General features: G+C 38.9%; 2 protein-coding genes and 1 long non-coding RNA gene across 3 annotated transcripts; 1 reads left to right on the top strand and 2 right to left on the bottom strand.

The window, feature by feature from the left end:
- Positions 1-2841: 2841 nt before the first annotated feature.
- Positions 2842-36237, bottom strand: LOC132651267 (uncharacterized). The gene is made up of 3 exons (XR_009589042.1): positions 36174-36237; positions 14310-14373; positions 2842-4834 (listed from the first exon to the last, which is right to left on the bottom strand). It is a non-coding gene; the product is annotated as an uncharacterized LOC132651267 (long non-coding RNA).
- LOC132651284 (zinc finger protein 3-like) lies at positions 15144-15935 on the top strand (the record flags this gene model as incomplete). Its single annotated transcript, XM_060376516.1, has 2 exons — positions 15144-15163; positions 15491-15935. Coding segments are annotated over exons 1-2 (465 nt in total), but the record flags the coding sequence as incomplete, so codon positions are not given.
- Positions 34488-34910, bottom strand: LOC132651281 (zinc finger protein ZFP2-like; the record flags this gene model as incomplete). Its single annotated transcript, XM_060376515.1, has 1 exon — positions 34488-34910. A coding segment is annotated over one exon (423 nt), but the record flags the coding sequence as incomplete, so codon positions are not given.
- Positions 36238-72089: the final 35852 nt, after the last annotated feature.

Here is a 72089-nt window from a genome sequence, read left to right on the forward strand (position 1 = left end):
TTACCTTGAGATAATGTCTATCTTGATGTGAAGCTGTGTTTGATGTGTTTAGATGAAGGGTGGATTCTGTTTATCATCCATTTTGTGAGCCTGTGTCTCTTTATTGGTGAATTTGGGTCAATGGTATTAAGAGATATCAACAAACAGTGATTGTAAATCCTGGTATTTTGGTGGTGGTGGTGGTTGTTTTAGCACCCTGTGTTGGGCTACATTCATAGATACATATGTTTAAATTTGACCTTATGAAACATCTTATTTTCTCCATTTGCTGATTGAAAGTTTCTGGGCATGGTTAGTAATTTGTCTTGGCTTCTGTAGTTTTTTAAGAGTCAGAAGCACACTGTCTAAGCCTTTCAACTTCTAGCATCTTTACTGAGAACACAGGATTAATTTCAAAGATCTGCCTTTATTTATTTCTTGGTTGTTTTTTGTTTGTTTTGGTTTGTCTGTTTGATTGGTTGGTTAGTGTGGTCTGTTTTATTTTTTTTTTCTGTTGCAGCTTTTCATATTCTTTCCTTGTGCTGTATGTTTAGAGTTTTGATTATTCTGGTAAGAGGACTTTCTTTTCTGGTCTCTTTGGTGTTTTGTATGCTGCTTGTGCCTTGATAGGCATCTTCTTCTTTAGGTTAATTTTTTTTCTTGTATGGTTTTGCTGAAAATATCTTCTTTACCTTCGATCTCATCCTTCTTCTGCTAATCTGACCATGAGCATGTTTTGTCTTTTCATAATATCCCAGAGTTCCTAGATGTTTTGTGGTAGAGAACTTTTACATTTCACATTTTCTTTGACACATGTATCTATTTCGTCTTTTTTCTATTCTTTTTTACTGTCGTTTTATTTTATTTTCAGACAGGTTTGTTTTTATAGCCTTTGCTGTCACTTTGTAGACCAGGCTGGCCTTGAACTCCCAACAGTCCATTGGTTTCTGCCTACCTGAGTTCTGGTATTAAAGGAGTGTACAAACACAGCTGTCTTCCATTTCTTCTATTTGTTTTCACTGCATATATTTCTCTCTTGATCTCTGTTTTGAGTGTGAACCTTGCCTCTGTAGTTCCTTGTTGTAGTCTTTAAATTTTTCATTTCCAGGATTCCCTAACTTTCTGTTTTTTTTTTTTTTTTAATAAATTTCTTTTTTTTTGAAGTTGGAATTCTCTGTGTAGTATTGGCTCTGGTGGACTTGCTTTTTAGCCCAGGCCCATTTCAATGTCACAGAGATCTATCTGCCTCTGCCTACTCAAGTGCTGGGATCAATGGTGTGCACCATCATGGCCAGGTTGTTTGTGCTTTCTTTATTGCTTCTATTTCCATATTTCCAGAATGTGTTTCATTCTGTCATTCTCCATTTGGGAGAGGCCTGGAGATCAGCTTCCAGATGGAGAATGGTGGTTCCATTTCTCTCAAGTGCAGCTAGACCACTTTAGGGCAACACTCATGTTCACTAAGCCAGAGTGAGGAATGAAATTTCTATTGACTGTTACAGGCAGCTATCCTGTAGTAGTGGTAGTGGAAATTCAGGTGTTCCAGAACCTATGACCATACCAAAGTCTTACCATTCTCAGTTAAGCTGCTGTGCCTTGCTCTGAAGACTTTCACCTCAGAGTTACAGGTGAAAGTCCATGTTTGGTTGACTTGCAACCAAGAATAGGCCTGGTGAGACCCAGATCCAGTGAGGCCTAGGCCCAGTTGGTCAGAGAGCAGGCCCAGAGGCAGATAAATGATGAATATCAGGGGCAATGATGGAAGGCTGATGGTATCAGGTGGCATACAACCAGTCAGCATGCATGCACCTGCAACTTGTTTATTTGAAGTCAGGGACTTATAAACTTTGTGCAAAGGGAAGGATTTTGAGGATAAATATATGATTTGCTGGGGTTTAGGGGTCAAGGATACTTGACTTACATATAGTGCTACCATGCCTCATTTTCCATGAAGTAGCAAGGTCCTGTCACAAGAAGGAGAACACAGTACTCAATTATCCTATATGTGGGAAAAAAATCTCTGAGTACAGTTGAAAGTCACTGCTGAAGACAAAGATCCTTAGCAGGATGATCTGTTTCTAGGAATTCCCAGATGTTTGTTCGAGCAGTTTTCTTCACAGAAAAGGGTTTGCCTAATAATCTACCCTGAGGGCTCTGTGAGGCTCTTTATATGACCCATGGTCATATAGATCAGGAGGCAGATTTTTAGGCCCTTCACTGAGAAAACAGAGTTCACCATCACAGACTGAATGGAAATAAGTGGCTATCCAGAGATGTCAGACTTCACCCTAATCCAGCAAAGCCTCATATCCCTCAAATGTTTGTTGTTTCATGGCTTTATTTAAGGAATTTATTGGTTTCCTCCAATTGCTTGATTATTATTTGCCTGGATTTTTTATGGAATTTATTCATACCACATACCACAGCACATCCTGAATATACAAACATAGCTGAAAACACAAGAAAAAGATCTCGAAACAAAGTACATGAAGATGATATTGGTCATTACAGCAACTGGTGCAAAAGGTGGTGTTTAAGTGTATAATACAAACACACTGTTTCTTTAAAAATCTGCTTTCTTCTACTTGGCTTTTAAAAGGTTATATATTCTCACACTGATGCAGACATATACCCAATCATGAGTCATAGAATACAATATGGTTTTCGAGTGATCCTAGCAGACATCATTTTCTTTATCATAAAAATATGAGTTAATTTTAGTAGTCAAAATTAGTTTTTCTAATGTTGAAACATTTGTATGCTTTAATGGAATCTCTTCAATTGGAACATCCCTAAACCTCCAATGCATTTTTATAGTTGGCAAAGGAAAGAACTGGAATGCAGAAGTTGAGTGATGGCCAGTGAGTTCTTTGATTTTGGTTTTGACTATAATCCTATTGTATTTGCTTATAGGACTGTGTTATATTTATAGGCCTATCTTTGTGTTTCCTTTTGGCAGGGATGCTATGTATATTGTGTGATTTTATTAGTTATAATCTAACTATAATGTTTCTCTCAAAAGTCATAGACCTTCACATATTTTTGCCTTCTGAAAATTTATATTATGTTTTAATTCCTTGAATTTTTGTTGATTTGGAGACTTAATTTAGAGAAACAGTTTTACTTCACTCTTATTGATCTTAAAGACTTGCCTCTCCTCATTTCTTGGTGTATCTGTGTTTTCAAGTTGCACTCATCAATGTCTCAATTTTTGCTACGTAAGTGACTGATAGTATTAACACATTGCTTTTGAGTTTTTAAAACTTCCTCATATATTGTCTCTTTATCCTTATTAGCTTCAATAGTCAAGATTTCAAAGCCTACAGTCATCTTAGGGAGCCTCAATTAACAGCATGCCCTCATCAGAGAAGCTGGGTGCTATATCTGTGAGAGGTTGTGTTGACAGATGGTTGATGTGGGAAGGCTCTTCTACTGAGAGATGCAATATTCCTAAGCAAGTAGGCCTGGCCCACATAAGATAACTACCTGAGCATGAGACAATGATTAAACAAGAGACCAACCCAGAAAACATTTGCCCATGGCTTTTGCCTTAATTTTCTTCAAGCTTGACTTTCCATGCTAAGCTCCCAAAATGATGGACTGTGATCTGACAGTACCAGACTCAATGAATAAACACATTCATGACCTGACAGTCTTTTGGTTAGGGGATGTAGTCACAGAACAAAGTAGGAAATTAGAACAAATATATATGGGAAGAGTGATTTCACTGCTGGACAAAACCTTGGAATGTTCTCTCTCTTTTTTTTCAATGCAGTTTATTCAGGAACCTTGAACAATCATCTGACCCTGGGGAAAGCCAGCCCACAGCTTAAATAGCCTCTGGGTAGCCAACTCCAGCATGCCACGTGGGCAATGCCGATAGGTCCACATACATGGAAGCAAGCCAGATCCTCAGCCTTAGCCAAATGTGGAGTTGTTCATGACAGAAAGCACTGACCGGGAAGGTGGAAAGTGGAAACCAGCTCCATCTTTAAGGCGCAGCATTACACAGCTCTCTACAGTTCCCCCTTTTTGTTTTAGACGCATCAGGCAAGAGTAGAGGTCTAATCTCTGATATTAGAAATAAATTGGGACTTTGTACTGATGTTCATTTAGGTGTCATCCACCTAAAGAGCATCAGGAGTGTTCTCTTTTTAAGGAATGTGGAAAACATCAGGATTTAAGATGGCAAAAGCTTTAGAAAGCTGTATACAGAGCTTCATCAACTGTTCTGGTAGGACCTAGTAGATCAGAGTGTTGAGAGTAATGCAGACAGAGTAATTTCAGGTTGGAGGATTTCAGTGGACAATAGACTCCATGAAAAATTAAGCTAGAGGACATTTGTGTGATATTTTGACTGAAAATCATACTTATGCTGCCCAAGCCCTGAGCAATTGAGTAAGTTAGAATTAAAAAATATCAGGCTTCATTTCTTACTTGGAATACTAAATCTGTTAAATGGTTATTGTTAGCGAGACATTCAGGACCACAGTGAAAGAAAGAGACAAGTGGAGCAGAAATAAACATAGTTTTTGGTTTGTTGAGAAAAGCATCATTAGGTAGTTTCAGATGGCAGTCACGTGCTGAAACAGACAGTAAATTTCAAGGAGGTTATCATCATCAAAGAGAAGGTCCTAGTTCTGGATTTGAAGCCTAAGATGGTGTCCATACAGTAATACTCCCCACTGCTAATTCTTCTATTAATGGAAGGGGTAGGCAAAGTGTTTCCTAGTGCCAGAAAGGAACTTCATATAAAACCTGCTCCAAAAGTGGTCCAAATGTGGCACCGTCCATCCCAATTTGTCCACCCCAATGTAGAATCCAACTTGACAGGCTCACCCATGTTGTGCTGGTTCTAGAAACAAGAAAGATGCAAAATTTAAGGTAATAGATTCTTTCTTTGTAGCTTCAGTTCAGCCCGGTGCCAGCCATCAGTGTTTAGCAGAGTCAGATTACCAGTGAAGATACTGTAAAGTTTCATTGCATGAAGCAGTGAGGGTGAAGACTGAGTTGCACCTTGACACTACAAGATGTTGAGAAACTTAAGTTAGGAGACACCTACCATATAGTGTTGCCTATAGGGAGTGGAATTAAGCAATCTTGGGGATGTATGAGAGGTTTCAGGGATAGGACCATCTAAGCCTTTCAAACAGCATCAGGATTTATTGTTTTCCTTGCTGATCTTCTTTCCTTGGTCCAGTCTTCCTAAAATATGTACACATTCCTCTCTACAAGAATGGGAAAGGGGTATTCTGTGCATCTATGTTGGAATTATGTAACTTGCTTCTGATGTTACAAGATGTGGTACCCAAGAGATTATCTTGTGTGTTAGAAGAGACTGTGAACTTTTATTTGAACAGTGTATGAGCTATTGCCGAATTTTAAGATCATTGAAGTTAGACTACATTTTCATCATGGGATGACAATAAGCCTATAATAAACTTGGTCAGAACTTATTTGATTGAATCAAAAAATCTCCCAGAGAAGATCATGTTTCTGTTTTTAACACTGAAGAAAGTTTCTTTGTAGCCTTGGCTGTCCTGAAAGTTGGTATGTAGACCAAAAAGGTTTTGAACTTACAGATCTAACTCCAGTTTAGTGTTGGGCTTAAATTTAGAACAACATGCCTGGCATCAACATCAACATCAACATTGGCTGCTGAGCCTGGGATGTAGCATTTTGGGTTTTTTGTTTGTTTCTTTTGTTTTGTATATGTAAGCATAGGTTGTTGTGCTGATCTTCATCCACATCTTGCATTTGAAATTTGGCAGACAGTATTTAATTTCTTAGGATGGCATGTATTCATGACACTAACAGTGTCTGAGCTTTCTGAGTTATTGAATTTCATGTGTATGACATTATTTCTACCTGTTGTGTTCGTGTTTTAAGACTTTATTTATTTATTTATTTTATTCAAACTTAACTCATTTTAATTTAAATTTGTTTTTCTATAATTTATTCTCTGACATGAACTCAGCTCTTTGAACACCTCCTGCTGGGGGGTGCACTCTTGTGAGGCCACAGAGGAATATACTACAGCCATCCTTGATGAGACCTGATAAGCTAGGTTCAGACAGAAGGGGACGAGTTCCTCCGCTATCAGGAGAATATGTAAGGGGCATAGGGTGAGAAAGAGAATGGCTGGGACAGGGAGGAGATGGTGGAGGGGGCTACAGTGGGTATACAAAGTGAATAAACTGTAATAAATAAATAAATAAATAAAATTTAAAAATAATTTATCCACTTAACATCCCAATTTTAGCCCCCTCCCTAGTCTCTTCTTGGTTTCACCCCTCTGTTCCTCTTTCACCCTGATCCCATTTCCAATTCTCAGATAGGGGGAGCCCTCCTCTCCTACCATCTGACCCCAGCCTATCAAGGCTCACTAAGACTGCCTGCATTCTCTTCCTTTGTGGTGTAGCAATGCCCCCTCTACCAGGGGGGAGTGATCAAAGAGCAGGTAACAGAGTCCATGTCAGAGCCAGCCCCTACTCTTCTTACTATGGATCCCACATGAGACTGAGCTGCCTATCAGCTATAACTGAGCAGGGGTCTGGTTCCTCTTCATGAATGGTCTTTGGTGGGTCCATCAATCTCTGCAAGTCCCCATGAGCCCAGATTTGTTGTCCTTGTTGGTCTTCTTATGGCAGTCCTGCCATATCTGGCTCTTTCTACTTTCTACCCCCTAGTCTTTTCTATGATTCTTTGTGTTTTACCCAAAGTTTGGCTGTGAGTATTAGCCTCTGCTTTGATCCCCTGCTGGGTAGTCTTTTGAAGGATATGTATGTTAGGCTCTCATCCTGTTCCCTCTCCTCAGTCACTTCTGGTGTAGGTACTATTTGCCCTTTTGAATATGAATCGAACATCCTCCATAGGGTCTTCCTTTTTATTTAGCTCCTTTAGGTCTGTGGATTGTAGTATGTTTATCCTATATTATGGCCATTATCCACTTATGAATGAGTACATACCATGCATGTCTTTCTGGTTTTGGAATAACTCACTTAAGATGATCATTTGTAGTTCCATACATTTGCCTGAAAATTTCATGGTTTCCTTTTTTTAAAATACCCAAATAGCATTCCATTGTGTAAAAGCACCACAATTTCTGTAAAACAGTGGTTCAGTTGAGAGACATGTAGTTTGTTTCACTATTCTGGCTATTATAAATATAGATGCTATGAACATAGTTGAGCAAATATCTTTGTTGAATGGTGGAGCATCTTTTTTATATACTCCCAGGAATGGTAGAGCTGGGTCTTGAAGTAACACTATTTTCAATTGTCTGAGAAAGCATCAGATTGATTTCTAAAGTGGTTGTATAAGTTTGCACTCCTACTAGCAATGCAGGAGTGTTCCTCTTTCTCCACATTCTCACTAGCTTGCTGTCACTTCAGCTTTTGACATTATCCATGATGGGATTAAGATGGAATGTCATTTGCATTTCTATGATGACTACAGATATTGAGCATTTAATCTCCACCATTTGATATTCCTCTGTGGAGAATTCTCTGTTTAGTTCTGTACCCCAGATTTAAAGTGGATTATTTGGATTGCTGGAGTTAAATTTCTTGATCTTTTTATATATCTTGTTTATTAGCCCTCTCTGTTGTATGTAGGGTTGGTGAAGATCTTTTGTCAGGCTGTAGGCTGTCATTTGTTCTATTGACAGAGTTCTTTGCTTCATAGAAGCTTTTTGTTTCACGAGATCCTATTCATTAATTCTTGATCTTAGAGCAAGTGTTCTTGGTGTTCTGTTGAGGAAATTACCTTCTATGCCAATGACATCGAGGATCTTTCCCACTTTTTCTTCTAAGAGATTTAGTGTATCTGGTTTTATGTTGAGGTCTTCGAACAACTTGGACTGCAGTTTAGTGCAGGGTGATAAATATGGATCTAGTTTCATTTTTCCAGATGTAGACATCCAGTTAGAACAGCACCACTTTGTTGAAGATGCTGTCCTTTTTCCATTGCATGGTTTTGACTTCTTTGTCAAATATCAAGTGTCCATAGGTGTATGGGTTTATTTATGGGTTTTCACTTCAATTCCATTGACCCACCATTCTGTTTTTTTTCCAGTACCGTGCAGTTTTTATTACTATTAATTTATAGTAGAGCTTGAGATCAGGGATGGTTATACCTACTGAAGATCTCCTATTGTACAGGATTGTTTTAGCTATTCTGGCTTGTTTATTTTTCCATATGAAGCTGAGAATTGTTTTTTCAAGTTCCTTAAGGAATTGTGTTGATATTTTGATGGGAATATCATTGAATCTGTAGATTGTTTTTGATAGGATGGCAATTTTTACTATGTTGACCCTACTAATCCATGAGCATGAGAGATATTTCTATCTTCTGGTATCTTTTTCAGTTTCTTTCTTCACAGACTTGAAGTTGTTTTGTTTTGTTTTGTTTTGTTTTGTTTTTCATAGAGGTTTTTCACTGGCTTGTTGAGGATAACATCAAAATATATTTTTTTCCTGGCTATTGTGAAGGGTGTTATTTTCCTAATTCTTTATCAGTCCATTTGTCATTTGGATACAGGAGTGCTACTGATTTTTTTCTGAGTTAACTTTATATCCAGCCACTTTGCTGAAGTGTTTTTCAACTGTAGGAGTTCACTACAGTAGAATTTTTGGGGTCATTTTTGTATACTGTCATATCATCTGTGAATAGTGATATTTGATTTCTTCCTTAACAATTTGTGTCCCCTTGATCTCCTTTAGTTGTCTTATTGTCCTAGATAGGACTTTGAGTACTGTATTGAAGAGATTGAGAGAGAGTGTGTAGCCGTGTCTTGTCCCTGAGTTCAGTGGAATTGATTTAACTTTCTTTTCATTTAGTTTGATGTTAGCTATGGGGTTTCTTTACACTGTCTTTACTATTTTTAGATATGTGCCTTTGTCCCCAGTCTCTCCAAGACTTTAAACAAGAATAACTGTTGGATATTGTCAAATGTTTTTTCACCATTTAAGAAAATGATCCTCTGTGGTTGTTTTTTTTTTTTTCAATTTGTTTATATGGTGGATTACATTGATGGATTCCATATACTTAAAGTCTATTTTATTAGACATTAGAATGGCAACTCCTGCATGTTTCTTGGGTCCATTTGCTTGGACCCTCCTTCCAGCTCTTTACTCTCAGGCAATGTCTATCTTTGTGACTTAGATGTGTTTCTTGTATGCAACAGATTGTTGGGTCTTGTTTACATATCCATTCTGTTAGTCTGTGTCTTTATTGGAGTGTTAAGTCCATTGATGTTGAGGGAAATTAATGACCAGTGGCTGTTAGATCCATTTATTTTGATGTTGCTTGTGGTAGTGTGTTTGTGTGCTTGGTTACTTTTAGTTTTGCTGTAGTGACATTATTTATTTCCTGTGTTTTCCTGAATGTAGTTAGCTTTCCTGGGTTGTAGGTTTCCTTCTAGGAGCTTCTGTACCTCTGGATTTGTGCGTAGGTATTGTTTAAATTTGTTTTTGTCATTAAATATCTTGTTTGCTCCATCTATGATGACTGAGACTTTTGCTGGGTATAGTAGCCTGGGCGGTCAACTGTGTTCTCTTAGGGTCTGCATGATATCTGTTCAGGCCCTTCTGGCTTTCATAGTCTCTGTTGAGAAATCAGGTGTGATTCTAATGGGTTTGCCATTATATGTTACTTGGCCTTTTTCCTTTGCAGCTTTTAGTATTTTTTCTTTGTTCTGTATACTTACCATTTATTATGTGGTGGGAGGATTTTCTATTCTGGTCTAATTTATTGGGTTTTCTGTAGGCCTCTTATATTCTTATAGACCTCTCTTTTAAGTTGGGGAAATTTTCTTCTATGATTTTGTTGAAAATATTTTCTGGGCCTTGGAGGAGGGAATCTTCTTTTTCCTCTATTCCTATTATTTTTAGGTTTTGCTTTTCATGTTGTCTTGGATGGTCTATGTCAGGAATTTTTTAGATTTAACATTTTCTTTGATAGCTACATCTATTTCTTCCATTGTGTCTTCCACACCTGAGATTCTTTCTTCCCTCTCATAGTCTATTCATTATGCTTAACTCTGTAGTTCCTGTTTTCTTCCCTAAGTTCTTTCTCTCCACAATCTCCTCCATTTGTGTTTTCTTTAATTTTTCCAATTCTATCATCAGATCTTGAGCCATTTTATTGATTTCCTTCACCTCTCTGACTATTTTCCTTCAATTCCTTCAGCTGTTTGTTTGAACAATCCTCTGTTTCTTTAATTTCTTTCAGGGATTTAAGTATTTCCTCTCTAAAGGCCACAAATTGTTTGGCTGCAACTTCCTGTATTTCTTTAAGGATAGCCACAATCACTTTGTCTTTATCATCTTCTATTTCTTTGCAAATGGCAATATTCTGTTTGACTTTATCTGCATCTAGGTCTTTACGAAGTTTATTTGTTTCCTCTATTATCCTGTTCATAAGCACAGATGTAAGGTCATCTTCTTGAATTTCATTTACGCTGGGTTATCCAGGGCTGCTTGCTCCAGGGATGCTTGCTCCTGGATAACTTGTTCTAGGGATGCAATATTGCTCTGTCTTTTGTTGGTTGAGCTTTTATGCTAGCCTCTACCCATTAGGCTATCTTAGGTGTTGGGGGTTAGTTTCTGGTACTTCCTGGGATCCTGTGGTGGGTGGAATCACCTTGGCAGGAAGATGATTTTTTCCCAAAGGAGCTCTCCTCCATTTTTTAGGTATGGTCACTGAATGGCAGGTGTTTTTCAGGAATTGCCACAGCTCATCTCAGGCATGCAGACCTGAGTAGTAATTGTGGTATTCATTAGTAAAGGGAACTACCCTCTCATCCAGAGAAGTCCTGGAGACAGCTTCCCTCTTGCTGTAAATTTAGTGAGCTGCTGCTGTAACCTGGGTGCCTTGTGGTTTGGTCAGTTTAATTAGGGAAAACTCATTGTCCCTTGGAGCAGTATTTGGGGGTTGATCTTAGGGAACCCAGGCTTCTGGAGGTCTGAGTTTGGGGCTCTCTGCCCCAGTACCCAAGTGGTAATCAGTGGTATGTGAGCACTACTCTCATGTGTGCAGCAGGAGGCTAGAGCCTGGAGCCTGTGGATAACCAGAAACTTTTCTAGAGCTAGGTGTCCTGAGGTAGGGCCAGATATTTCCACCACCTTTGGGTTTTTTCTCAACAGAAAAAGCCAGTCTGTACTGTTAGGGAGGGGGCGTGTGGAGTGAGTAGGCACTTGCTTGCGAGTGGTGGCTCCAAGCTGGTGACTGGAGAGGAACCTGAGAACTTTTTCTGAGAACATTCCCGTATGTGTGGTGTTAGTGGTGGTGGGGGGTCAGCTGAGTACTCTAAGCTGGGACCTGCTGTTTCCCTCCCTGTGGGGTTTTCTCCCAACAGGAAAACCCAGCCTCTAGTGCCCTGGGGTACACAGTTCTGTCTGTGATGGAGAGTTAGTTGTAGGGTGGGCAGCTGGAGCCCCACTCAGGGCTGGCTGCTTTGTGCCTGCAGGTCTGCAGGAACTTTTCCAGGGATAGACTGGTTGACCTGAGGTCAGCCCTACTTGCTTCCTTCTCTGGGGTTTTCTCAAGACTGGGACTCCCAGTCTCTTGTGCCCTGGGGTGCACAGTTCAGCCTGGGAAGGTGATCAGGATATGCAAGAGTGTGCTTCTGGTCAAGTGACCCAGTGACTGTGTGACCTGGGGTTTCTTCTGGGTTCTTGCTGGGTGACCTGAGAGTAGACCCGACTTATTCCCACTCCGTGGAGTTTCCTCTCACCTGGGAAACACAATTGCTTTTGTTTTAGAGTCTAGAGTTCAGCCTCTTAGTCACTGTACCAATATTGCTGCCCTGCTCCTCAGACAGTGTCATCCCAGCACCGCCATCTTGGATTACCCCTTTCTCATCTCTTTCAATTAATTTTTGGTGAAAGTCTGTTTTATTAGATATTAGAATGGTTACTCCTGCTTGCTTCTTGGGTCAATTTGCTTGAAAACCTTATTCCTGCTAAAACATCCCAAGAAATTTTCAAGGGATTAGCTGAGTGCTCTGAGGTTGAACCCAATTGCTTTTCTCATTTCACCTGGTAAATACAGTCAGTGGTGTTTGGAGGCCCACAGTTCCAACTATTGGTCACTGTGCAGTCTCTGCTACCCTGCTGATCAGACACAGTGTGAGTTCAGCCCTTCCAGCTGGGATCTGTTTTTAATTTTTACTGAATATGAGTATTTTGAATGTATGCAGGAATATGCATCTCTTGTGTGCCTGATCTTCACTATAGTTTGAAGATGTGTTCAGAACTCATGAACTGATAGTAGTGGGTTCCAGGTAAACAATGACAATTGAGCCCACTTATTTGGAGGAGTAGCAAGAGCTCCTCACTGCTGAGCCATCTCTTCTACCTTATGTTGCTTATTTATGATCAGCATTGACATTGCTAATATTTTCATTTTTCTATTTTTAGCTGTTTAAACATGCATTCCCTTTTAGTAAGATGTTATTAGAGTTAAATTTTAAGCTGGGGCAGTGCAGATTTCTGGAAAAGGAATACACAACTGGAGTGGATGTGTAATTTCTTGTACAAGCTTCAGTTAAGACTTCTGAGTTCTTTCAATCTTTTATGTTTGTTTGATTGAATTTTAGGGGAGGCTCTGTCTTACTATATAGGTCTAGCTGTCCTGGAACTTTTTGCATAGATCATGCTGGCATCCAATTCAATAAGATACACTTGCGTCTGCCTCCTGAGTGATGGAATTAAGGCATAATAGAATACACCCAGCTTGTCCATAATTTTTGTAGTTAGTAACTGTTCATAAATTTATCTGATGTGTACTTAGTACTGCTCATCTCTTAATTTCTCTGTGTTTCTCTGTCTCTCTCTTTCTATTTCTCTCTCTTCTGTCTGTCTTTGTCCACATTAATTACCATGACTATTCAAAAGCTATATCCTATTCAAAAGAGTTCCGATATGACATAGTTAAACTTCATTATTCAGTTTTCTTCTAAAATGACTTAGTGATAACATTAACACTTATGTTTTAATAGAAAAGTTTTAATCTTTATTTTTAAACTATAGACTATACATGATTTAGAAAGGAGAATAAACAAAACAATGATCAAAGAATAATCATGTGTTCTATGCCTTTTCTTTTGTCTGGGAACTCAGAAATATGATGTTATCAGCTATGATTATTGTTGCTTGCCACTCACATTATTTTTATCCATCTGTTCACTGTAGTACAATTTCCCTTCCACAAATATATGAGCCCCCATTTTCATATACTGGTATGCCACATCTCTGATCCCTGGTCAAAACATGATATCCAGTGCCATGTTGTCTTTTGACTGACACCACCCATCTGTTCACTGTCACCTGATAGCCACATATCATTTGTTGCTAGATAAAATATGCCTGTTTTTTCCTTCCACCTGTCTCATGAAAGTGTCCTGACCTACTCACCCAAGTAACTGAAGATGATTCATAGATCACTCAAGAACCCAACTAATGGCTACTTCATATTAATGTCTTACAAACCAATACAAAACCTTTAACACAGGTTTTCAAAGCAAGCCTTTTTTTCCTTTACAATCTAACCTTTAGGCTTTTTCTTCTCCCATCCTTCACCTGATGCACAGCACCCAACTGTCTAACACTAGCACTTCTGTGTCAGAAAATAAATGGAAGAAGCATTAGAATTATATGATTATATTGCCAATGAAATATAAATTTATATTGTTGCCAGTCTTTCTTTTTTACAAATGTATGGTATATTTTAGAATTCAGTGACATTTAATGATGTCCATGTGAAATTCAGCCAAGAAGAGTGGGCCTTGCTGGAACCTTCCCAGAAGCAACTCTACAAAGTTGTGATGCTAGAGACCTGTGAAAACCTCACTGCTATAGGTAAGACTGCAATTTTTCTTTCACTTTTAAAATAAAAAGACAACTCTTACTTAGTTATTGATCCTCTTCTTTAATTCCAATTGAGAATGAGGAGGAATGAGGTAAATAAAACAGGCATGGTTCTAAGGGTCACAGAAGATAGTGATTTAAGTTTTGCCTTAATAATAACATGATATTTCCAATAATATATATTTTCTGGTACTATATTTTAGGCTACAATTGGGATGACCATAATATTGAAGAACATTTTCAAAGTTCTACAAGTAATAAAAGGTAAATTTATGTGCATGTTGATACAGATATAAATCTTAAATTTTAATGTGTCCTGGAAGTTTGGTGTTTTTTTGTTTGTTTGTTTGTTTATTGGCTGCTTTTTATTTTCTGTTTTTGAAATAGAATTTTTTCTGGGTATCTGTGACTTTCTTAGACTTGCTTGTTCAACCAGCCTGACCTCGAAATCACACATACCTGCCTGTTTCTGCCTCCACGAATGCATGGATTAAAGGCACGTAGCAGCACACCTGGCTGTGTCCTGTAGGTTTTAAAGAAAAGCAACAGTGTAAAAACAGCAGTGCTTTAAGTATACTGATCATCATTATGATCTCACAATTCCATTTACCTCAATGTCAGGTATCTGATTTGTGTTTGCAAGGCATTCCTTAAGATAGAAGAAAATAAAATAATGTTGTAACAGAAAATACCATTTAAATCATATAGACATTACAGCTACTGAGTTGAACTGCCAATCTGTTTAGTCTCATTTTATCTACTCAGATATTGTAAGAGGTATACATATTGAATAGGTGATCAGTATGTGTCCAAAACTTTCTAATAACAACCACTGTTACTCATATTCATGCAGTCATATTGTAAAGTTTAGTGAAAGGAGCAGCTTATGAGAGTCAAGAATATTGTTGTGGAGAAACCTTAATCCCTATATGGCATGTCTATGATTAACAAAAAACAAACTGTGTTAATTCAGTGAGGGAATCCTTTATTATTCTTGTAATTTAAATAGGTATATCATATGTCACAATGTTTGTAAGGCACATGAGCAGAGGAATATTGAAAGAAGCAGTGTACCTGTCTTTCTCCAAGAACAATTAATTTTGTAGTAGTCCCCACTTTGAGTAGATTTTCTGAATGTGATAAACGGTTACTGTTAATTGGTTTTGCAACTTCACTGAGAATTCATCAGCAACTAATACTGCTGAAAATACCTATGAATACTAAGAATTTGGAACTTCTTCTGCTTCTCGTGGCTCACTTTGCAAAGGAAGTGTCATTCATACAGTAAAAACAATGCAAATGGGATTGCTGTGGTAAAGGTCTGTATTCTTACAATAATATATATATGTATGTATATATATATATATATATATATATATATATATATATATAACTCTTATAGAAAAATGAAGCTATAAAAGTGAACCACGTAACAAATGCTCTTACCATCACAGAGATCTTCAAAAATACCCATAATAAAGGGAAAAACCATTAATGTAAATAACATGATAAAACTTTAAAATTTGATTCTCCTTTACGATTAGATCAAATTATGAAATTAATTAATATAGATAAATATATTTATTAGTGTAAAGCACTGATTGTGGTAAATCTTTCACATGTGGTAATTATCTGTGCAGGCATGCAAGCAGTCATACTGGAGAGAAACCTTCTAAATGCACTGTATGTGGTAAAGTCTTCTCCTATACCAGTGATCTCATAAGGCATAAAAGAGCACACACTGGAGAGAAGCCTTTCAAATGTAATCAATGTGGTAAAGTGTTTGCACAAAAGAGTCATCTCATAAGCCATAGAAAAACACATACTGGAGAGAAACCTTATGAATGTAACCAGTGTGGTAAAGCCTTTGCAGAAAACAGTACTCTCTTAAGACATAAAAGAACACACACTGGAGAGAAACCTTATGAATGTAACCAGTGTGGTAAAGCCTTTGCAGAAAACATTACTCTCTTTAGCCATAAAAGAACACACACGGGAGAGAAACCTTATGAATGTAACCAGTGTGGTAAAGCCTTTGCAAAAAGCAGTCATCTCATAAGACATAAAAGAACACACACTGGAGAGAAACCTTATGAATGTGACAAGTGTGGTAAAGCCTTTGCACAAAAAAGTCATCTCATAAGCCATAAAAGAACACATACTGGAGAGAAACCTTATGAATGTAACCAGTGTGGTAAAGCCTTTGCAGAAAACAGTACTCTCTTAAGACATAAAAGAACACATACTGGAGAGAAACCTTATGAATGTAACCAGTGTGGTAAAGCCTTTGCAGAAAACAGTACTCTCTTAAGACATAAAAGAACACACACTGGAGAGAAACCTTATGAATGTAACCAGTGCAGTAAAGCCTTTCCACAAAAAAGTCATGTCATAAGCCATAAAAGAACACATATTATAAAGAAACCTTATGAATATACCCAGTATGATAAAGCCTTTGAACAGCAGAGTGGTATCCACAAACAAGAAAAGACACACAGTGGAGAGATGCCTGGTGAGGGTAATTAGTGTGATAAAGCCTTTGCATGTAATATTCATCTCCTAAGACAACAACACATTGTGGAGGGAAACCATATGAATATAACTATGTGGCAAAGCCTTTGAACATAACTTCTCCTAATAAATAAAAGAACACATACTGGAAAGAAGCTGTCTGACTGCAATCAATGTGAATAAACTTTTGCACTTCATAATCAATTTCAAACTCATGAAAGAAATCCTAATGGACAAAAAGCCTATGAGTGCTTTTAACAAGGCGAAACTATTCCACATTTGTATAATTTTCATCTTCATGAAAGGATTCATACTGGCGAGAACTTATGAATGTGTTAAAATGGTGAGGCCTTGCACAAATCTAGAGTCATCATCATCATCAAAATTACCTTACTGGAGAGGAATTCTGTGACTATAAGCAATGTAGAAAGACCTTTGTGTTCTTTGGTCCAATGAGATCCAACAGAACTGAAAAACTAGCTCAATGGAAATGACCTCCCATTTCTGGAGGGGAAAGGGAATAAGGGCAATAGGAAAGGAAGGTAGTTCTGGGGGAGAGAAGGGAGGGGGACTATGATTGGAATTTAAAGTAAATAAACTTATTTTTAAAAAGAATACAATGAATGGTAAATATCAATTAAATGCAACAGTATTATATAATAAAGTGTTTATGGAAGACTTATTGATAATCCTGATTCTCAACATTTACTGTTTTCAATTGCCTCACTTTACACAAGAAACTTTTAGTCCAGTGGATGAATATGTAGGGAATGTTGAACTAACACCAGCCAGGAAGTTCTCTGAGAGTAACACAACAGTGGTAGCCTGTAGAAGTTCTTTGTGTACACATACCTATTGTTCCAGGGGTTCTATTGAAAATCATCACAACCCACACTGAATTTTGAGATATGAGGGAGGAGGCTTTATTTTCCATGTATGACTCTGCTTCTGGCCTAGATGGGTAACCATGTCAATGGTGCGTTTTCTCTGCCTGACTTCATCTGGAGAGTATCTTTAGACACGGAAACCACCAATCAAATTTGATAGATGGCCTTTGACACAGATCCCTGATAACTCTCCCCTCCCTTCAAATATAGGATAATTTGGTTCTGTGTTCCTGTTCTTCTTATTCATATAATAGGAATGTGCTGTTTAATGCAAATCTAGCATTCTTGAATTTCCTAGTATTAAACAATTATCTACACCTATGCTTGGAGCATCCCAGGTACTCCCCAAGGGATATAAGCCACTGTGTTCTGTTTTCAGGAATTAAAGTTGAACTTACTTTCTGAGGTGGCTCCCAGAGTGGCTAACCATTGTTATGCTCGTGAGCTTTCCAAGCTTTATACTACTCATCTTGTGCCCCTCATGCCTTCCTGGGCTGGTGGGAAACAGCCCTCCAGGCAGCAAGAGAATCACATTCTCTGAAATGCCTGTGAAAAAATATTTAAGACTGCATAGCATTTCAAATTTCACATGTTTCTGGATTTGAGATGGTCAATCAAACAGTATCTTGGGATGGGACTCATTAAAATGAGTTATACTTAGTGTTTAGTTCAAGGTAAGGTTGCAGGCAAGCTTCATGGTATGAAATCTTCTGAGGTGAGTACAGTGGCCCATGTAAAAGAAATAAGAGCAGAAAATTTAATTTCTCTGTTTTTAATAGCTGAGTACTGTTCTGATAATGTATGGGTGGATGGCAGAGGAGAGAAACTCCCCTTTTGAGTGGTCTAGAGAAAGGGAATGGGGGAATATGGAGGGAGGATGGGACCAGTAGAAGTAGAGGGAATGACCCTCAGTCAGCATATATAATGAATAAATTGTGAAAAATAAAAACAATTAATAAAATAAAATATAGCAAGTAAAACAAAACAAAAAAGCAAAAATTTGAGTCTAGTTTGGGTAGCCGCCCTCCCTCAAAGAGAATAAAGAAGATATATAGAAAGAAAAGAAAAACAGAATCTTTGTCTTTGTCACTTTTCTTCTCTGTGGGCTCACTTGAAGATCACTATCCAATGGAGACTATGCTTTTCTCTATGAAGTTTATGTTACCATAGAAGTAGGATTCAAACCTGGAACTAATGGCAGAGGTTCCTAGTTAACACATCAAATCACATCTACCTGCCATTTTCTCCCAGCAATCCTTCACTCCTTCCATGTTATCTGGTTATCCAGGCTAGTACAGCCCATGCAATACCCTGAATTCTCCTTCCCAGGGCCTGAGCTAACCTTACTCCCCCCTCACCCATATATAGGCAAACTATTTTGGCTACGTGGTCCTGTCAAGAGTCATGCAGGAACAATAGCAGAACAGCTGTAGAATTCATGGAATATGGCTCTCCTGTTAGCATAGTCATGATGAGTTTGTCTTGGAGAAGCATAATCCCAAGAACTGCCTTTCCTGAGGACTTTGAGTTCTTATGTAGCATATCTCTGCTTGTTGTCCTTATGATGCCCATATTCCTCAAAACATGAGGTGTATGAAAACTATAAGGAGGCTTCTAGCCCTTCACTGGGCAATATCACTGGCATTTAAAATTAACAACGCTTGATCTCTTTTCACATGTTTACTAGAGCAGATTAGTGAATTAACCACTGCCTTTGAAAGGAACCATGGATATAGATTGTTAGCAATCACAATTATACTTAGAAAGATTTTGGAAAAATAGATTGTTTAACAAGGTCAGGGAAGATGTTTTTGCTGATGTCTCTGGTGTAAAAATCTTAGAGAACAATTTTCAGTTAATAAAAGTACACTATTAATAGTAAAACCAGGGATGTTTTAAGGTTTGAGCTGAAACAATAGTCCAACGTAGCATTGGCAGCCTGGGCACTCTCAAACTGGGTCTAAAACTGAGAATCTCTAAAACTGAGATTCCCCTATATTTGTTTTTTCCCCTCAGATTCTTGATGATTTAATAAAAACAATTAATGAGTAGATGTACACCCCTTTAAGATTTAAAGTACAGGTGCCAGTGCCATGCCAATTTTTATTACTGTTGCTCTATAGTACTACTTGAGATCCATGATGAAATTACCACCAGGAAATCTCTTATTGTACAGGCATGTTTTTTTATCAATTCTGGGTTTTTTGTTTTCCATATGAAACTGAGAATTGTTCTTTCAAGGTCTGTAAAGAGTTGTGTTGGTATTTTGATTGTAATTCCATTGAGTCTGGAGATTTCTTTTGGTAGAGTGGCCATGTTTTACTATGTTAATCCCACCAATCTTGGAGCATGGGAGATCTTTCCATCTTCTGATATCTTCCTTAAAGTTTTGTCTTTTGTATACAGGAAGGCTTCCGATATATTTTTATTTAATTTTGTATCCAGCCACCGTACTGAAGGTGTTTATCAGTTGTAGGAGTTCCCTGGTTGAATTTTTAGGGTTATTCATTTGTACTATCACATCATCTGCAACACATGCTGGATTGGATATGGAGAAAAGAGAACCCTCCTCCATTGCTGATGGAAATGTAAACTTGTACAACCACTTTGGAAATCAGACTGGTGCTTTCTCAGAAAATTATGAATAATGCTACTTCAAGATTCAGCTATACAACCCCTGGGCATACATTCAGAAGATTCTGAACCATACAACAAGGACATTTGCTCAACTATTCTCATAGCAGCTTTGTTCATAATAGCCAGAATCTGGAAACAACCTAGATGATGTCCCACAACTGAGGAGTGGATACAGAAATTGTGGCACATTTACACAGGGCAGTACTACTCGGTATTTAATAACAAGGAAATCAGCAGGCAAATGGATAAAACTAGGAAAGATCATCTTCAGTGAGGTATCAGACTCAGAAAGACACACATGGTATATACTCACTTCTAAGTGGATATTAGTCATGTAATATAGAATGAAGCATATGAAAATCTATAGTCCTAAGGAAGCTAACCAACAGGGAGGACCACAGGGAAGATGTTTAATCCTCATTCAGAAAGGCAAATGGGATAGACATTGTTAATGTGAGAAGACAGGGAACAGGGCAGGAACCTAGCACAGAGGCCCTCTAAAAGAATCTACCTAGGAGGGTATTGAAGCAGATGCTTAGACTGATAGCAAAACTTTGGGTAGAGAGCACAGAATCATTTGGAAGATTCAGGAGATAAAGATCTGGATAGGCCAGGCACTCCACAAGGAGACCAAAAGAGCAAAAATAAATATGGGCCCTGGGGTTCCTGCTCCAACCAAGGACCATGCATGGAGAACAACTAGAGCCCCTGTTCAGATGTAGCCCATAAGTATCTCAGTCTCCATGTGGATTTCCTAGTAAGGGTAGGAAGGGCTTTCTCTGACATGAACTCAGTGGCTGGCTCTTTGATCACCTACTCCTGAGAGGTGCAGCCTTGCCAGGCCATAGAAGAAGCGGGTGCAGCCATTCCTAGTCAGTTTAGATAACATAGGCTAGTATAATATAATAGGGGAGGAGGACTTCCCCTATAAGTGGACTAGGAAAGGGATATAGGGAGAGAAGTAGGAGGTAGGTTGTGACAGGCAGAAGGTGAGGGGTGGGCCTACATTCAGTATACAAAGTGAATTAATTGTAATAATCAATAAAAATGTGTTTTTTTTTCCTGGGATGAGTGGACTTAGGCAACTGTCTCCTAACAACAACTGAAAAGAATACTATTTCATTTCTACACATTTTCCTTTTCCTGTAATACTATTTATAATAAATACCCCTGATAAAATTCAGTGGTATGTTTTATATTCCTGGTATCATAATATAGCATAACATATTACAAACCAAAATTTGACATGTTAAGCATATAAAAAGTTTATGAAAAAGTGGCTTGAATTTTCAAAAGAGCAAAGAGTATTTATTTAAAACTCTAGAGGGTAAAAACTGGAAGAAAAAATGATGGAAGAATAAATAATAATATATACATAAATTAATATCTCTTACATAAATTACAACATTTTGTTTATTGAGATCTTAAAAATATAGACAGAACACTTTTCTTTCTTTTTTATTATTATTATTAATTACACTTTATTCATTTTGGATCCCCCCATGAGCCCCTCCCTCCTCCCCTCCCGATCCTACCCTTCCTCCCCTATCTGCATGCATGCTCCTCCCCAAGTCCACTGATAGGGGAGGTCCTCCTCTCCTTCCTTCTGATCTTAGTCTATCAGATCACATCAGGAACGGCTGCATTGTCTTCTTCTGTGGCCTGGTATGGCTGCTCCCCCCTCAGGGGGAGGTGATCAAAGGGCAGGCCAATCAGATTGTGTCAGAGGCAGTCCCTCTTCCCATTACTATGTAACACACTTGGACACTTAACTTCCATGGGCTACATCTGTACAGGGGTTCTAGGTTATCTCCATGAATAGTCCTTGGTTGGAGTATGAGTCTCTGGGAAGTTCCCTGTGTTCAGATTTTCTTGTTCTGTTGCTCTCCTTCCTGTCCTCTCCAGCTCTTGCTATTTCCCACTTCTTATATAAAATTCCATTCACTCAGCCCGACAGTTGGCTATCAGGCTCAGCATCAGCTTTGATAGTCTGCAGGGCAGAGGCTTTCAGAGGCCCTCTGTGGCAGGTTGGATATGTAAACAAAACCCAGCAATCTGTTGCATACAAGAAACACACCTAAGGCACAAAGAGAGACATTACCTGAGGGTAAAGGGTTGGAAGACCACTTTCCAAGCAAATGGACCCAAGAAGCAAGCAAGAGTAGCCACTCTAATATCTGATAAAATAGACTTTCAACCAAAATTAATAAAAACAATGGGGAAGGACACTTCATACTCATCAAGAAAAAATTCCACCAGGAAGACATCACAATCCTGAACATCTATGCCCCAAATACAAGAGCACCCACATTTGTTAAAGAAACATTGATAAAATTTCAAGCACATATAGATCCCCACACATTAATAGTGAGAGACTTCAACACCCCACTGTCAACAAAGGACAGGTCAACAAAACAGAAATTAAACAAAGAAACAATGTCTCTGACAGAGGTCATGAATCAAATGGACCTAACAGACATTCACAGAACTTTACACCCAAACACAAAAGAATTTACCTTCTTCTCAGCACCTCATGGAGCCTTCTCCAAAATAGACCATATAGTGGGTCACAAAGCAAGCCTCAACAGATACAAGAAGATTGAAATAATCCATTGTATCTTGTCTGATCACCATGGAATAAAGCTGGACCTCAACAATAACAGAAATAGCAAAAACCCTACACACACATGGAAACTGAAAAACTTGTTACTAAATGACAGCTGGGTCAGGGAAGAAATAAAGAAAGAAATTAAAGTCTTTCTAAAAATCAATGAAAATGAAGACACAACATACCCAAACTTATGAGACACAATGAAGGCAGTGCTAAGAGGAAAGTTCAGAGCACTAAGTGCCTTCAAGAAGAAATTCGAGACAGCTCATTCAAGCAACTTAATGGCTCACTTAAAAACCCTAGAAAAAGAAGAAGCAGACACACCAAGAAGGAGCAGACGGCTGGAAATAATCAAACTCAGGGCTGAAATCAATCAATTGGAAACAAATAGAACAATTAAAGAATCAATGAAACCAAGAGCTGGTTCTTTGAGAAAATCAACAAGATCGACAAACCCTTAGCCAGGCTAACTAAAAGGCAGAGAGACACCACCCAAATCAACAAAATCAGAAATGAAAAGGGGGACAGAACTACAGACACTGAGGAAATGAAAGCAATCATTAGGACTTACTTCAAAAGTCTATATGGAACAAAACTTGAAAATTTAAATGAAATGGACAATTTTCTTGATCGATTCCACTTACCAAAGCTAAATGAGGACCAGGTAAATCAATTAAATAGTCCTATATCCCCCAAGGAAATAGAAGCAGTCATCGAAAGTCTCCCATCCAAAAAAAGCCCAGGACCTGATGGTTTCAGCCCAGAATTCTACCAGACATTCAAAAAAGAGCTAACTCCAGTTCTCTTCAAACTATTCCACAAAATCGAAACAGAAGCAACATTACCAAACTCATTCTATGAAGCCACAGTCACCTTGGTACCTAAACCTCACAAAAACCTAACCAAAAAAGTGAACTTCAGGCCAATCTCCCTTATGAACATTGATGCAAAAATACTCAACAAAATACTCGCAAACTGAATCCAAGAACACATCAAAGATATCATCCACCATGACCAAGTAGGCTTCATCCCAGGTATGCAGGGGTGGATCAATATACGGAAATCCATCAATGTGATCCACCATATTAACAAACTGAAAGAAAAAAACCACATGATAATCTCCCTAGATGCTAAAAAAGCCTTTGACAAAATCCAACATCCATTCATGTTTAAGGTATTGGAGAGATCAGGGATACAAGGCACATATCTAAACATAGTTAAGGCAATATACAGCAAACCTATAGCCAACATCAAGCTAAATGGAGAGAAACATAAAGCACTCCCACTGAATTCAGGGACAAGGCAAGGCTGCCCACTCTCTCCATATCTCTTCAACATAGTTCTGGAAGTCCTTGCTAGAGCAATAAGACAGTTGAAGGAGATCAAGGGGATACAAATTGGAAAGGAAGAAGTCAAATTATCACTATTTGCAGATGATATGATAGTATACGTGAGTGACCCCAAAAACTCTACCAGGGAACTCCTACAGCTGATAAACACCTTCAGCAAAGTGGCCGGATACAAAATTAACTAAAAAAATCAGTAGCCCTCCTATATACAAAAGACAAAAGGGCTGAGAAAGAAATTAGGGAAACAACACCCTTCACAATAGCCACAAATGACATAAGGTACCTTGGAGTAACTCTAACCAAGGAAGTCAAAGACTTGTATGAAAAAAATTCAAATCTCTGAAGAAAGAACTAGAAGAAGATATGAGAAGATGGAAAGATCTCCCATGCTCATGGCTTGGCAGGATTAACATTGTAAAAATGGCTATCTTACCAAAAGGAATCTATAGATTTAATGCAATTCCCATCAAATTGCCAACACAATTCTTTACAGACCTGGAAAGAAAAATTTTCAACTTCGTATGGAATAACAAACCCAGAATTGCTAAAACAATCCTCTACAATAAAAGATCTTCTGGAGGTATCTCCATCCCTGATCTCAAGCTATACTATAGAGCAACAGTTATAAAACCTGCATGGTACTGGCATAGAAACAGAATGGTGGATCAATGGAGCTGAACAGAAGACCCAGAAATAAACCCACACCCTTATGGACAACTGATATTTGACAAAGATGCCAAAACCATACAATGGAAAAAAGATAGCATCTTCAACAAATGGTGCTGGTCCAACTGGATGTCTACATGTAGAAAAATGAAAATAGATCCAAACTTATCACCCTGCACAAAACTGAAGTCCAAGTGGATCAAAGACCTCAACATAAAACCAGAGATATTAAATCGGCTAGAAAAAAAAAGTGGGGAATACCCTGGAACTCATTGGCACAGGAGACAATTTCCTGAACAAAACACCAACAGCATAGGGTCTAAGAGCAACAATCAATAAATGGGACCTCATGAAACTGAAAAGCTTCTGCAAAGCAAAGGACACCATCATCATAACAAAGCGACCTCCTACAGATTGGGAAAGAATCTTCACCAACCCTTTATCTGAAAGAGGACTCATATCCAGTATATATAAAGAACTAAAGAAGCTGAAAAGCAGCAAACCAAGTAACCCACTTAAAATATGGGGAACAGAGCTAAACAGAGAACTCTCTGTAGAGGAATATCGAATGGCAGAGAAGCATTTAAAGAAATGCTCAACCTCATTAGCCATTAGGGAAATGCAAATCAAAACAACCCTGAGATTTCACCTTACACCCATCAGAATGGCCAAGATCAAAAACTCAAATGACAACACATGCTGGAGAGGTTGTGGAGAAAGGGGAACCCTTCTCCACTGCTGGTGGGAATGTAAACTTGTACAACCACTCTGGAAATCAATCTGGCACTTTCTCAGACAACTAGGAATAGCGCTTCCTTAAGATCCAGCCATACTGCTCCCTGGCATATATCCAAAAGAGGCTCAAGTACACAAAAAGGACATTTGCTCAACCATGTTTGTAGCAGCTTTATTTGTAATAGTCAGAAGCTGGAAACAGCCCAGATGCCCCTTAACTGAAGAATGGATGCAGAAATGGTGGTACATCTATTCAATGGAATATTACTCAGCAATGAAAAATAAGGAAATCATGAAATTTGCAGGTAAATGGTTGGATCATCCTGAATGAGTTGTCCCAGAAGCAAAAAGACACACACGGTATATAGTCACTCATATAGACATACAACATAGGAGAAACCCACTAAAATCTGTACATCTAAAGAAACTAAGCAAGAGAGAGGACCCTAACTAAAACACTCAATCCCCATCCTGAAAGGCAAAGAGGATGGACATCAGAAAAAGAATAAATCAGGAAACAACCTAGGATCCTGCTACAGAGGGCCTCTGAAAGCCAGAAGAAGAAAACAGGAAACAAACTAGGAACCTACCACTGAGGGCCTCTGAAAGCCTCTGCCCTGCAGACTATCAAAGCAGATGCTGAGCCTGATGGCCAACTGTCGGGCATAGTGCAGGGAATATTATGTAAGCAGTGTGAAATAGTAAGAGCTGGAGAGGACAGGGTCTCCACAAAGAGAGCAACAGAACAAGAAAATTTGAACACATGGAACCTCCCAGAGACTCATACTCCAACCAAGGACTATTCATGGAGATAACCTAGAACTCCTGCACAGATGTAGCCCATGGTGTCCAAGTGGGTTACATAGTAATGGGAAGAGGGGCTGCCTCTGACATAATCTGTTTGGCCTGCTCTTTGATCACCTCCCCCTGAGGGTGGAGCAGCCTTACCAGGCCACAGAAGAGGACAATGCAGCCACTTTTGATGAGAACTAATAGACTAAGATCAGAAAGGAGAGGAGGACCTCCCCTATCAGTGGACTTGGGGAGGGGCATGCATGCAGAAAGGGGAGGGAGGGTGGGATCAGGAGGGGAGGAGGGAGGGGCTTATGGGGGGATACAAAATGAATAAAGTATAATTAATAAAATTTAAATAAAAAATTAAAAAATAAAAGAATACACATTTTAGTAGGTTATACATGTTACTTTTTAATTTGTGGGCAATATAAATATTCAAATTTTAATTACAAAATAGTAATTGTGATGAATAATACAGGTACTATATATATTTTCCCTTAGTATTTTATTTTTCTGGAGGAAACAGGAATTAGGTTGACAGTTGACATCTTCTGTTGGACAGGCAAAAACCTGGATCTCTGGCAAAGGGAGCTTGCAAAATTGTACATCCACAGCAGAAATCAGTGTGTAGAATTATCAAAATGATAAAAATAAATCTGCCATATGAACAACTTATAACTCTCCTTGACATATGCACAATGGACTCAACATATTCCTTCAAAAATATTTTCTCAACCATGCTGCTCATTGCTGTTCTGTTCACAATAGGTACAAAATGGGAACGCCTAAATATCCTTCAGCTGATATAGATAAGTGAAATGGTATGCACATAAGTATATAGAAATATAAATGATGATATTGATTTAGGTAAGTCAGATCCAGAAAACAGATATCACATGTCCTATCTACTATGAAGCATGTAGCTCTAGATCTTCAGTTGTGAGTATTCACCCTACTGTGAAAGAAAAGAAAGATTGTTGTGAAAGATTGGGGACCAACCCCAGCAGTAGATAGTTTCCATAGAGGAGGGAAGGATAAGGTGGGGCAGAAATGAGTCAGACATGGTTGTCCAAAGAAACTTAGAGTCTCGACTCACTGGTAGTCAGAGTACTTCTTTATTTATATAGCTTTAATAATAAAAGATAGATTCACATTGTTCTAAAACATAGATTATATCCTTTTTGTCCCCAGACAGGTGATTTAACTGTCTCTTGGTCATAAATTTAGTCATCATTGATAAACTTTATCTTTTACTATCATTTTTCTTCATCAGTCCCATAACCTGATATTTTTGAGAATCTGAAGGCATATTTGCCATAGCCTGAAAGCCCATTCTCAGGTTGGAAGCATTATCAGATTCAATGGCAGTAGATAGAATATCTTCAAGCCAGCTTTGGCATATTGCTTTGTCCCAAGAAGTATATTATCATATTTTAATGGACAGCCTCAAGAAAAACAATTTACGCCAAAGCAGCAACAGTTATTATTCAATTCCTGGCATAATGCATTGTCTATACCTCATATCTTTGTAGAATTTACTTATGTGCTAAATCTAGGTATTCTTTCATTATTTTGGTCATATAACACCACAGTGATACTGTGAAAGCTGATATTTCTGGAAAAAGGAGGCCCTAATACCTCACTTTAAAAATGATTTTTATAAAATATTCTTTGTCCATCATTATAGACCCTAGTGTAATGTGAAAATATCTCCAGCCATTCATTTACATCTTTATCTAGTCATTGAGAACATACCATATATAACTCCTAACATATATAACTCTTATATGCCAAGTAATCATCTGTGGACACAGAAGTACAATGTATTTAATCGCAAATACTATCAACTCTCCTAGCTCTAGAAACTTTTTTTGCCATTTTAAGAGTATGTTGTTCTGATTATTTTCTTCTTGAGGAAGCACAAGGGTAGATTTTGCAAGACTATCTTGGAGCTGAAGTCTCATAAGGAGTTTTCTGCCATTTTTATGTGAGTTACAACTTCCATGAGGAAGACATTCATGTAGGGCCAGATAATTGATATTCCCCCTAAAAATTAGAGTAGCAGTATGCTCAGGATTTTTCTAGGGAAGCTTAGAAGCAGTACTCCAGGCTGAAGGCATAAATGATTCATTAAAAAATTTTCCATTGCTCCAATGTCCTCAGGTTGTACATGTATTGAAAACCCTCGAAGCATGTAGCAAGTGGATCAAGACCAAGCCTGAAAGATAGCATGAAGGCTATTGTAACATGCAACTCAGCTATGCTGGATCTTTGTCAAATAGCTGTGCTGACTTCATGGCTTTAACTGTATATGAACTTTGGTGAGGTTTTAATCCATTTGGAGGTGACTTTCAGTGAAAATAAGCTCCTATTTTTTGTTTCTACATATATACATCTAGTTTGGTCAGCACCATTTATGAAGATTTTATCTGTTTTTCCAGTGTGTATTTCTAGCTTTCCAGTGTGTATTTCTATGTTTTGTTATAGTACTAGTGCATTTACATAATCAAATATTACTCAGACATTTAAAAAATCAAATCATGAAACATGAAGGTAAATGTACATTTGCAGGTAACTGAGAGTGAGAGAACCTAGACCTCAAAAGAGAAATAGGGTATGTATTTTTTTTACGTATATATTAGTTGCAAGATGTATGATATGCAAGCAACTGAACATAATATTGCAGGGGATACATACAGATTAAGAACTGGAGGTTAGGGGAGGCAGAAATTTCTCCATAGGAAAGGGAAATAAATACTTGGAACAAATGGAAGGTGGGCTAAAAAGATAGAATTGAAGGGGATTGGGAAAGGAAGAGGGCAATGAAAAGGTAACATGAGGAAAGACAGGTAAAATTAAGGGTCATTTGTTTGGTGCAGTGGAAACCTAATGCAATAGATACTTTCTAAAATATATACATATAAGAAGCCAATATAAATGAAATCACCACACAAGAAGAAAGTCCCAACTGGAAATCTCTTGTCACTAAATTAAGCATCCAGTACTGGTAATGGTTTATATTTAACTGAGGTATTGGCCAAAGTAGTGTGATTGTAATGCCAAAACAATACATGCTTTTGTCAAGACTATAGGTTGCTCTCCACAAAATGACTGGAATATCCTATTGCTTGAGACAACACTTACACTTACATTGAACATAGATAAATAGAGCTTGTGCCTACATAGAACCTCCACACCTACATTCTAGCAACTTTGATATGGGAAGTATTCTGTAACTACAAGAAAAGAAATATAAACACTAACCCAGCTACCAAACTTTTGAACTATAATAAAGTCCTACCTGTAAGACAATATTAGTGCAACAGTTGTAGGAGTAAATAACCAATCTATAGTTTGACTTAAGGCACACTTCACATGATGCAATCCACACCTGACACTGGTTTATTGATCAAGAAAAAGAAATTACATAGCCCATGGTTCTAGGGAAAAACCAAATACTATGCTCTACTAAAAGTAATTAAATGACCCTTGCCACAATTCTGCTATACTCATAGACCAGTATCTTGTTCAGCCATCATCAAAAAAGTGTCATCCTGCATCTGCTGGAGACAAATTCAGAGGCCCATAGAGAAAATAGACAGTCAGTGAGAGACCTCAGAATATGCTCTTCAGGCTCTTCTCATCCAGGTCTTTCTATCTCCTGAATCCTCCATATTAGTCCATGCTCTCTGCCCAAAGTTTGGCTATGAGTCTAATCATCTGCTTTAATACCCTGCTAGGTAGATTCTTTCAGAGGCCCTCTGTGGTAGGTTCCTGCCCTGTTCCCTGTCTTCTCTCATTCCTGATGTCTATCCCATTTTTGCCCTTCTAAATGAGGATTAAGCATCTTCACTAGGGGTCTTCCTGTTGTTTAGATCCTTTAGGACTATAGTTTTTAGTATTTTAATCCTACATTATTTGACTAATATCCACATATAAGTGAGGATATACCATGAGTGTCTTTCTATTTCTGGATACCTCACTCAGAGTGATCTTTTCTAGTTGCATCCATTTGCCTGCTGATTTCCTTGTTTTTAATTGCTAAATAGTATTGCATTGTATAAACGTGCCACAATTTCTGTGTCTATTCCTCGGTTTGGGGACATCTAATTTGTTTCCAGATTCTGGCTATTGTCAATAAAGCTGTTATGAGTAGAGTTGAGTAAATGTCCTTGTTGTATGGTTGATAATCTTCTGAATATATGCCCAGGGTTGGTATAACTGAATATTCTAGTAGCACTATTCATAATTTTCTAAGCACCAGATTGATTTCCAAAGTGGTTGTACAAGTTTATATTCCCACCAGCAATCGAGGAGGGTTCACTTTTCTCCACATCCAGTCCAGCTTGTGTTGCAGATTATGTGATAGTACACATGAATAACACTAAAAATTCAACCAGGGAACTCCTACAGCTGATAAACAACTTCAGCAAAATGACTAGATACAAAATTAAATTTAAAAAACCGTGAAGCCCTCCTGTATACAGAAGACAAATGGGCTCAGAAGAAAGTTAGGGAAACAAAACCCCTTTGCAAAAGGCACTATTCATAATTTTCTGATAAAGCACCAGATTGATTACCAAAGTGGTTGTACAAGTTTATATTCCCACCAGCAATGGATAAGGGTTCCCTTTTCTCCACATCCTGTCCAGCATGTGTTGCAGATGATGTGAGAGTATACATGAATAACCCTAAAAATTCAACCAGGGAACTCCTACAGCTGATAAACACCTTTGGCAAAATGGCTGGATACAAAATTAAATTTAAAAAGATCTGAAGCCCTCCTGTATACAAAAGACAAATGGGCTCAGAAGGAAATTATGGAAACAAAACTCCTTCACAAAAGCCACAAATAACATAAAGTACCTTGGTGTGACTCTAATCAAGCAAGTGGATGATTTGCATGAAAAAAAGAACTTCAAGGAAGATATCAGAAGATCTCCCGTACTGCAGGATTGGTAGGATTAACATAGGAAAAAATGGTCACTCTACCAAAAGAAATCTAAAGAGTCAATGCAATTCCAATCAAAATACCAGCACAACTCATTACAGACCTTGAAAGAACAATTCTCAGTTTCATATGGAAAAAACAAAACAAAAAAAAAAAAAACAGAATTGATTTAAAAAGTGCCTGTACAATAAAAGAGTTTCTGGAGGTATCTTTATCCGAGATCTCAAGTAGTACTATAGCGCAACAGTAATAAAAAATGGCATGGTATTGGCACCTGTATTTTAAAACTTAAAGGGGTGTGCATCTACTCATTAATCATTTTTATTAAATCATATCAAGAAGCTGAGGGGAAAAACAAATGTAGAGGAATCAACTGCTGTCTCAGTTTTAAACTCAGTTTGAGGGTGCCCAGACAGCCAATGCTACCTTGGGCTATTGTTTCCGCTCATCAACTTTAAAACATCCATGGCTTACTATTAATAGTGTACTTTTCTTAACTTTAAATTGTTCTCTAAGATTTTTTACATCAGAGCCAAACATCTTCCCTGACCTTGTTAAACAATCTATTTTTCCAAATTGTTTTTAAGTATAATGGTCATTGCTAACAATCTATATCTATGGCTCCTTTCAAGGACAGTGGTTAATTCATTAATCTGCTCCAGTTAACATGTGAAAAGAGATCAAGCATTGTTAATTTTAAATGTCAGTGATATTTCCCAGTGAAGAGCTAGAAGCCTTCTTAAAGTTTTCATACAACTCATGTTATAAGGATTATGGACATCATAAGGGCAACAAGCAGAGATATGCTACATAAGAACACAAAGTCCTCTGGAAAATCAGTTTTTGGGATTATTCTTCTCCAAGACAAACTCATCATGATTATGCTAACAGGGGAGCCACATTCCATGAGTTCTGCAGCTGTTTTGCTGTTGCTACTGCATGGCTATTGACAGTGGCAGAAAGCCAAAATAGTTTGCCTATAGATGGGTAAGGGGGGGAGTGAGGTTATCTCAGGCCCTGGGAAGGAGAATTCAGGGTTTTGCATGGGCTGTACTAGCCTGGAAGACCAGATAACATGGAAGGAGTGAAGGATTGCTGGGAGAAAATAGCAGGTAGATTTGATTTGGTATTTTAACTAGGAACCTCTGCCATTAGTTCCAGGTTTGAATCCTACTTCTATGGTAACATGAACTTCAGAGAGAAAAGCATGGTCTCCATTGGATAGTGATCTTCAAGTGAGCCCACAGGGAAGAAAGGTGACAAAGACAAAGATTCTGTTTTTCTTTTCTTTCTATATATCTTCTTTCTTGTCTTTGAGGGAGGGCAGTTACCCAAACTAGACTCAAATTTTTGCTTTTTTTTTGTTTTTCTTACTACATTTCATTAATTGTTTTTATTTTTCACAATTTATTTATTATATATGCTGATTGAAGGTCAATCCCTCAACTCATACTGGTCTCACCCTCCCTCCATCTTCCCCCATCTCCTTTCCCTAGACCACTCAAAAGGGGAGTTCCTCTCCTCTGCCATCCACCCATACATTATCAGAACAGTGCTCAGCTATTAAAAACAGAGAAATAAAATTTCTGCTCTTATTTCTTTTTATAGGCCACTGTACTCACCACAGAAGATTTCATCCCATGAAGCTTGCCTGCAACCTTACCATGAACTAAACACTAAGTATAACTCATTTTAAAGAGTCCCACCCCAAGACACTGTTTGATTGACCATTTCACATCCAGAAACATGTGAAATTTGAAATGCTATGAAGTTTGAGACATTTCATCACAAGCATTTCAGAGATCGAGATTCTCTTGCTGCCTCTAGGGCTGTTTCCCACCAGCCCAGGAAGGCAAAATGGGCAGAAGATGATTAGCATAAAGCTTGGAAAGCCTGCAAGCATAACTGTGGTCAGCCACTCTGGGAACCACCTCAGAAAGTAAGTTCAACTTTAATTCCAGAAAACAGAAAACAGAGGCTTATATCCCTTGGGGAGTGCCTGGGATGCTCCAAGCATAGGTGTAGATAATTGTTTAATGCTAGGCAATTCAAGGATGCTTGATTTGCATTAAAGAGCACATTCCTATTATATGAATAAGAACAAGGACACAGATCCAAATTATCCGATATTTGAAGGGAGGGGAGAATTATCAGGGATCTGTGTCAAAGGCCATCTATCAAATTTGATTGGTGGTGTCCATGTGTAAAGATACTCTCCAGATGAAGTCAGGCAGAGAAAACGCACCATTGACATGGTTACCCATCTAGGCCAGAAGCAGAGTCATATGTGGAAAAGAAAGCCTCCTCCCTCACATCTCAAAATTCAGTCTGAGTTGTGATGGTTTTCAATAGAACCCCTGGAACAATAGGTATGTGTACACAAAGAAACTTCTACAGGCTGCCACTGTTGTGTTACTCTCAGAGTACTTCCTGGTTGGTGTTAGTTCACCATTCCCTGCATATTCATCCACTGGACTCAAAGTTTCTTGTGTAAAGTGAGGCAATTGAAAACAGTAAATATTGAGAATCAGGATTATCAATAAGTCTTCCATAAACACCTTATTATATAATACTGTTGCAGGTAATTGATATTCACCATTCATTGTATTCTTTTTAAAAATAAGTTTATTTACTTTAAAATCCAATTGAAGTCCCCCTCCTTTCTCTCCCCCAGTACTACCCTCCATTCCTATTCCCCGTATTCCCTTTACCCTTTAGAAAAGGGAGGTCATTTCCATTGAGCTAGTTTTTCAGTTCTGTTGGATCTCAGTAGACCAAAGAACACAAAGGCCTTTCCATATTGCTTATAGTCACAGAATTCCTCTCCAGTAAGGATTCTTTTATGATGATGATGACTCTAGATTTGTGAAAAGCCTCACCATTTTAACACATTCATAAGTTTTCCTCCATTATGAATCCTTTCATGATGATGAAGATTATACAAATGTGGAATGGTTTCACCATGTTAAAAGCACTCACAGGATTTCTTTCCATTAGGATTGCTTTCATGAGTGTGAAGATGATTCTAAAATCCAAAAGTTTTATTCACATTGGTTACAGACAGACAGCTTCTTTCCAGTATGTGTTCTTTTATGTATTAAGAGATGTTATGTGCAAAGGCTTTGCCACATAGGTATATTCATGTGGTTTCCCTCCAGAATGTGTGGTTGTCTTAGGAGATGATTGTTAAATGCAAAGGCTTTATCACCCTAATTACCCTCACAAGGCTCCTCTCCATTGTTTTTTTTTTTTCATGTTTTCAGAGACTACTCTACTGTGCAAACGCTTTATCACATTGTGTATATCTATAAGGTTTCTTTCCAGTATGGCTTATGAGATTACTGTTTTATGGCTTATGAGATTACTGTTTCGTGCAAAGGCTTTACCACATTCGTCACATTCATAACGTTTCTCTCCAGTGTGTGTTCTTTTGTGGCTTAAGAGATGACTGTTTTGTGCAAAGGCTTTACCACACTGCTTACACTCATAAGGTTTCTCTCCAGTGTGTGTTCTTTTGTGGCTTAAGAGAGTACTGTTTTCTGCAAAGGCTTTGCCACACTCATTACATTCATAAGGTTTCTCTCCAGTGTGTGTTCTTTTATGGCTTATGAGATGACTGTTTTGTGCAAAGGCTTTGCCACACTCATTACATTCATAAGGTTTCTCTCCAGTGTGTGTTCTTTTATGGATTATGAGATGACTGTTTTGTGCAAAGGCTTTACCACACTGGTTACACTCATAAGGTTTCTCTCCAGTGTGTGTTCTTTTATGCCACACAACATGACTGTTTTTTGCAAAGGTTTTACCACACTGATTACATTTATAAGGCTTCTCTCCTGTGTGTGTTCTTTTATGCCATATGAGAACAGTGGTATAGGGGAAGGCTTTACCACATAGAGTGCACTTAAAGGGTTTCTCTCTGGTATGACTGCTTTCATGCCTGCAAAGATAATTGGAACATGTGAATGATTTACCACAGTCATTTAATTACACTAATAAATATATTTATCTATGTGAATAAATTTTATAATTCAGTCTAATGGTAAAGAAGAACCAAATTTTAAAGTTTTATCACTTTATTTACATTCATGGTATTCCCGTTCATTATGGATATTTTTGAAGATCCCGGTGATGTTAAGAGCATTTGTTATGTGATTCATTTTATAGCATCATTTTTCTATAAGAGCTTTTCTCAAATATATGAAGAGTATTGTAAAAATTCAGAGTTTTACCACAGCAATCCCATTCACAAATTTTTGCACTATATGAATGACACTTCATTTAAGAAGTGAGCAGAACAAGCAGAAGAAGTTCCAAATTCATAGGTATTTTCAGCAGTATGAGTTTGCTGATGAATTCTCCGTGAAGATGCAAAACCAATTAAGAGTAACCATCTATCACATTCAGAAAATCTACTCAAAGTGGAAACTACTACAAAATCAATTGTTCTTGGAGAAAGACAGGTACACTGCTTCTTTCAATATTCCTATGCTCATGTGTCTTAGAAACATTGTGATATATGATATACCTATTTAAATTACAAGAATAATAAAAGATTCCCACATTGAATTAACACAGTTTGTTTTTTGTTCATCATAGACATGTCATATAGGGATTAAGGTTTCTCCACAACAATTATTTTGACTTTCATAAGCTGATTCTTTCACTAAACTTTACAATGTTACTGTATGAATATGAGTAAGACTGGTTGTACTATGACATAACCAGATTGGCAGTTCAACTCAGTAGCTGTAATGTCCATATGATTCCATTGGTATTTTCTGTTACATTATTTATTTTCTTCAATCTTAGGGGAGTACCTTGCAAATACAAATCAGATACCTGACATTGAAGTACATGGAATTGTGAGATTTTAATGATCATCAGTACACTTAAAGCAGTGCTGTTTATACACTGTTGCTTTTCTTTAAAACTTCCAGGTGTGCTGGTACATGCCCTTAATCCTAGCACTTGTGGAGGCAGAATCAGGCAGATCTGTGTGATTTTGAGGTCAGGCTGGTCTAACAAGCAATTCTAAGTTAAGCCACAGCTACACACAAAAAAAAAAACAATTTCAAAAACAGAAAATAAAAAGCCGCCAACAAACCAAAAAAACAAACTTCCAGGACACATTAAAATTTCTTAAGATTCATATATGTATCAGCTTGCACATAAAGTTACCTTTTATTACTTGTAGAACTTTGAAAATGTTCTTCAATATTATGGTCTTCCCAATCGTACCCTAAAATATAGTACCAGAAAATATATATTATTGGAAATATCACATCATTATTTAGGAAAACTTAAATCACTATCTTCTGTGACCCTGAGAACCATGCCGGATTAATTCACCTCATTCCTCCTCATTCTCAATTGGAATTACAGAATAGGATAAATAACAAAGGAAGAATTGTCTCCTTATTTTAAAAGTGGAAGAAAATTCCCAGTCTTACCTATAGCAGTGAGGTTTTTGCAAGTCTCTAGCATCACGTCTTTGTAGAGTTGCTTCTGGGAAGATTCCAGAAAAGCCCACTCTTCTTGGCTGAATTTCACATGCACATCATCGAAGGTCACGGAATTCTAAAATATGCCATACGTTTGTACAACAGAAAGAGTAGCAACAATATAAATTTATGCTTCATTGGCAATATAGTCATATAATTCTAGTGCTTCTTCCATTTATTTTCTGACACAGAAGTGCTAGTGTTACACAGTTGGGTTCTGTGCATCAGATGAAGGAGGGGAGAAGAAAAAGCCTAAAGGTAAAACAAAAAAAAGAAAAAGCCTAAAGGTTAGATTATAAGGAAATCCAAAGGTGTGCTTTGAAATCCTGTGTTAAAGGTGTTTCGGTAGTTTGTAAGACATGAGTATGAAGTAGCCATTAGTTGGGTTCTTGGTTGATCTATGAATCATCTTCAGCTACTACTCAGTTGGTGAGTAGGACAGGACCTGTCATAAGACAGATGGAAGGAAAAAACAAAATCATGACATTTTATCTAGCAACAAATGAGATGCGGCTATCAGGGGACAGTGAACTGGTGGGTGACATCAGTCAAAAGACAACATGGCACTGAATATCATGTTTTGACCAGGGATCAGAGATGTGGCATATCAGTATTTGAAAAGGGGAGCTCATATATTTGTGGAAGGGAAAGTGGACTGCAGTGAATACATGGATAAACATAATGTGAGTGGCAAGCAACAATAATCATAGCTGATAACATCAAATTTTGAGTGACCAGAGAAAAGAAAAGGCATAGAACACATGATTACTATATGATCATTGTTTTGTATATTCTCCTTTCTAAATCATGTATAGTCTATATTTAAAAATAAAGATTAAACCTTTTCTATTAAAAAAAGAAGTTATCACTAAGTCATTTTAAAGAAAACTCAATAACAAAGTTTAACTGTGTCATATCTGAACTTTTTGAATAGGATATAGCTTTGGAATAGTCATGGTAATTAATGGGGACAAAGACAAACAAAGAGAAAAGAGCGAAATAGAAAGAGAGAGACAGAGACACAGAGAGAGAAATTAAGAGATGAACAGTATTAAGTACACATCAGAGAAATTTATGAACAGTTACTAACGACGAAAAATGATGGACAAGCTGGGTGTATTCTGTCATGCCTTTAATTCCATCACTTAGGAGGCAGAGGCAGGTGCATCTTATTGAATTGGATGCCAGCATGTTCTATGCAAAGTGTTCCAGAATAGCCAGACCTATAAAGTAAGACAGAGCCTCCCCTAAAAGTCAATCAAACAAACACAAAATATTGTAATAACTGAGAGGTCTTTACTGAAGCTTCTACAAGGAATTATACATTCACTCCAGTTGTGTATTCATTTTCCAGAAATCTGCACTGCCCTAGCTTAAACTGTAACTTTAATAAGATTTTACTAAAAGGGAATGCATGTTTAAACAGCTAAAAACAGAAAGATGAAATATTAGCAATATAAATGATGTTCTTAAATAAGCAACATAAGGCAAGAGAGATGGCTCAGCAGTGAGGAGCTCTTGCTGCTCTTGCAAATAATTGGGCTCAATTGTCAGTGTTTAACTGGTACCCACTACTATTAGTTGCTATAAGTTCATGAGTTCTGAACACATCTTTGGACTACTGTGAGGATCAGGCACACAAGATGTTCATATTCATGCATACAACCAAAATACTCATATTCAGTAAAAATTAAAAACAGATCCCAGATGGCAGAGCTGATCACACACTGTGTCTGCTCAGCAGGGTAGCAGAGACTGCACAGTGACAAATAGTTGGAACTGTTGGCCTTCACACACCATTGACTGTGTTTACCAGGTGATAACAAACCCAAATGATGAGAAAAACAATTGGGTTCAACTGCAGAGTACCCAGCTAATCCCTGTAAAATTTCCTGGGCTGTTGTGGCAAGAGTAAAGTTTTTAAGCAAATAGACCCAAGAAGCATGTCCTGATCACTTTCTCAGGCTGAACTGTGCACCCCAGGGCGCCAGAGACTGGGAGCCCCAGTCTCAAGAAAACCCTACAGGGAAGGAAGCAAGTGGGACTGACTGAATTTCACCCAGTCTATCCCTGGAAAAGATCCTGCAGAACTGTGGGCACACAGCAGCCAGCCCTGAGTGGGGCTCTAGCCACCAGCCCCCCCGCACATGACTCTATCACAGACAGAACTGTGTGTCCCAGGAAAATAGAGGCTGGGTTTCCCTGTTGGGAGAAATCCCCACAGGGAGGGAAACAGCAGGTCCCAGCTTACAGCACTCAGATGACCCCTCCCCCACTACCACCACCATATACGGGAATGTTCTCGGGAAAAGTTCTCAGGTTCCTGTCCAGTCACCACCTTGGAACCACCCCTTGAAACAAGAGCCTATGCACTCTACACACACACACACACACACACACACACACACAACAGTACAGATTGGGTCTTCCTGTTTGGAGAAAACTGAAAGTTGGGGGAAATATCTGGCCCAACCTCAGGTCACCTAGCTCCAGAAAAGTTTCTGGTTATCCACAGGCTCCAGACTCTAGCCTCCTGCTGCACATATGAGAGTGCTGCTCACATGCCACTGATTACCACTTGGTACTGGGGCACAAAGCTCCAAACATAGACCTAAAGAAGGTTGGGTTCCCTAAGATCAACCCCCAGATACTGCTCCAAGGGACAACCAGTTTTCCCTAACTAAACTGACCAAACCACAAGGCACCCAGGTTACAGCAGCAGCTCACTAAATTTATAGCAAGAAACCCATCGGCAGGGCAGCTGTCTCCAGGACGTCTCTGGGTGAGAGGATAGCCCCTTTTACTAACAAAGGCAACAATTACTACTCAGGTCTGTATGCCTGAGATGAGCTGTGGCAATTCCTGAAAAACACCTGGCATTCAGTGACCATACCTAAAAAAACGGAGGAGAGATCCTTTGGGAAAAATCATCTTCCTGCCAAAAGGATTCGACCCACCACAGGATTCCAGGAAGTACCAGAAACTAACACGCAACACCTAGGATATCCCAATGGGTAGAGGCCAGTGTAAAATCTCAACCAACAAAAGACAAAGCAATATGGCTTCTCCAGAACCCAGATATTCAGGAGCAAGCAGCCCTGGATACCCCAGCATAAAGACAATTTCAGGCCAATCTCCCTTATGATAATTGATGCAGAAATACTCAACAAAATACTTTGCAAACCCAATACAAAAACACATCAAAGATATCATCCACTACAACCAAGTAGGCTTCAGGCCAGGTGTGCAGGGGTGGTTCAATATGCAAAAATCCATCCATATGATCTACCATATTAACAAATTGAAAGAAAAATAAACTCATGATAATCTTCTTAGTTGCTGAAAAAGCATTTGCAAAAATCCAGCATCCATTCATGTTTAAAGTATTGGAGAGATCAGGGATACAGGGCACATAACTAAACATAGTAAGGGCGATATACAGCAATCCTATAGCCAACATCAAGCTAAACGGAGAGAAATTTAAAGCAATCCCACTGAATTCAGCGACAAGGCAAGGCTGCCCCTCTCTCCATATCTCTTCAACATAGTTCTCAAAGTCCTTGCTAGAGTAATAAGACAATTAAAGAAGATCAAGGGGATATAAATGGGAAAGAAAGAAATCAAAGTATCACTATTTGCAGATGATATGCTAGTATATCTTAGTGACCCCAAAAATTCTACCAGGGAACTCCTAAATCTGACAAACACTTTCAGCAAAGTGGCTGGATACAAATCAACTCAAAAAATAAGTAGCCCTCCTGTACACAAAAGACAAAAGTGCTAAGAACGAAATTAGGTAAAAAAAAACACCCTTCACAATAGTCAAAAAGGACATAAAGTACCTTGGTGTGACCCTAACCAAGCAAGTCAAAGACTTGTATAAAAAAAATTTCAAGTCTCTAAAGAAAGAAATAGAAGAAGATATCAGAAGATGGAAAGATCTCTCATGCTCATGGCTTGGCAGGATTAACATAGTAAAAATGGTCCTCTTACCAAACGCAATTTACAGATTTTATGTAATTCCCATCAAATTACCAACACAATTCTTTACAGACCTTGAAAGAAAAATTCCCAACTTCATATGGAATAACAAGAAACCCAGAATTGCTAAAACAATCTTCCATAATAAAAGATCTTCTGGGAGTATCTCCATCCCTGATCTCAAGCTGTACTATAGAGCAACAGGAGTAAGAACTGCATGGTACTTGCATAGACACCAACTAGTGGATCAACAGAATCGGATAGAAGTCCCAGAAATGCACCCACACACTATGGACTTCTGATTTTTTACAAAGATGCCAAAACCATACAATGGAAAAAAGATATCATCTTCAACAAAAGTTGCTGGTCTAAATGGATGTCTACATGTAGGAAAATGCAAATAGATCCATATTTATCACTCTGCATAAAACTAAAGTTTACGTGGATCAAAGACCTCAGTATAAAACCAGACATACTAACCCTGTTAGAAGAAAAAGTGAGGAAGAGCCTTGAAGTCATTGGAACAGGAGACAACTTCCTGAACAGAACTTCAACAGTACAGGCTCTAAGAGCAACAATCAATAAATGGGACCTCATGAAATGGAAAAAGTTCTATAAGTCAAAGGAAACTGTTGTCAAAACAAAATGACTGCCTGCAGATTGGGAAAGGATCTTCACCAACCCTATATCTGACAGAAGGTTAATATCCAGTATTTATAAAGATTTCAAGAAGTTAAACACCAACAAATCAAGTAACCCAAATTAAAAAATGGGGTACAGTGCTAAACAGATAATTCTCAGTAGAGGAATATAGAATGGCAGAGAAACACTTAAAGAAATGTTCAACATTCTTAGTCATCAGGGAAATGCAAATCAAAACCACCCTGAGATTTCACCTTACACCCATCAAAATGACTAAGAAGAATAACTTAAGTGACAACTCATGCTGGATAGGATTTGGAGAAAGAGGAACCCTCCTTCATTGCTGGTGGGAATGTAAACTTATACAATCACTGTACAAATCAACCTGGCACTTTCTCAGACAGTTAGGAATAGCGCTTCCTCAAGATCCAGCTGTACCACTCCTAGGCATATATCCAAAAGGCGCTCAAGTATACAACAAGGACATCTGCTCAACTATGTTTGTAGTAGCTTTATTTGTAATAGCCAGAAGCTGGAAACCGCACAGCTGCCCCTCAGTTGAAGAATGGATACAGAAATTGTGGTATAGCTATACAATGGAATATTACCCAGCAATGAAAAACAAGGAAAAAATAAAATTTGCAGGTAAATGGTGGGAAGTGGAAAAGATCATCCTGAGTGAGGTATCCCAGAAGCAGAAAGACTCACAGGGTATATAATCACTCATAAGTGGACATTAGATATAAAATATAGGATTAAAACACTAAAATCTGTATACCTAAGGAAGTTAATCAGGAAGGAATATGCTGGCTAAGATGCTCAAACCCCATGCAGAAAGTCAAAAAGGATGGTCATCAGAAGAGGGAGAAAACAGGGAACTGGACAGGAGCCTACCACAGAGGGCCTTTGAAAGGCTCTACCCTGCAGGGTATCGAGGCAGATGCTGAGACTCATAGCCAAACTTTGGGCAGAGTGCAGGGAATCTTATGAAAGAATTAGCTCCACAAGGACAGCAACAGTTCCAAAAATTCTGGACACAGGGGTCTTTTTTGAAACTGATACTCCAGCCAAGGACCGATCATGGAGATGGCCTGAATCTCCTGCACAAAGGTTCAGTATGGCAGTTCAGTATCCAAGTGGGCTTCATAGTAATGGGACAAGGACTGTCTCTGACAGAAACTCATTGCCCTTCTCTTTGATCACCTCCCCTTAATGGAAGATCAGCTTTGCTAGGCCACAGAAGAAGACAATGCAGCCACTCCTAATGAGACCTGATAGACTAGGATCAGAATGAAGGGGAGGAGGACCTCCCTTATCAGTGGACTGGGAGAGGGACAGAGGTGGGAAAGGTAGAGGGTGGGATTGGGAGGGGAGGAAGGAGGGAGGTACAGGGGAGATACAAAGTGAATAAACTATTATTAATAAAAATTAAAAAAGAAAACAATAAAATGTTGAAAGTTTTTTTTAAAAAAAACTATGCTGTTACACATACTTTCAAACCTTGAAAATATTGCCCGATATCAGTTATTGCTCCTAAATAATAAATAAATAAGAAATGAGGAAGGATACTTCATACTCATGAAAGGAAAATTCCACCAAGATGGCATATGTGTTCTGAGCAACAATGCCCCAAATACAAAGACACCCACATTTGTAAAAGAAACATTAATAAAGCTTAAAGAACATACCAATTACCATACATTAATAGTGGGAGAGGTCAATATGTCACTATCATCAAGGGACAGAACAATAGAAAAGGACTTAAACTGAGAAATAATGACATTAATGGATGTCATGAATCAAATGAACCTAACAGATATCTAGAGAATTTTTTTAACCCAAACAGAAAAGAATCTATCTTCTTTCAGTACCTCCCGGATCCTTCTCCAAAACTGAACATACAGTAGGTCACAAACCAGGCCTCAGCAGATACAACAAGATTGAAATAATATCTTGTATCCTATCAGACCATGATGGACTAAAGATGGACCTCAACAATAACAGAAATAACAAAAAGCCTACACACATGTGGGAACTGAACAACTCTCTACTCAATGAAATCTAGGTCAGGGAAGAAATACAGAAAGAACTTCCTACAATTCAATGAAAAATGAAGGTACATCATACCCAAAATGCAATGAAAGCAGTCCTAAGAGGAGTTTTAATACTACTAAAGGCCTTGATAAGCTATTGGAGACATTCCATACAAGCAACTGAATGTCACACTTGAAAGCCCTAGAAAAAAAGAAGCAGACCCACTCAACAGGAGTAGACTACTAGGACTAACCAAACTCAGGGCTGAAATCAATAAATTAGAAACAAAGAGAATAATTCAATGAATCAACAAAACCAAGAGCTAGTTCTTTGAGAAAATCAAATACATAGACAAACTCTTAGTCAAACTAAGTAAATGGCAGAAAGACACTATCCAAATCAACAGTCTGAAAGGAAGAGAGAGAGAGATAACAGACACTGAGAAAATCCAAAGAACCATTAGATCTTATGTCAAAAACCTATATGCCACAAAATTTAAAAATCTAAATGAAATATACAATTCTCTTGTTAGATTCCACTTACCAAAGTTGAATCAAAATCAGGTAAGGATATTAAATAGTCTTTTACTGCCTAAGGGAATAGAAGCAGCCATCTAAATACTTGCAACCAAAAAAGCCAAGAGTGAGATGATTTCAGAGCAGAATTCTACAAGACAGTCAATGAAGAGTCAATATCGATATTCTTCAAATTATTCCACAAAATAGAAATGGACGCAACATGACCAAACTCCTTTTGTAAGACCACAGTCACCTTGGTAAATCCTCAAAGACCCCCAAAAAGAAAGAGAACTTCAGATCAATCTCTTTTAAGAACAATGATGCAAAAATACTCAATAAAATAATTGCAAACCAAATCCAAGAACATATCAAATATATCATCCACCATTACCAAGTAGGCTTAATCCCAGGCATGCAGGGATAGTTCAATATAGGGAATCTTAATCTGTCATATAAACAAATTGAAAAAAAAAAACAGGATCATTTCCTTAGATGCTGAAAAAACATTTGACAATATCCAACAGTTATTCTTGTTTAAAGTCTTGGAGAGACTGGGGACAGAGGCACAGATCTAAAAATAGTAAAGACAATATACAGCAATCCTATAGCTAACATCAAACTAAATGGAAAGATAGTTAAATCAATTCCACTGAACTCAAGGACAAGACAAGGCCACACACTCTCTCCAAATCTCTTCAGTACAGTACTCAAAGTCCTATCTAGGGCAATAAGACAACTAAAGGAGATCAAGGGGATACAAATTGATAAGGAAGAAGTCAAAGTATTGCTGTTCACATATATGACAGTATATAAAAGTGACCCCAAATATTCTACTTTAGGGAACTCCTAAAGTTGAAAAATACTTTATCAAAGTGGTTGGACATAAAGTTAACTAAAAAAAAAATCAGTAGCACTCCTGTATGCAAAAGACGAATGGACTGAGAAAGAATTAGGAGAACAACACCCTTCACAATAGGCAGGAAAAAAAAAACGTAATGTACCTTGGAGTTATCCTCAACAAGCAAGTGAAAAACCTGCATGAAAAAAAAAAAAAACTTTAAGCCTATGAAGAAAGAAATTGAAAAAGATAAAAGAAGATAGAAATATCTCTCATGCTGATGGGTCAGAAGGATCAACATAGTAAAAAATGTTATCATACCAAAAACAATCTATAGATTAAATGATATTGCCATCAAAATATCAACACAATTCCTTAAGGAATTTGAAAAAAAAATTCTCAGCTTCATATGGAAAAGTAAAAAAGCCAGAATAGCTAAAACAGTCCTGTACTATAGCAGATCTTCAGTAGGTATCACCATCCCTGATCTCAAGCTCTAATATAAATCAATAGTAATAAAAAACTGCACAGTACTGAAATAAAAACAGAATGGTGGATGAACGAAATTGAAGTGAAGACCCATAAATAAACCCACACACCTATGGACACTTGATTTTTGACAAAGAAGCCAAAACCACGCAATGGAAAAAGGACAGCACCTTCAACAAATGTTGCTGGTCTAACTGGAAGTCTACATGTAGAAAAATGAAAATAGATCCATATTTATCACCCTGCATCAAACTACAGTCCAAGTTGTTCAAAGACCTCAACATAAAACCAGATACACTAAATCTCTTAGAAGAAAAAGTGGGAAAGAGTCTTGATCTCATTGGCATAAAAGGTAACTTCCTCAACAGAACACCAAGAACATTGGCTCTAAGATCAAGAATTAATGAATAGGATCTCATGAAACAAAAAGCTTCTATGAAGCAAAGAACTCTGTCAATAGAACAAAATGACTGCCTACCGACTGACAAAAGATCTTAACCAACCCTTCATACAACTGAAAGAGCTAATAAACAATATATATAAAGAGCTCAAGAAATTAAACTCCAACAATCCAAATAATCCAATTTAAAACTGGGGTACAGAACTAAACAGAGATTTCTCCACAGAGGAATATCAAATGGTGGACATTAAATGCTCAATATCTGTAGTCATCATGGAAATGCAAATGACATTCCATCTTAAACCCATCATGGCTAAGGTCAAATACTGAAGTGAAAGCAAGCTAATGAGAATTTGGAGAAAGAAGAACACTCCTCCATTGCTGGTGGGAGTGCAAACTTATACAACCACTTTAGAAATCAATCTGATGCTTTCTCACACAATTGGAAATAGTGTTACTTCAAGACCCAGCTCTACCATTCCTGGGCATATATCAAAAAGATGCTCCACCATTCAACAAAGATATTTGCTCAACTATGTTCATAGCATCTATATTCATAATAGCCAGAATAGGGAAACAAACTACATGTCTCAAACGAACCATTGTTTTACAGAAATTGTGGTACATTTACACAGTGCAATGCTACTCGGGTATTTAAAAAAGAAAAAAAGGAAACCACGAAATTTTCAGGCAAGTGATGGAACTAGAAATGACCATCCTAAGTGAGTTATTCCAAAACCAGAAAGACATGCACAGTATATACTCATTTGTAAATGGATAATGGCCATATTATAGGATAAACATACTACAATCTGCAGACCTAAAGGAGCTAAATAAAAAGGAGGAACCTATGGAGGATGGTCAATTCTTATTCAAAAGGGCAAATAGAATCATCACCAGAAGTGACTGCGGAGAGGGAATAGGATGAGAGCCTAACATACATATTGTCCGAAAGACTCTACCCAGCAGGGGTTCGAAGCAGATGCTAAGACTCACAGTTAAACTTTGGGTAGAGCACAGGGAATCATAGGAAAGAGTGGGGGGATAGAAAGTAGAAAGACACAGAGCTGACAGGACTTACATAAGAAGACCAACAAGGACAACAAATCTGGGCCCATGGGGACTTGCAGAGATTGATGCACCCACCAAAGACCATTCATGAAAAGGAACCATTACCCTGCTCAGATGTAGCTGATAGACAGCTCAGTCTCATGGGGGATCCATAGTAAGAAGAGTAGGAGCTGGCTCTGACATGGACTCTGTTGCCTGCTCTTTGATCACTTTCCCCTGGTAGAAGGGGCACTGCTATACCACAAAGGAAGAGGATGCAAACAGTCCTAGTGAGCCTTGATGAGCTGGAGTCAGATGGTAGGAGATGAGGGCTCCCCTTATCTGAGAAATAGAAATGGGATAAGGGTGAAAGAGGAACAGAGGGGTGAAACCAGGAAGAGACAAGAGAGGGGGCTAAAATTGGGATCTTAAGTGGATAAATTATTTTTAAATTTTATTTATTTATTTATTACAATTTATTCACTTTGTATACCCACTGTAGCCCCCTCCTTCATCTCTGCCCAGTCTCACCCACTCTTTTTCTTCTCCCCCTATGCCTTTTCCATATTCTCCTGATAGGGGAGGAACTCGTTTCCTTCTATCTGAACCAGGCTTATTAGGTCTCATCAAGGATGGCTACACCATATTCCTCTGTGCCCTCAAAAGGGTGCACCCCCCAGGAGGAGGTGTTCAAAGAGCTGAGTTCATGTCAGAAAATAAGTTATAGAAAAACAAATTTAAATTAAAACAAGTTAAGTGTGAATAAAATAAATAAATAAAGTCAAAAAAACAAACACAACAGGTAGAAAGAATGTCACACACCTGCAATTCAATAATTCAGAAAGCTCAAACACTGTTAGTGTCATGAGTACATGCCATTCTAAGAAATTAAATATACTCTCTGCCAAATTTCAAGTGTAAGATGTGGATGAAAATCAGCACAACATATTCTTGCATATACAAAACAAAACAAAATTAAAAAAACCAAAATTAAAAAAATTAAAATTAAAAATTAAAATAAAAAAAACAAAATTAAAAAAAATTAAAATTAAAGAAAAAAAAAACAAGGCTCAGCAGCCAATGTTGATATTGATGTTGATGCCAGGCGTGTTGGACTAAATTTAAGCCCAACACTAGCCTGGAGTTATATCTGTAAGTTGAAAACCTTTTTGGTCTACATACCAACTTTCAGGACAGCCAAGGCTACAAAGAAACTTTTTCTTCAGTGTCAAAAACAGAAACATTATCTTCTCTGGGAGCTTTTTTGATTCAATCAAATAAGTTCTGACCAAATTCACTATAGGCTTATTGTCATTCCATATGAAAATGTAGTCTAACTTCAATGATCCTAAAATTCTGCCATAGCTCATATACTGTTCAAATGTTCACAGTCTCTTCTGATATACAAGAGAATCTCTGGGGTGCCACATCTTGTAACATCAGAAGTAAGTTACATCATTCCAACATAGATGCACAGAATACCCCTTCCCATTCTAGTATTGAGAATGCATATATAGTGAGGGAAGACTGGACCAAGAAAAGAAGTTCAGCAAGGAAAACAACAAATCCTGTTGCTGTTTCAAAAGGCTTAGATGGTCCTATCCCTGCAACATCTCATACATCTCTCAGTTTGGTTACTTCCACTACCTATAGGCAGCACTCTATGGGAGGTGTCTCCTAACTTAGGTATCTCAACAACTTGTAGTGTCAAGATGCAACTCAGGCTTCACCCTCACCACTTCATGCAATGAACCTTTATATTATCTTCACTGGGGATCTGACTCTGCCAAACGCAGATGGCTGGCACTGTGCTCAATTGAAGCTACAAAGAAAGAATCTATTACTTTAAATTTTGCATTTTTTTTGTTTTTAGAACCAGCACAACATGGGTGAGCCTGTCAAGTTGGATTCTACATTGGGTTGGACAAATTGGGATGGACCATACCACACTTGGACCACTTTTGGAACAGGTTTTATATGAAGTTCCTTCCTGACACAAGGAATCACTCTGCCTACTCTTTCCATTAACAGAAGAATTAACAGTGAGGAGTATTACTGTATGGACACCATATTTCAAATCCAGACCTATGACCTTTTCTTTGATGTTGATAATCTCCTTGAAAATTACTGTCTCTTTTTCAGCATGTGACTGCCATCTGAACCTACCTAGTGATGCTTTTCTCAACAAACCAAAAACTTTACATTTATTTTTGCTCCACTTGTCTTTTTCTTTCACCATGGTCCTGAATGTCTCACTAAAAATAACCATTCAACAGATTTAGTATTCCAAGTAAGAAATCCAACCTATTATTTTTTAATTCTGCCTTACTCAATTTCTCAAGGCATACATAGAGTAAGTATGATTTGCAGTTTAAATATCACACAAATGACCTCTAGCTTAATTTTCCATGGAGTCTGTTGTCCTATGATATGGACTTCCTCTGTCTGCATTATTCTCAACACTCTGATTTTCTAGGTCTTACAAGAACAGCTGATGAAGCTCTGTATACAGTTTTCTAATGCTTTTGATATCTTAAATCATGATGTTTTCCATAAAAAGAGAACATTCCAAGGTTCTGTCCAGCAGTGAAATTAGTCTTTGCATGTAATTTTTTGTTCCAATTTGCCACTTTGTTGCTGTGACTAAATCCCCTAACCAAAAGCATGTCAGCTCATGAATGGGTTTATTCATTTAGTTTGGTACTGTCAGATCACAGTCTATCATTTTGGGAGCTTAGCATAGGCAAAGCCTATAAAAAGCAAACCTGTCTGAAAAGAAAATAAAATAATAGAAAATAAAAAACAGAAAGAAAAATGAAATAGCTACATGTGTCAAAGAAAATGTTAAATCTAAAAGTTCCCTACCACAAAACATCCAGGAACTCTGGGACATTATGAAAAGACAAAACATGCTAATGATCAGATTAGCAGAAGAAGGATGAAATCAAAGGTCCACATGATATTTTCAACAAAATCATACAAGAAAAATTTCTTAACCTAAATGTTTATCAAGGCAAAAGAAGCATACAAAACACCAAAGAGACTGGACCAGAAAAGAAATTACTCTTACCAGAGATTAATCAAAACTCTATACATATAGCACAAGGAAAGGATTGGAAAAGTTTCAACAGAAAAAAAATAAAACAGACCACACTAACCAACCAATCAAATAGACAAACAAAAAACAACCAAGAAATAAATAAAGGCAGACCTTTGAAATTAATCTTGTATTCTCAGTAAAGATGCTGGAAGTTGAAGGGCTTAGACAGTGTGCTTCTGACTCTTAATAAACTACAGAAGCCAACACAAATTATTAAGCATGCCCAGAGACTTTCAATCAGCAAATGGAGAAAATAAGATGCTTCATGATAAGGTCAAATTTAAACATATGTATCTATAAATGTAGCCCAACACAGGGTGCTAAATCAACTAACACCACTACCAAAATACCGGGATTTACAATCACTGTTTGTTGATATCTCTTAATACCTTTAACCAAAATTCACCAATAAGAAGACACAGGTTCACAAAATGGATAATAAAACAGAATTCATCCTTCTGCTAAATACAACCAAAACAGCTTCACATCAATCATAGACAGTATCTGAAGGTAAAGGGTTGGAAAAAGATATTCCAAATTAATGGACTGAAGTATCAAGCTGGTATAACAATTTTAATATCTAACAAAACAGACTTCAAACAAAAACTAATCAAAAGATGACAAAGTACAATACATATTCAAAGATATCCAGCAAGATAACATTTCAATACTTAACATCTATGCCCCAAACATAAGAGCACCCAATTTATAAAAGAAAAACTTCTGCAGCTTGCATCACATCCTGGCCCTGATAAACGGATAGGGGAAGACTTCAGTACACCACTCACACCAAAGACAGGTCCTCCAGCCCAAACTGAACAGAGAAATATTCCAGCTAACTAACATCAAAAACTAAATATACCCAAATAATGTTTACAGAACATTCCACCCAAACAAAAAGATTATTCCCTCTTCTCAGAAACTCATATACTGTTCTCCAAAATTGATGAAATACTTGAACAGTGGATGTATCAAAAGATATAAGAAACTAGAAATAACCTCCTGCATCTTATGAGACCACTGTGGTTTAAAGCAGCACATCATCGATAATAAAAACAGGAGAAAGCTTACAAACTCATGGGAATTGAACAGCTCTCTACTGAATTAAAAAATGGATCAAGACTGATATAAAGAAATTAAAGACTTTCTAGAAGTCAATGAAATGAATACACAACATATCAAAACTCACAGTACACAATGGAAGTGTTGACCAGAAGACAGTTTATAGCACTAAATACATTCAGAAAAAATATTCAGAAAGAACACTTAGTAGGAACTTAACAGCACACCTTAGTACTCTAGAAAAAAAAGAAGTAAACATAACTAAAAGGAGTAGACAGTTAGAAACTACTGAACTGTGTCTTCACTGGTAAAACCAAATGTTTCCACAGGAAAAGAAAGGTGAATCCTATCAAAATTGATAATGATTAGATTTGAATAGTAGAGATCTCCTAAATAAGCAGAGGTAACTGTTCATCAAACAGTGTGGTAATTCAGTCCGAATTAACTTAATAAAGACTAACGTTTTCTTCTTAAATAAAAAAGGATACTTTTGTTGTTTCATATTAAAAACAGTTAAGAGGTTTAAAATGTTTGAAGTAAATTCAAAGGTATAATCTTGTTTGAGATGGAATAATTTGGAGTGAATATATAATTTTTGAGCAGTGTGGTGATAGACAGTGCCTTTAATCCCAGCAGAGACAAGCAGTTCTCTATTAAGTAGTTGTTTTCTAAATTCAGGAGTTACAATGACAGGGTGTTGGTGGTTTATAGCATAGCCCTAATCCCAGCATTTTGGAGGCACATGACTTTTACATACCACGTGGGAGGGAGAGGCAGGCACATAGGATTTACAGTGATTTTATTTAAAAGCTGCTTGTAATAGGCAGGCTGAAAATCAAAGTGAATGCCCTTTATTATCTAGAAATAAATACACTTTAAGGTATATTTGTAAACTTTCAAAGATTTTTTAACTTTAATCAAGATACTATACTTTTTCTATTTTCAAAAGTTATTTTGCCCTATAAAAGATATAACATGCCTAAAAAGGTACAACATTCACCCCCGAATTAGGGATGGGGCAGGGTTTTGATTTAATCTTTTCAGGAGAATAAAATCATCCAACTAAAGAATATGGAGACCACTGGACACATGAAACTTCTGAAGAAAATGACAGATCACCAAAAGAAAATGTCAAAAGAGAAGGAGTAAACTGGCCAACTGGTATCACTCACCTTCATGTGGTCTCTTCTGCCTTCTACAGACATAAGTGCAAATTGTCTTTATGTGATTGCTAAAGAACAATCCAAAATCTCTATCTCATATCAGAAAAGCCACCTGATAAGAAGCAGAGGAAAACAGGAAAGTAAGTGATGATTCTATTGCCACGAATCTCATAATCTTTTGGCATGATGTGACTTCTATACTTACCACAAACTTCAATAATCAAGAATGTGTACAGTGTTTATGAAAGAATGAGGGGGTGAGAGAAAAAGCCAAAAAAAGAAGCCTAAATTATATTCAAGTTTACATGAAAAGACATAAGGAAACTCTAGTGTGAAAAATGTGCACTGGACCAGAGATAAATTTTTTTTTCTAACTAATACAAATTAATTAAACACAGATTCCACAATTGTTACGAGACAAACATAAAATGACACCTAATCTGTTATATATCTGACCCCCCAGCTACTGCTAACCTCCTTTATACAGAGTCCTTTTGCTCTGGAAGTCTTTTGGAAAATGGAGGTGATCATAAACATGGGTTATGGCTTGCAGCCCCTCATGTCCCCTTGTGGGTTAAGGCACAGCCCAGTCCTTTCTGAAACTCACACACAAAAAAATGTTGGAGAATAATTTAGTATCTGTTTCCTGCTGCATGAATTATGTAACAAGATGTGGAATCTGCCCTATCCACTTATTTAAAACCAGGCACACCTGACAAAATTCTGCATCTCAGAAATTCCTTTTGTACCCTGGAATTGAATTTCCCTAAACCACGCCATTATGACTGGTGACAGTTCAAAGGTTTAAAAAACGTAATCAAGTATTGCTGAAAGATGACCACCACCACCTATTTTCTTCCAGTTTCAAAACGACTTGTAAAATTTGTTACACAAAGGTGTGTGAGGAATACAGCATTCATCATTTCTAGAAATGAGACCTTCAGTTTTCCAATCTGTCCACTGCAAAACCAATGCCTGATATTATAAGCACCACAAATTTATACTGCCCAGGCCACAAAATCCTCACTTCTTTGGACAATCAACTCTCAGGAAGGGTCAGAGGTCTCTGACAAGATCACCACATGGAGACAAACAAAACCACAGCCTGAACCACAGTCCATCTTGGCCAAAGCAGATCAGGCTGTGATAGCTCAGCAGCCTGTTATTCCTGGCCTGGGGACAATGGCATGACATGGCCTCTGGTCTCACTCACAGCTCTTTAGAGCTACATCAGAGGAAAATCCCAGAACAAACTCATAAACTACCTCCCACTGTTGCTCCTGCCTGCTAGGCCGGCCCAGAGTCCTTCCTTAGCTTGAACAATAGAGCTGAGTCTCAGGAGAGTAGTAGATCCTCTACCAGTGGATCAAAGATCAAAAAAATGCAGATAGCAGAGGCATTCTAGCTTTGCCCCATCCCCTATGGGCACACAGAATGCTAATGTTGTTATAAAAGAATGAAAATCCCAATTGTTCGATTTTAAAACTTGCTAGCGCAGAGAGTCAGAGAAAGCACCCATCTGACCCTGCTACTCACTTCACCTCCAAGAGGAAAAAGCCCCAAAAGCTCACCAGCTCATATGACAGCTCAGGGGGGATAGACCAAAGGAACCCTAGGCCAAAGGCTTTCTAGCTCAAAGCTCAAAAAGCCCAAAATCTACCATGCTAAAACTCCTTCCACTTTTACACTCTGTCTTAAATACATTTCAGCTGAAAGTTCCACTTTCTCTTTAATCCCTGTCAGCTGGTTTCTTGCTTTGCCTCTTGATCTAGGGTGAACATTATTTCATTCTGTGCACAGAGAGCTTTTGAATTAAACGTATGTTCTAGGGCTGATGGAACCATGCTATAATCACCTGTTTACAATAAATTGTAAGTTTTTGGAATTAAGGTTTGTGTTAGAGCTCACCCACACCAAACAAAGCACAGGTTTTTACAGTTCACAATCTAAGGGATCACACTGGGATCAACTATCCTGCAACACCCTCATTTTGGAAATGTTTTAAAATACAATCTTCCATTCTCCCAGGGGACCTGTTCATCTTCCAAGATACAGGTCATTTATGTTGCACATCCCATTACGCGATCAGTGTCCAGTGCAGTCATCTCTTCCTCATATTTGGGAAGTCCTTCAGCAAAACCGCAGTCAAAACCAAACAGTAACAACCATTAAAGAAAGAAATGGCCATGAATTTGGAAGCAAGGAGTAATTAATGGGAGCTCAATGAAAATGAGAAATAAAACAAAAAGGAAATGGCTGTACCTAGGAATGTTGGAGAAGAAAGTTTATTATAGATAGAAGAGAGAACATAGTCAGACACAGGGAAATTTGGGACCATCTAGAGTTGACATAACCCTGAGCTATGTGAGACGAGAAGAGAGAGGAAAGTGGAGAGCCAGAACAAAGGTCCAGGAGGATAAATGATAAATGAAAAAGACCAGGTAACCAAAACAGAATACATAAGGAAGGTAGGAGGGCAGCTCAACTCCTGGGCTAGAGAACTGTGTTTGACACCCATACCTTGTAACAGGTAAGGACTGAGGGATGCAGGGAGAACCTGACAGCCACATCTGCTTTGATTGTTAAGTAGCCACCTTAACGATTCATCCCAGCATTTGAGATGTAAAGTACAGAGGAATGAGAAGGTTGAAGCAATTTCATTATAATCTCAAAAATTATATTTAAAAGTTGAAAATGGCTTTATGGTCCAATATTATTCAGGGAATTCAAGTATATATTAGAGCACACAAAGTATTACTCACACCTTTTCTCTCAGGTTGTGCATTTTCAAATGGGGGGAGGGGAAACATACTACCACAGCAATTTGTCCAGAACTTCTGTGTTGTTTGAACTCGTGCAACTATAGAAATTTACTTTCCAGAAACAAGTTCAGCAACCAATCCATATTTTTTATTCCCTTTTTGTATGATTCCCCCACAAATGTATAGTTTTTACTTTTATTAACCATCCACAATTGATTACCTGACGCATTGCCATCTTCCCTCCTCTTGCACCCTTTCTGTGTTGTGACTACACCCTCTTCAAAGTAGGTCAGTGAACTCAGTTCTTACACAGGTTCCTCTTTATTTGTAAATGCCCACCTCCAAATTCAGGGTGTTCAGTGGATACTCATTCACTGGTCTCTTTTACTTCACATTCACAAGACAGGGCCCACCTAAAAAGAGCTGCAGGACTATGTTCTAGGCACCTGTCAGTAGGAGCAGCATTCTGTGTTCAAAGAAAGTCTCAATTACATAATATGTGAAAGGTTGATCTCCAGGAGACATTACTTTAAACATAAATATCAAAGCACTAAAGAAAAAGGAATAAAATTCTTAATGACTAGGGATTATCAGAGAATATTAACTAATAAGAGAATAGAACAGTGATGCATCAACAAAATAAAATTTAATCACACCAACAACTGACTTTTTAAAAATTATTTATTTATCATGTATACAACATTCTGCATGCATGTACACTTGCACACCAGGAGAGAGCACCAGATCCCATTATAGATGGTTGTGAGCCACCATGTGGTTGTTGGGAATTAAACTTGTGACCTCTGAAAGATCAGCGAGTACTCTTAACCTATTAGTTGAAAAATACACATAGGCATACTGACTTTGAAAAACACAGGCCATTCTCTTGTAGAGGGAAAGCCATTAATAAGATACTGTTTGATGCTGTCTCTGTGTACAATATTAGCTGCTGAGACCTGTAACCTGACAGACACAGCTTTATCCAATTACCTGTGTCTCAAATTTGAACTGACAGAACTATGTCAATGAGGATTGTACATAAGGGCATAGGACAATCCCTTAATTTGAAATTCAAAATTCACTAGGTCAAGTTATATGACCCAAATTGTACACCCACAAATCTGGTCTGTTTTCATTTGCATTCATGAAATAATAAATACATGTTGGGAAACTACAGATTAGAAAACCTCATCCTGCTACATCTCTAGATAATCCTGGTGAGCAAACATGTGTATCTCAGGATCTTATTTTCTAATAGGCCAGGTTAGCAGGATACTTATCTGTGGATTGTTTTACAGGCAGTCTTCCCTCAGCTAAATTCTAACTGGTGCCGCTAGTTTCTCAGCAATAGTAAATCCTCCACATCATCAGTTCTACTCTTCTATATCACAGTTTAATATTTGAGTGCACTCTGACATAGGACATAAACCATTTATAAACCCCTACAAAATTCAAATGGATCTTTTAGAACTGAGAGAACCTACCTGACACCCCCCAAAGTCATCAGGAACTAGGCCTAAAAAAGGTCACCTAAAGGTCACTAGAATAGTGACTCTACCTTAAGGTTAGCAGGAACTAGGCCATGGGTCACCAATTCCAAAAACAGGGTCATAAGATTCCCTACCCAAGGAACAACCTGAAGATAATCACAAGGATGGGAAGGTATCTCATCTCAAAGTGGGGCATTTGTGCTGAGCATCCTACCAACCTTGTAGTAGAACATTCAAAGACACAGAAAATACCTAACATTCCTGAGGCCTAGAGATAGCACGCTCAATGTTAGTTATGTTAGCTAGCCAATCACTTTGTAAAAAACTTGCCCTTGCTGAATGCCACCTAATCCTGTAACTGTTAAACTGGAACTTCCTGGTTCTTCCTAAAACCCCAATCAAAACCCCACCATGCAGCTGCTCAGGGCTCTCCTCTGTGATCCACTATGTTGATGATGATGGAGATTTTTATTTAAGTTCAAATAAAAATCTTTGCTCTTGCATATGTGGTCCAGCTCCTTATGATCTTTGGGTACCCTAAGATCTAGGTATAATATTTGGGGTCTCATATTGGATCACCATGGCTCCCAAGCACCCCCGACACATGGAGATGAACAACAGCCTGTAAGTAAGCACTCTGTCAGTATCTGTCTGTGTCTGTCTCTGTGTTTCTCTAGTTTCTTTTCGGGGGCCCTGAGGTAAAATGTGTAATCTGTGTGGTCAAAAAGGTTAGAGCTGATGCTCTGGAAAACTGTGGGTCACAGGGGGCCTGGAAGATATTCTATACCCCCCTTGAAGGGTCAGATATGTAAAGGGAGTTGAGCATCCACTTTTCTCTGTTCTCTGAACCTCAGAAAGGATGAATGTGCCCCTATCTGTAAAGAGTGGTAGAGTACCGAGTTTTCTGTGATCTTTGGACAAGGACAATGCAGGTATCTCCTGCATCAGGGATTCACTGATATCCTACTTTCATTTTTTCCACTGCAGGAGTGGTGGGATCTGCTGTCTGGCTCTGTGTATTTTTCTGCTGTACAAGCAAAGGATCTAGTCTGTGTCTTGTTTAACTGTTTTGACTCTCACTGCCATTTTTTTTTGTCTCTGGGACTGACTGAGGACATGGGACAGAATCCTTCTATCCCCCTAGACTTGATTCTTTTCCATTTCAGGAGGCTTGAGCCATGCTTCACAGGTTCCAGTGAAAGTGGCAAGGAGGTGGCAAGGGATTGATACAGTATGTGGAGCCCCAGGCTTGGCACTTCTGCCAATGTTCTCTGGTCTCTGGTCTGGCAGAGCTTATCCAATATTCTGACCACAGTTCTGGCAGAGCGTGTCCCCTGCTCTGGACTCTGATCTCATAGAGATTTGCTGCTGCTGTGGTCTCTGGTCTGGCAGAGTTTGGCTGGTGCTTTGGCCTCTCGTCTGGTAGAGATTAACAGATATGTTGCTGCTCCATTCTCTGCTCTGGCTGAGATGGGTCACCGTTCCAAACTCTGGTGTAGATGGGTGGAGCCTGATTTCGGGGTAGGCCACCACTAATGGAACAGGATAGAGGGCCCATAGAGAGACAGGCCACTGTTCTGAGTTTTGGTATTTTCTTCTTCCATTATCTTTGAGCGCATTGTACCCAGTACATTTTTTCCTTTGTTGTTCTTTTGTGGTTTTGTTTGCTTGTGATGGACTCAGTGGGCCGGTGATCAAACAGCTGTGCTCCATTGTGACTTTGCCTTCCTCATGCTCCCAGCACTACAAGCTGGGGCACCTCTGGTCACCAGTGGGAACACATATTTCCACAGGTTTGGCTAGGAAGGCTCAGTTGGAGAGGGGTCTGTGTGCAGAAAATCCTGCTGGGCTGGACCTTGTTGCCTCCTTGCTATCTCTATGAGGAAGGTCAGTGACCTGAGGTTAGCTCTGGCTTGGAACAATGACCGCCAAATAATGTTCTTAGATGAAAAGTATTGTAGTTATTACTATTATTATTATTATTTGGTTAGGATCCCCTGTAGCCCAGCCTGGCCTTAAACTAAACAGCTATAAGATGACCTTGAATTTCTGATCCTTCTGCTCCACCTCTTATCAACTGAGCTACACTCCCAATCCCACAACCTTCTTTTTTTGAGCCATAGGTGGCTTTCACAAGGAAGTGAACGGAACTCAAATAGGGAAGGCTTGGCTCCACTGAGCTCCTGGGTCTGAGCCTGTGTACTGGCACTGTGCCAAGAATACCCACCTGAGTACCTTGACATCTCACTTATTAGCCTGGCTGCACTTATGAGATTGTCACCTGAGAATGAATCCAATTCTTTTTTAGTCGAGGTCTCATACTGGCAACTAAAAGAATTTTGTTAGAAAACACATGTATGATTGTGGTGTGCATGGGTGGGGAACCTCTGTCAATGTGTTCCCCAAAGTGCTAAAGGACATAAGCATAGGGAAAGAGGAGGGGTAGATGAGGAATTCACCATGTCTGGGTATCTATCCCTCCACCCCCAGAAAATGAGTTGCTTTACTTAATCACCAATGCAAGAAAAAAATAGCTAGAATGCATTTGGGGTTCAAGGTTTAGAAGTGAGGCTGCAGGGGTCCTTTTGGCAATGCTTTCGCAGAATTGCATCCATGAAAGTGCAATGTTTGTAAATTCACACTGAGCAAGGAAAGCAGAGAAGGGAAAGGGAGGGGAGGGGAATAAAAAGAGGGCAGGGGAGGGACATGTTCAAACTTTTCCTGGCAAGAAAACAAAAAGGAAAAAAAAATCCTGCTTAATGAATTTCCAACTTTTGTGTGTGTGCCCAAGAATTCTCTTTTATTATTATTATTATTTAATTTTTGTGTTAAATATTTTTAATTTTTTTAAGTTTTATTAATTACACTTTATTCACTTTGTATCCCCCCATAAGCTCCTCCCTCCTCCCCTCCTAACCCCACCTACCTTTCCCTTTCTTCACTCATGCCCCTCCCCAAGTCCACTGATAGGGGACGTCCCCCCTCCTTCCTTCTGATCTTAGTCTATCAGATCTCATCAGGAGTGGCTTCATTGTCTTCCTTTGTGGCCTGGTAAGACTACTCCCCCCACATGGGGTGGTGATCAAAGAGCAGGCCAATCAGTTTATGTTAGAGGCAGTCCCTCTTCCCATTGCTATGTAACCCACTTGGACACTAACTGTCACGGGGTACATCTGTGCAGGGGTTCTAGGTTATCTCCATGGATGGTACTTGGTTGGAGTATGAGTCTCTGGAAAGACCCCAGTGTTCAAATTTTCTCATTCTGTTGCTCTCCTTGTGGAGTTCCTCTCCTCTCCAGATCTTACTATTTCCCATTTCTTTCATAAGATTCCATGCACTCTGCCCAACAGTTGGCCATAAGTCTCAGTATCTGCTTTGATAGTCTACAGGGCACAGCCTTTTAGAGGGCCTCTGTGGCAGGTTCCTAACTTGTTTCCTGTTTTCTTCTTCTTCTGATGTCTGTCCTCTTTGCCTTACAGGATAGGGATTGAGCATTTTAGTCAGGATCCTCCCTCTTGATTAGTTTCTTTATATGTACAGATTTTAGTAGGTTTATCCTATATTATATGTTTACATGAGTGATTATATATATATACATGAGTGCCAATAATTTTTAAGTTGTGTTTATGTGTACATTCCTTTCATCATATTTACAAGTATATACATATATATGTGTGTGTATATCTATGAATATATATATATATATATATATGCATATATATACTCTAAACGTTTGCTGAATAATGGTGTTTCAATGTCTTTCCCACATTTCAACTGAATTATTTTTCGACACTAAATCTAAATCTAATTCTTATCAATATTTGGAGGCTTTACTTGTTTTGAATGTGTGGTTTTATTTTCTTAGTTAACAGTGTGTACACAGTCTCTTACACCAGAGTCATCATATTTGGGTCTCTAACAAAGTAATGAAAAACAGTAAATAGTACTAATAATGTTAACGACTAAAATGAAAATAACTGAGTGCATTGTACAATGATTTCAGATGCTCTTTTCAGACAGGACATTTTATGATGAAATTTTTTTCATGAGGCACAAAATGCCTGCTAAGCTTAAGGCTTGTTTACAACATTCTCTTGAAAACAAGGTTCAAGATGCATCCTGAAGTCATAACATCAAATGATGTACAGAGAGGACATAATCACCTTTGCAGATATGGGCTCCTAGGGATAAGTATGGTAGGATGCAAAGCCCAGGAAAATTTCTGAAGATATGACTTTTTCTGAGGATATGACTTCTCATAAAACCTAATGAAAATATAGATTTTTCCCAGAAAATGAACATGTACATAAAACCAACCACATATAAAACAGGTACAGAGTAAATGTCAGGAGAGGGACCAGGTTAAAAAAACTAACACCAAATAAGTATCACTGTTGCTGTATCTGGAATTTCTATCTTGTTTGGAAGGCAGAGACAGGAAGACTGTTAACCCCTGTATTTAAGGCAGGGCATCTGCATAAAGAAAAGCAATGTTTCACTTCTCCTGTTCCTTTTTTTCTCCTCCCCTTTCTCCTCCTTCCTTACTCCCTATATGTGAAGCAAATTTTCTACCTCTGAGTTGTATTCTTACCTTCTGTACAAAACAGGCAGAAACAGATAGTCTTTGGATATAATAAAGCCAGATGCTAAACCTCACTAAAGCTTAAAGGAAGTAACTTGTTATGGGATAAATTAAAGAGAACACAGAGAAGGCAACAGGCATAGAGGAGGCTGTCCTAGTAACAGCAGTAACAGAACAACATAAAAAGACTTCAGGAAATGTTTTTTACAGATGGCACAATGGCTGGCATTAACAAATAAATTGCTACATGCTTCCATCCTTTAGGTGGGAATTCTGTATTACTATCAGATTATGAAGACTTTGTTAAAGGAATTTACTGTTTAAAAGGTTAATTGTCCTTCCACAGATAGTTACTGTGAATTATGTACACAATACTGTGCTAAGTCCTGAACACACAAAAATGATTAATGTAAACACTACTCTTTCTCTATAAGCTTACAGTCTTGTGGGGTAATCCACCATACACAAACCCATAGACCATGCATAGAAATGTATACATCACATAAATTCCACTATGAAACCTAAAGGAAAGCAAGAGGTACCTAACACCCCAGAAAGGATAAAGAACATACATATTCAAAGGCTGAGAGGTGAGAACATTTTAGTTCAGTAGGGTAAATGAAAGAAGGTGAATTTGTTTGCAGTATACTAGGGAAGAAGAAAGGAATGATGATGATGATGATGATGATGATGATGATGATGATAATAATAATAATAATAATAATAAAAGAATAAAGAGGGATGATAGCCATCCCTCTATGCTGCTGCTGTTCTTTTCATCCTTGCACCCTCTCATGTGCTTCTGTGCCCTCTAGTGGTGACGGGAGGCAACTTCTCCATCATTTCTCTCTGGAATTGTTGATGGTTTAATCAGCAGAGCCTGCAGGGCTGGTGGCCCCCAGGGAGAGCCCATGAGGGCGAGGCTTGGGCAGGTGACTTCAGGAAGTGACCATGCTCCCTCAGCATTGTTCTGGTTGGAACTCGGAACACTGGTTGCCAGGTAACCAGACGCCAGCAGCAACAGCTGCCTGGACAGACCAGCTCGTCCAGAGGAGCTGGAGAGAGGAGTCTGTTGTTCTGCTTCCAGACCTCCAAAGGCTTAGGTCTCTTGGAAGCCAACGGTGGTCGCCTGGGCCGCTGCTGGAGACATATGGTGTGCTCACTGACATGTTTCTGGCCTGTTCGCCACCGTGAGACCAAGGTAATCAGGGCCGCTGTGTGGTGGGGGAGCTTTCTGCTCCACTCCCACCCCCCATCCACCGCGGTTGCGGCCTGGGCGAATGTTCCTGTTGGGTCACTGAGGAACACGTTTCATGCCCGCTTCCCTCTTCAGTGTAGGGAAAGGGGTTGTTGATGCCTCTCGGGGTTTGCAAACTTCAAGCCTTCCTCCTGCCGTGGTCCTTCCTCAGAGCGAAAGGAAGCGAGCCTTCCTGCATGGTATCCCCATTTCTCAGCAATGATGGCGTGAACTTCGTGGAGCAGATGATCCCCTATTTGCCCACCACTATTCCTGGCCCTTTATCCAAAGTTTGCGACCACTGGAATGGTTTTCTGGACCTGATCCTGAAAAGGCAGTCGAGCGGCTCCACCAGGGATCCAGCCCTCAGACCTCCTCCTGCTGTTTTCTAGGGCCTGTGCCCTCACAGAACCAGACGACTGTGTCGCAGCAGCCTAGGTTCCGGGCCTGGCCCTTTAAAGTGACATAGCCATACATGGGCGATTGGGGCAGGGGTGGGGCTCTAGCAGGTGCCATTCACCTTCCCCAGGGAGTGTCACACACCACCCTTTCTCAAGCCCTGAGCATCCTTTGGGTAAAGGATTCTGGACCCCATCTGTGGTGTTTGGGATAAATGGAGCCCCCAGCACCCCCAAACCCCTTCCTAGGAAGATTCGAATATCTCCCTCTAGACATATGGGTGGGTTGGGGACATGGGCCTTAGGGGTGGCATCCCTGTGGACTGTCACAGGTATAGATCCTACAGGCTCGAATGTGAGGAGGACCAGAAAACAAGGATGTGAGTGAGCTTGTTTGGAGGGGGAGGTAAATGGGGAGGAGCATTTGGGATGGCCAGGATGGAGGACCAATAATGGCCAGAAGCCTCGCCTTTGGGGTTCTTGCCCTAGGAACTGTCCCCGCAACCTCGCCGGCTGGTGGAGTACAGAGGTCTCCCACCGGGCTCCTGGGTTTTGAGCAGCAGAGGGAGGAACAGGAGAGGAAGGGCCCTGGTGGACACCCATGTCCCCCACCCCCGTAGCCCAGAAGCAAGGCCAGGCTCCCGACCCCAAGTCCCTCTGTCCTGCTCTTGCCCGCAGGGTTATCTTCTCGTTCCTGTCCCAGTGGCTACAGGATATCTGTGGGGCTCCGGACCTGACCATCATTAGGCGGCTGCTGTACAATGTCAGGATCCATGTGCTCACTGCAGAGTTGGACCGCCAGGCCGGGGAGATCCTTCTGGCAATGGAGGAGCAGAAGGTCAGGAGGATGAAGCCTGAGGAGGAGGAGGAGGAAGAAGATGAAGAGGAGGAAGAGGAGGAGGAGGAGGTGGAAGAGGAGGAGAAGGAAGAGAATGTGGAGGAGGAAAAGGAGGAGGAGGAGGAGGAGGAAGAGCTCGGGGAGGTGTCTGGAGAACCTGCAGGTGGTTCCATCCCTGGGTCTCACTGGGAAAGTGTCCTGAAGCTCTTGCCAGGAGAGTAGAGCTGGACGCCAGTCAGCTTGACCATCCTGCAGGCAGGAGAGCGGACTGCGCCTTCCCTGGCAAGTAGACGCCATCTTGGGAGAGCTCACACCTTTTTGGGTGCCTTCAGGCAGTCCCCCTATCCCGGCTGATGGCTCACCCTCTCCTGTGTTCAGATCCTTGGGTCCTTGACTGCAGCCTGCACATGCAGGAGTCCTTGGGGATACAGGAGACACTGAGACCGGCTTCAGGGGCAGGAGATATGCCCCAAGAGGATACTGAGCTCCTGGATCCCATGGCTGCGGGTCCCCCAATCTTGCCAAAAGCTGGACCAGTGCAACCTCTGGCTTTAGCATCAGAGGACGCGCAGTCCATTGTGCACTTGGTGGATGAGCTACTGTTTCTCTCCACTGTGGCACACTTGGGGGCACCTGATCCCATGTCCTAGCTGCCCGAGGTGGACATATAGTTGGTACAATCGCCGGCTGGGCTGCACCCAGCGCCTGCTCCCCTTAGAGAAAAAGTTCCCTTAATTTTGTGTATTTTTAAATTGCTGTTTTTTGCTCTTGCGATATTGTTGTTGGTTTCATATTATTATTAGAAAGGTGTTGCTTACTTATCTTAAGTGATGTATTCGGAGATGGGGCTTCCCCATCAGCCCACAGTGGGCCCAAATCCCTGGGCTGTGATCCGGGCTGAGACAAGGGGTATGAAGCCTATTTTTGTCAAGAGTTTCCCGCGAGTTGGGCATGTGCATCCATCTATAGAAGATGTTGCCAGGTGTGTAGTTGGTTCCCAAGGGGTCTAATGGGATAGATTGAGCCCCAGAGAGAAAGCCCAGAAAGGCCAGCACTTGACAGCGGACTTTTGGGGCCACAGCTGGGCTGAGGGCTAGGCTCTGAAGACCAGGACCAGGAACAGTACCAGAACCCAGCTCTTTGGGCACTATACCTGAAGGGGAGAAACCCTATAATTTGAGATATAGAGTACATTTTGGGGGATCATTTAAATACATGATATTTCTACATAGTCATGCCTGATTTAGAACTCAATATTTGGAGCCGGGCATGGTAGCACACATCTGTAATCCCAGCACTCATGGAAGAAGAGACCTGAATTTGAGCCAGATCTACAAAGTGAGTCTAGGACAGCCAAGGCTACACAAGAAAATTCTGTCTAAAAAACAAACAAATGAATGAATGAACGAACAAATACAAAAGAGAACTCACTTTGTTGACCAAGCTGACCACAGTCTCAGAAAGATTAGCTTACCATGGACTCCCAGGTCTAGGATGACAGGGATGCACCTCTGAGCCAAGCTAAGATATTTTTAATGACCTATTCTTGAATCAAGGAATGAAAGGATAAAATAAGATGTACAAAGCTACCATTTTTCTTTTAATGAACAGTAATAAGTCTTCAATATCTACATTTATTTACAACTGCAAATCATTTCTGATGTTGTCAATAGGTGAGTTTTCTCCTTTGCTTTAATTTCATACATTGAAAAATGTTTGAGTATGTATCTGCCAGTGAGAGGACAACTTATTGCTGCTTGCTATCTGTTTGCATCCCATATGAGTTTTCAACAAGAAACCCAAAGAGTCTTTTGACCAGTGAAAAAACTGGCCCTTATTTAGGTTTAAAAATGATTTATGTATGTGCTGGTGTGTGAATTTGTATATACAAATGCCCAAGTATAGAAATATTAGAAAAAACTATAGGAGTAATATGGGCTACCCAGAAATTGAGTTCAAATTATCAGGCTCAGAAACAACCAACTATTCCCACTGAGACAGTTCTCTGACATTCACTTATAGAACTGAGACAGTGTCATGAGCAAGTCTTTACTCCTAAGACTGAACAAACATTTTCCAAAACACGAAAGGATTATATAATTTTAATTTGGAAATAGCATTTATTATTCAAATTATTTCATGTTATTCCATCCTTATATAACAATACATTTATAATCTGGATAGAAGACAATATTTTACTGATGTAATATTTCATTTAAGGTTATTTGAGTATCAATGAAATCAGTGGAGAATGTCTGTGGTAAGCAAAACTGGCAACATGACTTTGAACATCATATAACAATGACCAAAATAAGCCCCACAAAGCTGTCACCAGGTCTTCACACATCTGTCATGGCCTAAGAACCCATAATAACATTACACACAACATCCTTTTTTAAAATAAATATAATTGCTGTTACATTATTTAGCACCTCTAGCTAATTCATTCAGAAGGCAGTACTTCAACATTAGGTGCCATATAGTAACTAAAGGGAACATGAAGAAGAATGGAACTTCAAACTGTACACACACACACACACACACACACACACACACACATATATATACAGTCATACATTCATACACACTATTAAGCATTTTAACATTAATGTTGGTAAAAATAGAACACATTGGGGAACATCTTCCACCCTTGGACGTGTACTCAGATGGCTGACACATGATAATCAAGATTTCAAATGTAGCTTTGCCTAATTACTGACATCCAAATCAGGCTTGAAAACAAACATCTTAGAGGAATTTGTGAAAATGAAAAAAAAATCACCACACTTTCTCAGAGACCCTTCATTGAAAAGCATGATCACACTCTACCTAATATTAATAAGCAATGGATTATATAGATGATGGGAATTCCATTCTATACTTTGCAGGAGAAAAATATCTATCACCAAGTAGAAATGCATTATATCAACAACAGCCACAGAAATAATATCAGAAAGACCTAATAAGCTTCTGTGATTGGATTTGATACGCATACAGCAAACTTCAATACCTACACCAATGTTTCAAAATATAGCACACAAACCACAATTGGTGACCTCCTCCATTACATTATAAGTGAACATGGTAAATAATTTACTTCCTCCAAAGCTATGATGAAAAACAGATCAAAAAATGTTTCTTTTCGTGATTAAATTCTTAGGGTGTACAGATTTTAGTATGTTTATCTTGTATTATATGTCTAATACCCACTTATGAGTGAGTGTATACCCTGTGTGTCTTTATGCTCCTGGGATAAGTCACTCAGGATGATATTTTCTAGATCCCACCATTTGCCTGCCAATTTCATGACTTCCTTATTTTTAAATGCTGAGTAGTATTCCATTGTGTAAATGTACCACAATTTCTGTAACTATTCCTCAACTGAGGAGCATCTGGGTTGTTTCCAGATTCTGGCTATTACAAATAAAGCAGCTACAAACATGGTTGAGCAAATGTCCTTGTTTTATACTTGAGCATATTTTGGACATGTGCTGGATCTTGAGGTAGCGCTATTCCTAATTTTCTGAGAAAGTGCCAGGTTGATTTCCAAAGTGGTTGTGCAAGTTTACATTCCCACCAGCAGTGGAGGAGGGTTCTGCTTTCTGCACGTCCTCTCCAGCATGTGTTGTCACTTGAGTTTTTTATCTTATTCATTCTGATGGGTGTAATGTGAAATCTCTGGGTCATTTTGATTTGCATTTTCTTCTGATAACTAAGAAAGACTTTTGAGGGGACAGAAGTTCTACAAGGAGAGAAACAGATGAAAAAAATATTGGGCACAGGGGTCTTTTCTGAGACTGATACTCCAACTGAGGAACATGCATGGAAATAACCTAGAACCCCTACAACCCCTTCCCAGATGTAGTCCATAGCATCTCAGTCTCCAACTGAGATCACTAGTAATGTGAACAGGAGCTGTCTCTGACATGAACTCAGTGGCTGGCTCTTTGATCACCTCCCTCTCAGGGGGGTGCAGCCTTATAGCCACAGAGTAAGATAATGCAGCCAGTCCTGATGAGACCTGATAAGCTATGGTCAAATGAAAGGGAAGGAGAACCTCCCTATCAGTGGACTTGTGGGTGGGAATGGGAGGAAGTTTGGAAGGATGGTAAAAGAGAGGAAGAAGGATGGGGCTACAGTGTGGATACAATGTGAATAAGCTGTAATTTATAAAACCATTAATAAATTTTTAAAAAGTGAAAAAAGGAAACTATTTTTCATTATTAGAATTTTTTTGTTTTGTTTACATCCCAGGATTTTTTTTTTTTTAGAAAGAGATTCTCTGTATGGCCTTGACTGACTTGTGTTTTCTAGACCAGGCAGGCCTTGAACTAACACAGATCCATCTCCCTCTGCCAGTCATAGTGCTGGTATTAGAGGAATTCGCCAACAGTCCAGGCTTTGATTTTTTCTTTTAATTTAATATTTAATTTAATTTAATATGTTTTAATTTTGAGGCATGGTGTCTCAGTGCATTGTTGCCAGTCCAGGACTCTCTTTGTAAACCAAGATGACTTTGAACTCACATAGACCCACCTTCATCTGCCTCCAAAGTTCTGGGATTGAGGATGTGTGCCACCATGCCTGGCAAGACTTTCTTATAGCGTAGGCACACTATGTGATTTCAGACATATCTAGTCATGCAGGTGTGAAGGAGCCAGTTTTTTAGACAAGATTGCTCTCGGTAGCTGTGCATGTCCTGGAATTGTTTTGTGGACTAGGGTGACATTGAACTCACACAGCAGCATGTTTGTGTCTCCTGGAGAGATGGGATTAGAGACATGTGCCACTATGCCTGGCTCATTTTTTGTTTTAATCTTATTTTTGTTTTGTTTTTTTTTTTAAGACCGAGTTTCATTGTGTAGGCCTGTCTATTCTGGACTCTCTTTGTCAACCAGACAGACATTGAACTCACAGAGATTGGTCTGTGTCTGCCTCGCATGTGCCTGGATTAAAGGCTTGTGCAAGTACACCGGGCAGGACCTTAGACATTTAAGGATTTGTTTAAGAGAGGGATTCATATATCCTAATCTTTTTATAAGGTTTCTGAGTATTATTATCAGTGTGTGTGTGTGTGTGTGTGTGTGTGTGTGTCTGTGGATGCATAGATGTTAAATCAGTCATTGCTGCCTTTCTCACAGTCCTTCTCAGAGCAGAGCTTTTATTCTCATGACTAAGAAATTTTATTTTATATTTTTAGAAAAAAATATCTCTCAGCCTTCCTGTTTGTGTGAGGGTGTGATATACCCTGGATCTGGATTCACAGATAGTGGTAAGTGTTAGGGATTGAACCTAGGTTCACCTCGAAGAGTAGACACTGCTTTATCCACTGTTCATTACGTAATTTTAAAAATATAGTACAATCACTGTCAAACAAAATGGTACAATTCATCAGATAGTGAAATTTTTGCAGTGAATAAAATTCAGAGACGCTCCTCCCACTGCCTGTAGGAATTCTGGGACAACAGGTGTGTGGCGCCACAGCCATCTTTTTTTTTAATATTTGAAAGAGAATTAATATCTGTGTCTGACTCCTAATGACGTAATTAAAGGAGACCCAAGGACTCCTCCAGTTACCAGGTCCTGGGCCTTTATTACTTATGTAGTAGCAGCAGCAGCAGAAGCAGAAACAGCAGCTAAGTGTGTTAACTTCCGGGACAGGGGGCGGGGCATTGACATCACAAAGCTTCTAACCAATTATGATGCCAGGGTCAGTACAACGTGGCAGGGAGATTTACATACACCCTGATCAGGGGAAAGGCTGTGTGGGCTCTGAGAACGACTTTGTGCCAAAGAGGCCAGCAGCACGGTGAAGGGACTTACTAGGCCTACTGCGAGGAACGCCAACATTTAATGGTGGGTACAGCACGCGTGGTATTCTGGGATTTGTGGGCGGTACCTTGGTAATGGTGTATGCCGGGAGAAGGGGAGAGGGGCCAATGCTTGACTGCAAGCAATCCCAGGGGGCATCGCGCGGACTGGACGCCATTTTGGTAGTTCTCAGATGCAATCCCAGAAGACCTTGCTGCGAAGACATGTTTGTAGTTCTCAGGCAGGTGGGTCTCTGCCGCGATGCATCTTGGGACTGTTGGTACTTCACTGACCAGCGAGCGCTCCCCAGTGGGAAACCAATGATAATGGTTGGTCTGTGACTAGAAGCTTTGTAGTTACGAACCCTTCCTTGTCCAAGGCCTGGGAGATGGCGGGAAGTGGAAAGGGGGTGGGGGAGGGGACTCAGAGCCTCCAAGCCCTGAAGTCTCTGCTCCTTGCAGGGCAGATTCGGAATCAAAGCCGGAAGGGGCGGGACTTCCGCAATAGGTACGCTAGTGTCTTAGCGGGTTTTCCCAGGTCAGCGTCCTTCCTATTCAAGCTCTTCGCCATAACATCCGCGGGGAGGCCATGGGGGGTTCTCCGTCCACCGCCTGACTGCCTGCCGCGGCTCGTGCGTGGGGCCGACCACAGGCAGGGAGATGGCGGGAAGAGAGAGGCACAAGCCTCCTCGCCCACTCAGCCTGTGCGCATCCTGGGGAGATGGGTTTACCCCTCCGGGAGGTGAGGTTATGCACGACCCTGTACAGGGTGTTCTGGCGCCCTCTGCTGGCCTCTGCGGGTGCACAAGCAGGCAGGACACTAAATAATGCTTAGGGTGCTGGAGGCTGAGTAGTTAAGGTACTCTGTGCCTAGTGGCTAGGGTGCTGGGGACTAAGTACACAAGGGTCTGGCCACATTTGCTGGGCTGAACCATACACATTTGGGCAAAGCGAAAAAGTAAGAAGTGGAGGAGAAGGAAGAAGAGGAAAGGAAGGAAAGAAAGACAAATGTCTGTGTGAGTTTTACAGAAAAACTCTCAGCTAATTAAAACGTGTGTACTATTTGGTGTTGATTTGCTGAACGTCAACCAACATACACAGGAAAATGTACAGGCATTCTATAGTGATATTAATAATTTATGTTTTTCCACTTGGCAAATAACATATTTTCAACTAGAAGGAAGTTGTGACACATGGCAAAGCAGCACATTATATTTAGAGTCTGTATCAAATTAGAATGATTTGATGAACTTTTTCAGAGGAAGCTTCTCTATTCAAAGTCAAGAACCATCCCTTGCTTAAAGCATTTTCTCAAGGCACCTAGATTCACCCTGTACCCAGGAGATTCTTACTTCCATAAATCCTGGGTTGACAATTTTGATTGCTCGCATCCTACTTTGCTATGTAGAAATTGTAAGCCATACCTAGCATATACTTCTATGAAGATTAATCCAGAAGGAATTGTTGTAATGAATAATTCTGAGCCCAGCTATTCTATCTCGAATGCAGTGTATGCAGTGGCCTGTACTGTCCATAAAATGCTGTTGAGGAAAACTGAAATGGGATCTAAACAAGACAAAAACAAGGGTGTACTTCTACCATGGTCGGTAAGCCTCACTCATAAGCAAGAGAAGCACCAGGATCTAACATTATTGGTAAGTAATTTACTGTGGTCAAGCCAATAAAACATTTTCATCTTATAATTAAAAGTATAAGTTAAAATGGAAAAGGGAACTATTACAACATATGCATATACGTCTATAATTGTCTTACATGATTTTGGGACTGAAAGCACCGATTTGAAGACATTAAATTTTAATATATTTCAACAAATGTTTTCCTAATGTGAGGTAAAATTCTGTAAGTTGTAAGTTTAATCAGTGCAAAAATATAGCAAGTTCAGTAACAATTTATTTTTATAATTCATGGAATATATCCAACACCATAAGATATAGACAAGGGGATCATATCCAATGTAGCCATTTCACCAAAATTACAATCTATATTTATGACACAAGACCATAAGAAGATCCCTTTATGGACAATAAATACCCTGTCCTAGAGTCAACAGTAACTGAAAAGTAATTTGCTTTCAATTTTTAATTTAGTATTATTTAGTATTAATAAAGTAAGATGAAGGTGAAACCAAAACTGCTTCCATTATGAAATTTTAGAACACAGACAGTGCACTTAGCCTGGGACATATCTCAATGTATTGGTGATACATGCAATGTGAGGGTTTTAAACAAACAAGATATAAACTTAGGACTCATTTACACTTATAAGCCTTGGAGATCACCTTCAAATAGGGTATCAAGAATATCGTTGAGCAAGTCAATTGATCTCTTCATTCAGTCAATGATAGGAAAATACAAGATGAACTCTGAATGTTTAGTGTACTATGTAAGTTAGTGTTATGGGAATAAGTAATATTTGACATAGATATTGACATAGTCTATAATCATGGCTTCTAGTCATAATATGTTAGGTAAGTTAGTATGTCTCTTGTTCAGATAACTGTATACCTATACAGAAGTTCTTAAAAACATGAGTTATTAATTAGTTATCACAGTATTAGGTTGAGTTATTACTTTTCAGGAGTTGATTTTTTTTTGTTTTCAAGATAATATTGTTGTCTTAACAAAATCTAGAAGTGTTTCTTCCTTTTCCCTTCTGTGGAATACTTTAAGGAGTATTGCAGTGAGTTCTTTGAGACTTCTGTAGAATTCATGCTGAATCTAAACCTATGCTTGCTTTCTTTTATTTTTTTCTTTTAATTGAAAGATTTAAATTACGTTTTCTGTCTTGGTTGTTATGTGTCTGCTTAAATAATTTACTTCATCTTGATTTAATCTTTTTAGATCTTATACATGTAGAAGTCTACCAATTTATATTTTATATTTGAATGTTTAGTTGAATGAAGAGTTAAAATATGAACTCATTATTCTTTGCTTTCCTCAATGCATGCTGGGGAATTAGAATTAGATCAGAAATGATGCAGTTGACATGGAATTAATAGAGAGAAGACAGGCATTTCCAGAAGCAGTATTTTTCTCTCAGTCAGAACACTGATGTGCTAGTCTTTTGAGGGGGGAAGTGGAGATTCTGTGCTGTAGTACTAGGGGCTGGAGATTTTAAGTGGCTTGATATGCTGGAGGACATATTGTGGGATTTCAATGTATAAATTTCTGGACTTAGT

The sequence above is a fragment of the Meriones unguiculatus genome (assembly GCF_030254825.1).
Source record: "Meriones unguiculatus strain TT.TT164.6M chromosome 13 unlocalized genomic scaffold, Bangor_MerUng_6.1 Chr13_unordered_Scaffold_44, whole genome shotgun sequence".
Taxonomy (NCBI): domain Eukaryota; kingdom Metazoa; phylum Chordata; class Mammalia; order Rodentia; family Muridae; genus Meriones; species Meriones unguiculatus.